Here is a 52,871-nt window from a genome sequence, read left to right as displayed (position 1 = left end):
CTGTCATGTGGGGAGCGAGTTTTAATTCTGCTCTGCCGGAAAGACATTTATTCCCACAGCAAGAGTATGTTATGCTGGCTGGCTATGCTTGGTTTGACCATGAATGAATTTTGTCAGTTCATGGTCTCTGGCAAATCTGCATTGGAAGTTCCCATACATGGGGGTTCAACACACACCAAAAAATCCCAAGCTTTCCCCCTTGCTCACTACGCTTGATCTGGAAGTGGCACAGACACACGTTGAGGTTTGTTGCTTTGCAAGGCTATTCTCATTGCTTCTGTTTTCTGCCCCACATCCAGAGTGCTTTGTACAAATTCTAGGATGGCAGCAAAAGGAGCTAACCTATCTTTCCTTTTACCAAATCAGACCGTTGGGTCCATTTAGCTCAGTATGGTCTACACCGGCAGCAGCTTTCTCCCATGCTGAAATCTGGAACCTGTAGGTCAAGTAGATGCTCTATGACACCCCACACCAGTCTAGCTACTGCACTAAAGGGTTTCCTAGCCTATTTGATGGGGGCTTGTATCCTATAGCACTCTCAAGGCAGGCTGTAATAAAGATTACAACCCACCCTATTAAAAACTTTCCCAAATGTTTTCTTAGTGCTGCTCAGATGTGCTTACAGGTAGGGGCGCTCTGAATGCACGCACACACCCCGGAAAGAAACCTAAAAAGTGCAGAGCAGGACAACCCTGAGATGCCATCAACAATCAAACATTGTGCACCAAGGGGACTTTGGGTCAGTATTGGGGATCGTAGGATAACCAGGCCTCTGCTGCAAGAGTGCGCAGCTTGGCTATGTTACGTCTTGGTGTGAATTTAGCAGAAAGTCCACAGTAGAAAATGTTCTATTTATGCTGCTGCTGTGGGAAGAAATGAGATCATTTAGCAAACATGCTTTGGATCAGGAACAGGGAATGTACTGCACCTCTCACCACTACATATGTTGCACTACAACTTCCATCCCCTCTGACCACTGGTCATGCTGGTCAGAGTGGGGAGTCTTGAGATCATCTGGGAGGAACACAGGTTCCCCATCCCTGCTTTACTGTAGCCATGTGGGATTAAGAGCGTGGAGATGGCAGCTCGCACTCTACCTCAGAAATGCACATATGTATATATTGTACTCTGTTAACATAAAACCAGGAAGTTTGTCTGTGTGTCCAGAATGGCCTCTCTTACCCCTTTTGCTATAGGGCTAATATTAACAATCCTTCAGGAGTCTGAAGATATGTTTAGGAAGAGACTTTATGTAAAGTTATCTTTATTACAGGCAATATTGGTCCATACAATACACAATACTGACATACAAGTGGAATCTTTCAAAATCATCATTTAAACAGCAAAGACCAAGAAACAGAATTTTTAACTACTTGATTTTCAAAAAAAAGTAATACATGTCTCTCTTCCAAGATCCTTTTCAGCAAGTTATATTGAAACATACAAATAGAGAAAAATACCCCATTCAACATATATTGTAGTTAAATGGTTATTTTGCTTTAAATCTTTTAATAAGAAAATCCTTTTATTATAGCAACCTACATAGAGATAAATAGCAAACTTGTTTTAAACAAATCCTCTCCATTAAAACATCTGAAGAATTTTATCCATCATTTTCTTCTGAGCCCAAAACATCTGTTTTTAGAAGCTTACCTTAAAAAGTTTTCAGCTGAAGGACCAACACTAGGGGCTTGCTAGGCATCACAATACCACCCTTCCCGTTATTTTCCAACTTTCTTCTGTCCAACAGAAGGCGAATAAGCACGTAAGACTTCAGGTTGTGTTTTTATTATAACTTCACCATTCTGTTTCATGAGAGCACAGACAGACCTGCCGACTCCCCCCCTACACATCTACTACATTTTGTTCTTCAGGAGGAACAATACAGGCCAATAAAAGCAGAAAAAATCTGCAGCTTCTGTCACATGCTTTTGATTATTGTCAAATTCTGATTTTATGCTTCCTTCTGGCAACACAAATGCATTGTTATAGTGTTAGTTTAAATCTTTAAACAAAAAACTATATTTTCCAAAGTCATTATCATTTGGAGCAATCAAGTGATCTTTTCTGGCTTTGCTCAGCTTCATTCTTAGAACGTGTCTCCGTTCTTCCCATTCACGGAGCTCAGCAGGTCCATGTGCAAATTTACAGTTGTTTCCCTCCACACAAGTACCAGCCATATACCTGTTTAAAAGAAAGAAGTGCAAAAGGTAATGAGCAAAACGTACTACACCCACAATGCTGGCTCAAGACATTTTGCAGCATAAGGCAGAGCACTGGGTGTCCCTCCTCACCAGCAGGCGAGACCCAACCCCTCAAGAAGTCTTGGTGTTACCATCAATTCCTGTCTTCACCCAGCCTCCTAAATCCTGTCACGTGAAGCACCCTACTTCACGGCACAGCCAGCCCTGTGCAAACATGCAATTTAAAGGACTGGTGGGGTTGCAAACTTGACCTGGATGGCAGTGATGGAGCCTGCAGCCTTCCAGAAGATGTCGGGACTCCAGATCCCACCAGCCCCAGCCAGCATGTCAGGGATGTCAGAAGCTATAATTCAGCCAATATCTACCTGCAGAGCCACGGGTTCCCCAACCCCTGCTGAATGGGCCTTGGATTATGAGAATCTCAGCTTCCAACAGCATATAAAGCCCCTGTTCTCCCAGTGCTAGCTGCAGGTGTCAGCCCCCCCCCCCCACTCCAAACTAATCCAGATAACCTATGTGACCACAGGTACTTTTTGGTCTCTGCCAGTAACTAAAGGGGGGGGGGGGAGGATAGGAAGGAGGATAAATAGGGTTGCCTTCAGATGTCTTCTAAAAGTCAGATAGTTGTTTACTTCCTTGACATCTGGTGGGAGGGCGTTCCACAGGAAGGGCGCCACTACCGAGAAGGCCTTCTGCCTGGTTCCGTGTAACCTCACTTCTCGCAGGGAGGGAACTGCCAGAAGGCCCTCAGAGCTGGACCTCCGTTGAACGATGGGGTGGAACCCCAACTCAACAACTGGCTTTGTGTCAAGATGAATACCAAGGAGTCAACAGGCACCTACCTATCACAAATGCTGAAATAGCCAGTTGGAAAGCGATGCTGCCAGCAGTTTTGGTCATCTTCTGTGTGGAATACTTTCTCTTTATGCTTTTCTGAGGAGATGTGGCCTTGCCATTGTTTCTCACTGTTACAGTTCTTCCCACACATCCAGCAATGGAAGTCCACCTGGTTCAAAAACGGAAGGATGAGCCACCGCAGGAGGACAAGGCACGGTATGCAAATCTGGTTAACCTGAACAACTGATGCCATTTCTCTGGGCATGACCCGTGGAGCTTTAAAGGGGGATTGTAGCAGGAAAGGAACAATTATTGTCCCCCTGACAGACCATTAGGCCTGTTCTTTGCCAGCTCCAGTCAAGGTGGGGCTGGTGGCGGGACAGGGGAAATGGAGCACACTGTCTGAACAAGCTTAGCAGTACACACGTAACAAAGGTGTCCACTGCTTTAAGCTTGCGATGACACCTGAGGATATGTGTGTGCGTGACTTCCCTCAACCCGAAATTAAATATATGATGGGCTTACTGTCACCTAAGGTTCCTTGTCTCTTACCGTAACTTCAGCATAATCTGTTGGCATGTGAATTTGCTTCCCATTTTCCTTGTTCGCTTGAGCAGCTGGGTCCTCCCCTTTTTCCGGCTTTTGGCTCTTCAGCCACATTTCATACAACTGCTCCATGTCTTGAACTAAGTGAGAACAGAGCTAAAATAAGTTTGCAGCAATTAAGTTAAGAGTAAGTAAACTGAAGGGACGCAGGTGGCGCTGTGGGTTAAACCACAGAGTCTAGGACTTGCCGATCAGAAGGTCAGTGGTTCGAATCCCCGCAACGGGGTGAGCTCCCGTTGCTCAGTCCCTGCTCCTGCCAACCTAGCAGTTCGAAAGCACATCAAAGTGCAAGTAGATACCGTATTTTTTGCTCTATAAGACTCACTTTTTCCCTCCTAAAAAGTAAAGGGAAATGTGTGTGCGTCTTATGGAGCGAATACAGGTTGCGCAGCTATCACAGAAGCCAGAACAGCAAGAGGGATTGCTGCTTTCACTGCGCAGCGATTCCTCTTGCTGTTCTGGCTTCTGAGATTCAGAACATTTTTTTTCTTGTTTTCCTCCTCCAAAGACAAGGTGCATCTTGTGGTCTGGTGCATCTTATAGAGCAAAAAATACAGAAAATAGGTACCGCTCTGGCGAGAAGGTAAACGGCGTTTTCATGCGCTGCTCTGGTTGGCCAGAAGCGGCTTAGTCATGCTGGCCACATGACCCAGAAGCTGTACGCCGGCTCCCTCGGCCAATAAAGCGAGATGAGCGCCACAACCCCAGAGTCGGCCACGACTGGACCTAATGGTCAGGGGTCCCTTTACCTTTACCTAAGTAAACTGAACAGGCCAATACTATGAATATGTCATGGACTCACTGAAAAGGAACAAAGTCCAGATCTTTTATTATGGCGGCATACTTCTCAGGGGAGCAGACATAGCTCAGTGGTATAGCATCTGCCCTGAAGACAGAAGATCCCAGGTCCAATCCCTGGGATCCCCAGACAGGGCTGGAAGAGACTCCGGCCTGAAATCCCAGAGAGCTGCTCCCAGTCAGAGCTAGATGGACCAATGTTCTGACTCAAGACAGCTTCCTGTGTTTCATGACTCATCTTCAGGGCAAACTTTGGTTTGGAAAACAAGTCACAGGGACTCAAACGTTATCTGGGTCACCTACTGGAGGAGGGAGGAAGAAACAGGAAATGTCTGGCATGGCCATCTTGGAATGGAAGGAACTGAGGAACTTCTCTCTTTCAGTCCACTTTGCTCCCACCAAACATGGCTCACAATGGCAGGCACGGAGGAGCCCATTCATACAGAGGCGTTTTAATTTTACTTCCAAGTGAACTGACCCAATGCAAAACAAAAAAAGGAAAACCACCTTCCGAAACCGTCTTACAAGACACAATCTTCTGGGATCCGAGCAAGAATGTTGTATGTGCAGGGTTTGACATGCTCTGCTCTTTGCATAGTTAAAACACATGCACGCAAGATGTGACTTATCTTTACACGGAAAAAGCGAGGGGTTATGCAAGAAACTGAAACCAACGCTCCTGTGAATCAGCTTTCACCAACTTTGTTTTTTTTAACTGAAAGATTTTAGTTTTCATGGGTGTAAAATGGGTGCTGAGTGTACCCAACGGCATACCCAGAGACGGCCTGCATGGTTATCTAAGAGATTTGTGGAAGGGTTCACACACAGATTGCAGAGCATCACTACTGTGTAAAAGTCTAATGCAGTCCCACTCAGATAAAATGGCAGATGACATCTATTCCCTGTCATTTTTTCCCTCCACTAGCTTGCCTCAAACCCTAAATCTGCATGCCTCAGTTTTGCATTGCTTGCTGAAACATTCTAGGATTTGATAAAGTCAAAATACCAACAACATTAATGCAGCATGCCAATTAACTTGCACAGAAGGTGTATAAGGTGAATAACCTAAAGCAGAGTTTGGAAACTGGGTTTATGTGGCATTGAAACAAGACTTATCCAGCCATACTCGCAGACTGTCCTGATCCTATGGATCTGGACACAGACATAATAAAATCAAGGCAGATAACAAGGAAAACCCATACCTGAGAGCAGGCAAAGGGGATCAAAATGCTAACAGGTGTACAGTGTGCTTTCCTGCATCGTTTACTTACTGCCGTTCTCCTTCATATAAGTCCACATTTCTCGCTCTTCATGACTGTGAGCAAAGGAGCAGTTTCCGACATACTGACATTTCTTGCCCGATGCAATATGATTGCACAGCTAGATAAGGAAGAAATAAGCTGCTCTCAGAGAAGCTGCATTCTGCATGAGGAACAATATGAAGTCTCACATTCTCTCTCTCTCTTTCTTTCTTTCTCTCTCTCACACACACTTAACACTTTGCAGAAGATGATACTAGGTGCAACACCTTTTTGCATAAATTGGTACTGAAGGAACACCTGAGTTTGGTGGATTGTGCCCATCCCTTTTACTGATTTTCAGAAAACCAACAGAGCAACCTTAACATAAAGTAATGTCTGGAATCTTCCAGTTCACTTTCTGCAGACAGCAAGTGTGGTGAAGGGGTTAAAAAAATGTTAAGCTTTAGGAAAACCTGGGTTCAACCGCCCATTTAGCCATAAAACTGGTTGGAATGACCTGGCACCAGACACCAACCTCATAGCGTTGTTGTAAAGATAAAATGGGACACACCTCACCCCTTGTATATCACCCTGAGCTTCTTAGAGGAAAGGAAGGATGAAAATTCTTGGCATGACCTTCGCGGTCCAGCTTTTAATTTTATTCTTAATGCTTACAGCCATGGAACATTTTAATGCAAAAGTACAAAATCAACTTCTTCCCACAGATTGTGTAAAAGACCCAACTCTGGATTTTCTGTCTCCAAACAAGTAATGCTAGCACTATGAGGAACACAAAAAAGCCAAGCCCATATTTTAAAGACATGCTCACATCAAACTGCAAAGGCACTTGCTTCTTTGTAGGAAGCGGGCGAATCGTATTCCACTTCTTACGCTCGTTCGACATCACCAGCATCACCCGGCGATCTTTGGTCCATCTGTAAAAGGACAAGGCTAATCAGGGGGAAAACTGAAATTGCACAGCATGGCTGTGGCAGAAGGAAACTCACACCAGGACTTTAGACCCAAACAGTTCCTACAGTACAGCTATCTTCAACCTTTGCAGACCCAGGACCCACTTTTAAACCAAACATTCATTGGGGGACCCATTTCCTAATATTTTATCGTATATTTGCAAGGTGCCGCTATCGTGACCCACCGTGGATCAGGCTGCAACCCACCAGTTGAAGACCAGCTCTATAATACATGCCAATTTGATTCCCTCCCTCTCTTTCTTTTTTCTTTTCCTTCTCCTCCTGCGATGAGGCTACATTTTAATATTTTAATGTTGTATTTTTAATTTTGTTTTTAAGTTGTAATCATTTAACTTGTTTTTATTATTGCTTGTAAGCCGCCTTGGCTGGGGAGGGCGGGGTATAAATAAAAATTATTATTATTAATTATTATTATTATTATTATTTTGTTTACACAAGGGATGAGGAATTGGTTTCCCAGACATTGTTCAATTCCCATCAGCCCCAGACAGCATAGTCAATAGTCTGGGATGATGAGAGTTGTAACCAGCAACATCTGCAGGGACAAAGGTTCTCGACCCCGGTTTACGACGAGCGCCGCAAACATCATAGGATCAAACAGCTTCAAGTTCCCTTTTGGTGAGTGAACAAAGTGTGTCCAGAGGCCCAGCCTCCTGCTAAAGAAATTTCTACGCTCATGCCTCTGCAAAGTGGAACTGGCACAAACCAAAGAACCTGTGTTTGGGGCAAAGGGATTGAGACAAACCTAGCTGAGTTCTATGCAGGTTACACCTAACAAAGATTCATTTAAAGGTCTTCTCCCAGATGCCACCTTGAGACTCTTGAGCAGATTGTGATGCCTGGCCTGCTTTTATGGCGTAGTCAAGGTTAACAGGTCCAGGAACTCAAACAAAAGGCTGCTGTTCTTCATAAAAGCTTTTTTTAAATAAAACAAGGATACCTTGGTTTAGCTCATGTTTTATCTGCACTAAGACAAACCATTAGCCCAGGGTTCACACAACACACTGAACCAGCAGGCACCAGAGGAGACGCAAAACAGCCATAATCTAGGCTCAAGGAACTGCATGTTCATGCTAAGCCACTGTTTGGGCTTGATGTTACATGTGAACTGGGTCTGTATGTTACAGTTTTAATACTGGCAACTCTCCAGCTTAGCTGGTGAGTGGAAGTTCTTATCTGGTAAGGACAGCATCGCTGTCATGTTCTGCTACAAGGCAAAATTTATCCCGAAATCCTACCTAAAAGACTTAAGTCCCAAGCTAGTGATTCCTGGCCCGCAACTACCCCAAGGGCATTCCAACAAACATCCAACCTCAGCAACTTCGTGGGGCAGAGGGGAAACATGTGACTTACGGATGCCTTGCCTTTGCGCTACAGTATTTCTTGTTTTTGTCTGGCTCACTAACTTGGCCATTTCTCCAGCACTGTGCGCACACAAACTTCATTTTCAGATTCAGAGATCCGTGCTTCACTTGGCTGCTGAGAACCTGGAAACGAAACGAAAAGCAAGACCGTTTAGGTTTGCAAAAACAGTCCAACACCCCATAAGCATCCAAGAAAAAAGGAGATAACTGTAAGACTGTCTTTTCCTGTATCAACGCTGCCTGGAAAATTAACATCTAATTCAGAGTGGCTCTTCTGCACCAGGGAAGATTAGGAAAGGGGTGACAAGGGAAACTCTGTACCCAGGAAGCTGCCTAAGTCAGGCTTCCTCAACCTTGGCCCTCCAGATGTTTTTGGCCTACAATGCCCATGACCCCTAGCTAGCAGGACCAGTGGTCAGGGATGCTGGGAATTGTAGTCTCAAAACATCTAGAGGGCCAAGGCTGAGGAAGCCTGGCCAAAGTAGTTTGTGACATTTGTCCATCTATCCCAATATGGACTTTCCAGGATTTCAGGCAGAGAAGGATAGTTCTCCAGTTCCTGCTATCTGATTCTTTTTCAACTAGCAATGTAAAGAATTGAACCCAAACTTTTGCATCCCAATCCCTGAACTCCAATCCCTTGATTTTCGTGAGCCAGTGTGCTGCTTGGGGCAATCTGAGAAAAATACCTGTGCTCCATGTGCATTAGACTCCATAGCCTGCCAATATTTTTTTGATTCTTGAACAATAGCCTCATGAGAAATACCTGTGGTGAGGGAGACATGCATTTTAGGCAATTCTGATGTTGCTAACCATTGCACAAGCACTACCGAGACCTCCAAGGCTGATATTTTATGAACATTTCAGTATTACCGATTGACATTTTTTTTAAAAAAAAAAAGTTTAAAACAGTAATATAAAGATGTTGCCATATCCGATGTGCAGAACAACCTGCATGCATTATTCTACTCCCAGGTTAAGCGTAGCTTTCCACAAGCAGTCGATTTTGAATAAACATTAACCTTATAAGAGACTGAATCATTTTAAGACAGCTCTTCTGCTTGAGCACAATCGGTTTGGAGAAAGTTTACAGGTATCAGGGCACACCTGAAATCTGGCAAGGATGTCTGCAGAAGGCACTGGCTTTAGCTGAGTCTTAGAAAGGAAATGTGCTCTGGAATGTTCATTAATCAGAAAACCTTACTGACTAATAACACAAGCCTATGCTTGTGTATTCAGAATAGAAATATGCCACACTATGTTCAGCAGGGCTATCTCCCAAGTATGACTGCAGTTTAAGTGCGCATGACTGCAGTTTAAAAACACAAAAGCAGAACCACTAAAAATAGGCAGCAAGACTTTGCTCTTGCCTACTTCTTGCTGAAATGCAGTTACACTTCACAGACACATATTTAAGGGATGTAGCTGCAATGCACCCGTCCTCATTGTCAGGAAGGTGTGTCGTGTTTTACATCACCCGGGAGTTGGCGTGGGAAGACCTCTCTCAAGTTCCAGAGGGGTTAAGCAGTCTGTAAAAATGAACTCTGGCCATGCACAAAGATGTTTTTAGCACCCATTATTGCACCAGACTTACCTGTCTTACTCTGCATTATCCACACTTGGAGCTCTACAAGACTGTGAGCATAGAAACACTCGTCATCCCGTGAACAGCCATAACGAACTTCATGCCGGCACAAATCTAGCTGACATTGAGCGTGAAAAGGTCGTATCTTAGAATACTTTACTGTCGTTTCCTGCAGAATGTGGACAAGGCACCTAGTTGTTGTTTTAAAAAAGGCGAGTGTCAGTAAAAGAAAGTTTCGGAAAAGCTGCTTCAAAAGACTTTTGGTTTAGGCAATGAATATTTAAGCCACCAACAACCAGAAAGAGGTTTATATGCTCCAATTTAAATAAACAGGAGACTCCTGTCAACATTCACTGTGGTCTACCATGGTTTCCTCTTGCAATGTTGCAGAACCTGCAAAACCCATCACCTTAACCAGGATGAACTTGATTAAATTTGCTTTAATCAATAATACACACCAGGTGTGGGAGCCTTTAGTCCTCCAGAGGTTGCTGTGCCACGGCTCCCATCATCCCTGGCTATCAGTCATGCTTGCTAGAGCAACATCTGGAGAGCCAAAGGTTCCCCACACCTACTTTAGAACAATTAATCCTACTTAGCAATTGTTTATTACAGAGATGGGGTGTTGAGACTGAGAAGGTGATTTATTTACTCATTCATAGGAATAATTATATTAGAAACAATCACTAAAATGACTAGCTACTCAAGAGAATTTGAGACAACTGCACGGGCCTGCCATGATAAAAAATAATCTCCAGGAGACACATGATAGTCAAAAGCATGGTTAGGCAAACTAAGGCCCAGGGGCCAGATCTGACCCAATTGCCTTCTAAATCCGGCCCGCGGATGGTCCAGGAATCAGCGTGTTTTTACATGAGTAGAATGTGTCCTTTTATTTAAAATGCATCTCTGGGTTATTTGTGGGACACAGGAATTCATTCCCCCCCCCCAAAAAAAAATATAGTCCCGTCCCCCACAAGGTCTGAGGGACAGTGCTGAAAAAGTTTGCTGACCTCTGGTCAAAAGCAAGGATATCTCTGCCAAATCTCTTGTGGAAGAGTCTTCTACAGCGTGGGACTGGCAACCCTAAATGTCTGGCATCTGGCCGAGGCCAGTTGGGCCTCTGTATCACTGAGGGCAACCAACAGCACTCCTCCAGATGATCTCCATGACTGCGATGGGACACAGTGGATCAGGCAGTCCTCAAGGGACCCTGAACCCACATTGTTCAAGGGCTTTGCATAGCAAGACCAGATCCTTGGGCCTGGGCAGCTTCCTAGTGCATTTATGGGAAAGGAGACTTTTCAGATGGGGGCTTCCTGATCTGCAGCCTAGCCACTATACTACTCCTGGTCCTGTTGTATCATTTATTCAGGATTCTAGGAAGCAGACCAGAGTATTTGGTCCACCAAGCCCAGTCCCAGATAGGCAGATGCTCTCTCAGCAGAGGCCCTCCCCATCACCAGCTACCATGAGCCTTTATTTTAGCTGGGGATGCCAAGGATTGAGGTTGGCATGCAGAGCAGCTGCTCTACCACCAAGTCACAGCCTCCTCCCCGTAACTCCTGCTTCAGGCTCACCTGATTGGGGAAACATCTAACATGTGTTCCAGGTCTGTACACTACAATCCACCTGTACAGTCCAACAGAAATCACCCCTGTTCCCACGGAATCCAAGGAAAGCTCGAATCAACACAAAATGTTAGAGGGCCACGAGCCAACCACTGGGGGAACCAAACAGGCCTCGAAATAAAAATGAGTAGGATTTGGAACCTAAATGCAGTCATTTTTCAACAGCACAATGACGAAATGCAGCAGACCCACAATGGCTCCTGAATTCAACCTGACTGCCACATATAAAAGAAGTTTTCATAGTTGTGCTGTTGCTATGGCTGAAACAATCTAGTTATGCATGGAGGAAGGCCCAGATAGGGGCATAGGAAGCTGCCTTATAGTCAGACCACTGGCCCATCTTGCTCAGTACTGTGTACACTGACTGGCAGCAGCTATCCAGAGTTTCAGGCAGGGCTCTGAAACGAGAGATATCACTGGGGATTTGAACAAGGACCTTGGATGCAAAGCAGGGCTACAGTCCACACAATTTATTTAACAGTTAAGGGAAACTAGAACACGCACATGCATCTATAAAACACGCAGAGAGGTATTTTAAAATTCAGGAAAGACAAGATATTGGGATTATCGACGTACTTGTTGTCTTCAAAGTCGTGCTTAGCAGGGTGAGAGCAGTAAGAGGCATTGTCCTTGTTTTTGCTTATTATTCTTGGTTTATGCTCAAAACATTTCTGAAAAACAAAAACAAAGTGCTTTATAACAAGAAGAGGGGGAAAGGCACCTGCCTATCAGAAGAAGACGACGACGACGACTTTGGATTTGATATCCCGCTTTATCACTACCCAGAAGGGTCTCAAAGTGGCTAACATTCTCCTTTTCCCTTCCTCCCCCACAACAAACACTCTGTGAGATGAGTGAGGCTGAGAGACTTCAGAGAAGTGTGACTAGCCCAAGGTCACCCAGCAGCTGCATGTGGAGGAGCGGGGAAGCGAACCCGGTTCACCAGATTACGAGTCTACCGCTCTTAACCACTACACCACACTGGCTCTCAGCAAACTCAGGTAGTGAGTGCCAACGGGACTGAAGCCATTGAAGAACTGGAGGGAGGAATGAGCAGGCTCTAGAGAACCCTGGAAGCTTGCAGAAGTAAAAAAAAGCATCTTTTAAAAACCCAACCACCTAAGGAGACCCAAACTACACTGCATTGCAGCTCCAACTTGTACAAAGCCTAACAAGGTGGTCTTAACTACTAAAAGTGGGGACTAGAGGTATAAGTCAGGACATTCCACTTCAAAAACCTAATTATTCCTGGAAGTTCACCTAGCACAGGGCTGGGGAAGAGGACCCACTGGGGGACATTTTGATAGGCAGGTAGGGCAATCTAACTCTTAATCACCTGAGGCTGCCAAGACATTAAGTGACCCACCTTGAAAAGAAAGAATCGGAGGCACATTCGAAGCATGCTCCGGATTTTTCAATTTCTTCTTTTGCAGCCTGGGCCCAAGTTTAAGCAGAGGTGCAAAAGGTAGATTCCTGCAGCCAAGCTCAGTGGGGATTGAATTAGGCACCAGGTTTAAAAGGCACACAACGAGAGCCCCTTTGCAGCTTCGCCTTTACCTGGACTATGCCTGGTCTCACAGATGATATGGGGCAGGTGGACATGGGTTGGGTGGGGGAATGGCCTGAGGCCAAATTAGGACCCCTGCAGATTCTAATTAGGCCCCTGGGGGGGGAGATCCCTCAGTGCTGACACAGCAAAACTGTGCTGCATGAAATTCCTTTGCCTGGTTCTGCTTAACGTTTGTCGATACGCACCTCACAAAGAAACATGAACTGCCCATGATGTTCCTGCAGGAGTCGGGACACGGTCAACCTGATCTCTCCACTGCCTTCAAAGAGAGCTTCGCGACTGAAGGCCCCTTTGCGTTCCAGAGTCCACACATCTATTTCTTCTTGGCAGTAAGCAAAGGTGCAATGGCCAGGATATCTGCACTCTTCTTCAGCAGCAACATCTGGAAAACAACAGGACACTAAAGTGAGCTTGGAAAGCCTTTACGCAGCATCGACCCTCCTTTCACCCTCACTCATGGCTGTACAGCCTCTGCTTCATTCTGGACCACTGGATGGAAACAGGGAGGGGGGATTTCTTTCTGTATTTCCTGCATCTGCCCAGCCCCACATTTTGTTTTGGCCAGAGTAAAGTTACAGCGCAGGTGGCGCTGTGGTCTAAACCACTGAGCCTAGGGCTTGCCGATCAGAAGGTCAGTGGTTCGAATCCTCATGACGGTGTGAGCTCCCGTTGCTCGGTCCCAGCTCCTGCCAACCTAGCAGTTCGAAAGCACGCCAGTGCAAGTAGATAAATGGGTACCGCTCTGGTGGGAAGGTAAACGGCGTTTCCGTCCGCTGCTCTGATTTCACCAGAAGTGGCTTAGTCATGCTGGCCACATGACCAGGAAAAACTGTCTGCGGACAAATGCCGGCTCCCTCGGCCAGTAAAGTGAGATGAGCGCCGCAACCCCAGAGTCGTTCACGACTGGACTTAACTGTCAGGGGTCCTTTACCTTTACAATTACAGAAAGGGGTTATGCTCTCCTTATGAAATGGCTGGATGTTACACCTGAATCCTCACCCACGCCTAACCACACCCCTAATTTCAGAAGCAGCCAGACAGTGATAAGCCAGCTTTTCTTTAGCCACCCAAAGAAACGGATATGAGAGTGGCTGTGCTCTGCCTCCATACCTGGAGGCAGTAATTTTTCTGAATACGTTCCTGGAAGCTGCTGGAGGGGAGAGGGCTCTCATGCACAAGTCCTGCCTGTGCATTTCTCATAAACATCTGGTGGCCACCGGGGGAACAGGAAGCTGAACTGGATGGGGCCATTGGCCTGATCCAGCAGGCTTTTCTTATGCAGGCAATTGGCTAGCTCCTAGCTTCAGTTTTGCTTTTGAGAAGTGGAAATAACCACATCAATTTGCAGGGGTTGTCACAGATATAATGGCGGAAATACTGCTACCCACATCGAGTCTTCAGGAAAGAATGGGCTACAAATGAATGAGCTTAAAATGCATATATCTACAAGTGAAAATCCTCACCTTTACATATATAATACGGTCCCACATATTGTGTTTTTGTTGGCCTTGGCCTAATTTTCTTCCATGATTTATCTTCAGAGTTCTTTATTCTACCTACTAAGATATCCTTCTTACACATGTGCTCTAGACTGGGAAGGTAAGTATAATCCAATACTTTTGGACCTAGAAGAAAACAACAGGGAGGGTTTAAAAAGTCTGTCTTGTTATTCACAGCCATTAATTGTAGAACTGAAGGAGGCCAAACCGGAAGGTGACCAACCTCAGCTCAGCTTTTAACTTGCATCCTAGAAAGCTAGATCAATAGTTGTGCTTTTGCAAGGCTCCTGTTTTTGGATTCTCCCCAACCCACAAAGCACAAAGGGTAGTTCGGACACCATGTCAAGCCAGGGTTTAGCATTAAACATGCATGAGCTGTCAAGAGCTTTGGGATCTCATCCTCCTCGGCTCAGAAATTTCCCTTTGGCACAGAAATCCCTCTTTCAAACCATAGACTGATGGCAGCAAACTACAGTTTGCCCAACACCAGGACAGGAGAGAAGGAACTGCTGTGTCCAAGGGGAGGAAGTGTCAAATCCTGAGGATCTTGACTACTAATCCATCAGACTAAGATATTAAAAAAACAACATAAATAAGCATAAAAAAGAACATGTTGCACTACTGATTCATACGAGAAGGCAAAGTTCTTAGGCACCATCAGCATCTTGAAAATGTCTAGACTAGAGCTTTTTGCAGAATGGTTGTAAGATTAACAAAAATTATTTTAAACCAAAGAATGATTATTATTCATAGGGAGGGCAAGTATCATAAACCGAATTTAATTCACTCTGACCAAAGTAGCCTAGTGTGATTGAAGAAAATTTTAAATTTGTACTTTTTTTGTTTGGGGCTACTGTTAGTCACCCTGAGAACATCAACTTATGACGAAGGTGCACAGTATAAATTGGCTTTCACCTGCAGATGTTGTTGGACTACAGATGTAGTCGGACTACAACTCCCATTGGCTCAAGTCAGCACTGTAATGGGAGCTGCATCCCAACAACATCTGAAGGTCACCAGGTTGGAGAAGGCTGGCATAAATTATGAAAGTAAAAAGTGATGCTCTTCAGGGTTGCCAGTGCACAGAAGTGGTTAAATTATATTGTCCATTCACAGCAGGTACTTTAAGGATGCTTTTAGGATCCAAACAAGCAATAAAAAGGTAAGGTAAGGTGATGGAAACAGTTGCAAGCCGTCGTCCATCTATCAAGTATTTAGTCCTTATCCTAGTCAAGAGAAGCAGAAAAGCATTGATACAGACTCCTGCTATGGTTGCTTCAGCTCCCCCCCCCCCCCCAAGTTAAGTCATCAACTGCTTTTGCTCCTTACCCTTTTTGATAAAGCATGACTGGCAGGCCTGTCTTAGCTCATGTGTGTTTTCCAGGGGATTTCTTGCAACTAGGGAGGGCGTTGTCGACACAGGTATACTAGGGGGTCCACTGCCAAACACGCTAGAATAGTCATTTCGACCTGGGCTGGAAATCCCAATGTAGTTCTCGGACCCAAACAAACTTGTAGGCCCATTCATCTGCCAGAAGGAACAAAACTGGTTTTTAAAAAAAGCATTCCATCATCCTCATTGTCACTACATTTTTATTCCAACGACCCTCCAAGAAGCTCAGGGCTCTCCCCACTGAGAGAGAAAACAGTTGGCTCAAGGCCACCCAGTGAGTTTTGAGTCTAAGTGGGAATTTGAACCCAGGTCCCCATGGTCTCAAGCTCATTTGCTAAAAGGAGAACGAACGAACCAGCGACTCAAGTGGATGAATGTTGGAACTGCAAAGCATTTAGAAAGTTTGTAAAGGTACTTACAAGTCGAAGTGGAGAATTACTGTTTAGCGCTGACGTGACATCTCTAGGAACAGAATTGGGTATATCTGTTGGGATCAAGAAAGTCACAGTTTGGGCACACATTTCACAGCTAGGGGAAGTGCAAAGGGCAATGCCAATCGGTCAGGTGAAGCAGACATCCTTGCACAGAATCCTGCCAACTCAACCAAGTGTCTTGGCAAGGAGACCCCCAAATTAGTGTGCTACAAGGGGGCGAACTGTGCCTTGGAGAATTAGGCCACTCTGCTCCAAACCATTACAGAGAAGATGAGCCCCACCACTCAGCCGATACAGGGATAATATATTGTGCTGCAGCAAACAGGAATGAGAGGAGTATGGAAGACTTGCCACTGCTCAGGAACGACAGTCCCCTCCATGATTAGGTACAGAGGAAGGCCGGACAATGGGAGAGATATTCATTAGGCTCTCCTGCAGTTGCAACTAAGATGCCCACTCATTGTTCTGGGTAAGTAAACTGAGGGGATGTGTGTGTGTGTCCCTGTTGTTGAATCCAACAATAACATTGATAGTGGGAAGAGAAACAGAAAACAGAAATTATTGCAAGCATTCCTTCTCCTTGGAGATGTAAGAGTAGCCTGTGAAGTGAGTTACTCTACCTATCACAAGATGCCCTTCCACGTTCACAGAGGCTATCTGAAGTTTAAGAAGCACTGAAGTCAGCAGCTACTTCCATGTAAAAGTATGAGGCCCTTTACATGGAAGCTGCTATCTTTTAACTTCAGTTTCTTTAATGGGGAAAATTGTAACTCAGTGGTGAAGCAACTGCCTAGCATGTTTCAATCCCTGGCATCTCCAGGGAGGGCTGGGAGCGACCTCAACCTGAGCTGCTGCCAGTCAGGGTAAAGAATACAGAGCTAGATGGGCCAATGGTCTAACTCAGTAAAAGGCAGATTCCTCTGCTCCCAATCCAAAATGGCAACAACAGTGAACTACGTCACAATTCTGTTAGGAAGAAGGGATTGCAAAGCATTCTGCTATATTAGAAATTATGGACACTGGGTCCAACGAGCCCCACAGCACTACGTTCTACTATTTCTTAGTAAGGCAAAGGCTGCTTAGATTATACAGGCTTCACCTAATAGGGTTTGGTGAATTAAGTCTAGCCTTACGATAGAAGATTGGAGAGCCAAAATGATGGACTATGCGGAATTGGACAGAATGACAGGAAGGATTCGGAATCGACGAGATCAAAGATTTACAGAAGATTGGGAGAAGTTTATTCAATATTTGCAAAAACTAAGTGATAACCAGATTACGTTTGTAAGTTTTAAGGAAGCTCTGTGATGTGAAAATCTAATAATAAGTATAAGCAATGAAATTGAAGCTACCAGAATAAATAACAATAAGTAGGATTGTGTTAAAAGTTATAAAACGAAGGAAGTTCAGACAAATTGAGGGAAGTCAAAAAATGGAATTTAGAGGTAATTAAGAAGTTTGAATGTACAACTTTGTTTTCTTTTTTTGTATTTGTAAACCAATAAAAACATAATTAAAAAAAAAAAAAGAATTAAGTCTAGCCTTACCTCTTTTGGAATCACTGATTGAGAAAGTAGTTAAAGAGGAACAAAAGCTGTCCAGGCCAGAAACCAAAGGCTGGGAATACATTTCTGAAAAAGAGGCGGCAGGAACAAATCCAGGCCCGACTGACAATGTCCCGAGCAAAGGGGTAGAGAAAGGTATGCTGGGAGCCATGGTGGCTGTTGGGATGGCTCCTCGGACAACCGTGCTGGGCTAGGAAGAGAGAAGAAAGTTATTTGCTACTAAATGCAGGTAGCCGACCTTTCACTTTTAGTGATCTGGTTTTTGTTTTAAGCCTTCTCTGTTGAAGTAGTGCTACAGCTGGTCTATACATGGAATTATTTTCATCGTGGGAATTGGCATCTGCTGGCTGCCATGGCTGGGAGTGAGGAAGTTCACAACAGGAGAGGCACCAACTTGAGTTCCTGTTCATGATATCACTGGGCAGAGCATTTGCTTCGCATACAGAGAGTCCAAGGCTCAATCTCTAGCATACTCCGATTTGAAAAAAGACAGGGAGCAGGATTTGTAGAAGACCCTCCTCTGCCAGAGGCCTAGGAGAACTGCTGCCAATCAGTAGAAAGCTTTAGGCTGAAAACGTCAAAGCCCTGACTCTGTATAAACCATATTCTTACACCCATATTCCAGGAGAGGTGGTAGAACTCTTCCCTACCCCACAGTGACAAAGGACCTGCCCCTGAAATCATCTGCTTCGAAGATTCCAAATAGCACATTCTATAAAAGATCTGTGACCCCAGAGAGCTGCTGCCAGTTAGAGCAGACAATTCTGGGCTAGATCATCCAGCAGTACGATTACATTTAAGGTCATGTCAAGGAGGGAATGCCCTGTGGCAAAATTGAAATGCAGACCAGCTCCAACAGACCAATGTTAAGAGGCATGCAAGTCCGGAACTCTTGCAAGACTAATATTGCTACCCAAGGTCCTAAACTTGCAAATATTTATGAATTCATGCTTCAATAAATGGCAACAACACCAATAGGACTAGGTGGAGTTAGCAGCACTTCTTTAAAACATGCTTTAAAACACTGTATCTTTGTACAAAGCAACCACAAAATACAGCAAGATTAATACTTAAGCTTAAGAAATTTTTAATACCAAACCTCTTGCATACTTAGAGGCACATCAGTCTGAAGGTATCACAATTTAAAGCTGAAGTCCTGGTAACAGCAACACATATGTATAGAACCGTGTTCCTTCCGTTGATTTTATAAGAATAAATGGAAGCTGACTCACCATGACACTTTCCCCAGAATCAGAAACGGAATCAAGCAACTCATCTAGCTCATCTCCAATTATATCATCTCCATCCATGCAGTCTAAACAGACTTCAGGTACAATGAAAGAGCCTCCATTTGCCAGAGAGGTGGCAGCGAGTGAACTCTTCTCGGCTGGAAGGGTGATCAGAGACGCCATTGGCAATGGAGACAGATCGCTTGAAACTTCAGGTGTAAAACTGGAAGGGGAGGAGGAGGAAGAAAGAATCTTTTCCTTCCAATTGGAAAAATCTGAAACAGATTTCGATCGGGGAAGAGAGGCATCTTAGAACAGGGATTCTCAGGGATGGAGGCAAACCTCCCAAAGGAGGCACAGAAAAGAAAAAAAGCTTTGGAAGCTGTCTACCAATGGAAGCTTGTTCATGAGAGCAAATGAGTCACTGTCCCACCAACCTCAACCTGCCCTCTCCTGTATGCCTTCGATGAAGAATCCATGGGTGGTGCTGACTGTCAGCTTCCTCATTAGTCTCAGTGTTGCCCTGGTAGTACTAAGGGGGAAGGGCAAAGCTAAAATTAACTGGCTCTGCCTGTCATTAACTCTGGCTCCACCTAACGTTTTCCTCCCTGCCTTCTGCCATAGCCAATGGGCACAAGACACCATTGCTACCGCCTCCTTCCTGAACTCTTATGGCATGGCCCTGACCTGTGGACTAAAGGCCAGCCTGACTCCAGGCTGCTTCTCTCTCTGCCCCCAGCAACAGTCAAAGTGACCCAGGAGTCTGTACACCCCACTTGTTGTGCCAATTTTCAACCATTCATGGAAAACACTGGCAATCATCAAGCACGCAGAGAGCTTAAATTGCAAAACTCTTCTGAACCCCTCTGCCTCAGCTAGGGACTAATTTCCAAGGTCCTAAAAGAGGGAAAGAGGGTGACTTTTTATGAATGGGAAAGAAGTGCAGCATGTGAATGTCTTCCTCCAGAACAGAGGCAAAGGCCCATATTGTTTAGGTGGCCAGGCTCCCAGGGCAAGCTTGGCTAGCGCTTAAGAGAACGCAGACATTTGAGCAACACATGTTGAACTGCAAGGGGGAACATCTCAAGGAACACATCCACAGGGAGCCTATGCATTTGGCGGGTGCATTCAGAGACAGATAACGTCTCGTACGTTTCAGCCAATCATCAGGGGATCGGCAGCAATCTGCTTGCCTATCTGGAAGACAATGTACAGTGCTACCTCGGGTTAAGTACTTAATTTGTTCCGGAGGTCTGTTCTTAACCTGAAACTGTTCTTAACCCGAAGCACCACTTTAGCTAATGGGGCCTCCTGCTGCTGCCGCGCCGCTGGTGCACGATTTCTGTTCTCATCCTGAAGCAAAGTTCTTAACCTGAAGCACTATTTCTGGGTTAGTGGAGTCTGTAACCTGAAGCATATGTAACCTGAAGCGTATGTAACCCAAGGTACCACTGTATCAGCAATCTACAAGCTGGGAGGATGCAAGGGTTTCTCCCTCACAGTGGAAAACGCAAGCATAACTGCCATGGAGATTCCGCAAACGAAGAAAAAGCAGGCAGGGCACAGCTCCCGAGAGCTGTCTGAAACGAAATCTGACCACGTTGAAAGCAGAACTTTTATATAACATTCCCCTTTAAATCCAGGAAGCCTCACCTGATTCAATATCTTCTATAGAAGTATTTGAACTCTGCAAGCAAGCAAAATATCTGTCATCAGGATGTTTGCACAGCAAATGCCTCAGGCAGGCATTTTTCTTTTAAAAACGCAAGCGCACAGGCTACTAGGAACCCAAAGGCCACTTACTCTGCATGCTTACACCCAATCAAAGCTTACATCAAAATCATTTTTGCACTGTTCAACAGCGTTGGCTCTAACCCAAATACTTGTAAAATTAAGGGGAATCATATTTCTCTTTTTAAGAGTCACATTTTCAATGTACAGACAGGAAAATGAACTCACTTCACACATGGAAGGCACAATACCTTACCTTACTTGATACTTCTCCAGAAACAGGGTTTGGGGAAGGCTGCAATTAAGCATACCATCATAAATAACCAACACAGAAGAGAAAGCTTACAAAACCAGTATGTAAAAAATACTTCTACTTACTTTTGCTCTAACATAGGCTTTTCTTATTTTTAATCCAAGTTTCTGAGCCAGTTCTTGGGTTAATTTTATTACACTTTCGTCCTGTTTTTAGAAAAAGATAATCCAATCTAAGGAACTTCTGCATAGAAAGGTTCTCAAGTTTATCATGCAGCAGTGTGACCCATAAATACCCCCACCCTTACTCACTAGCACATGATCAAGACTTTGCCTGCAACCTCTGTCTCAGGACTCTACCGGGGGGGGGGTTAAAGTGCCACATCATACACTTGCCAAAGGCTAAGTGTGAGGTGCTTGATGGCCGGCTGTACTTACTGGTTTACTGCTACGCTAAAAATCTATGAACAAACTCCCAAGCTTCCCTAGTAGGGCAACACCCAGGAAAAATATCCCACTGCGCATTGTTCCCACAACACAGGCAATGACAATTGAATGCCATTTCATTTGCCAACACAGTACGTGATCTGCTTACTTGCGGCACAGCGAGAGAGCACTTAGCAACTGCATCATAGGCCTCCTTGTATCTTCCCAATTCTTTTAAGGCTTTAGATTTCCGGTAGAGAGCTCTGAAATTGTTTTCGTTCAGTTTTAAAACTATCCCACAATCTTCCAAAACTTTATCATGCAAGCCCTGCAACAAATAAACAGGCTTAGATTCACTACTAGAATTGAGGACTGAAGGAATGCAATTGCGTCTGGGGCAGCGTTGCGGGGGGAGAAGAGAAACACACTTAATATACCACATACTATTTTCTAGACCAGGGCTGGGGAACCTCTGGCTCTCTGGGTGATGCTGAACTACAACTCCCATCAGCCAATGGCCAAGAGTGATGGGAGTTGTAGTTTGAGAACATCTGGAGGACTAATGGTTCACCACACCTGTTTTAGGTAGTGCATAGGGTGGCAACATGTGGAAGACCAGGGAGGGAAATGAACCACAGAAATGCTGGATCTCTGAGTTCTTCTGATCACAAAAAGGTAAGTGGTATTTCATGTTGTGAAACCCCAGCTAAGCTTTCCACCTCCATCACTTAGCAGTTAAGCATGAAGCAAGAATCTGACAGCTTTCAGTATCAAAGCTTTATTCCTGGGCTGGATCATAAATTAAAATCCAGCTCCCTGAGAGGTACCACGTGGTCCCCGATAGGTTAAACTAGATGCAAAAAAAATTTTTAAGTCTCTGTGACAAGTGGTTCCTTAAGCTGCTGACCAACCATCCCTCAATAGCTTTTCAGAAAGGAAATTCAGCTCTTGATCAAGCTTGGCAACATCTGCCCAGTTTCTTAATACAGCACTTATTAATAATAAAAAAAATCTTTTCCACCATTCTGGTGTCCACACACCACTCACCTTCTTTGAATAACATGCTATGCGATTAACATGCAGCTTCTCTAATATTTCGTCAGAAATGTGAATCCCTTCAGAATTGGCATAATCTGCTATGTTTAAGGCTTCTGAGTAGTGGTTCAGCGATCCTTCCCACTTGCCTTCACGGTACTCATCGTTCCCTTCGTTAAACAGATTTTTAACAAGCTCTCGTATAAATATCTGAAACACATTTAAAAAAAGAAAATGAATTTATTAGATTTCTTACCTGCCCTGCACTATGAGGTCCCAAGGGCAAGTTACAACAGTACAATAATACAATTGTAAAAAAATAAGCAACTCCAGACAAAAACAAGACAAAATTATACCGATTATACAAGGGAGGTTGGTCCCCCCAAACAAAACGCCTTAACTATCAAAGGTGAGGGTAAGCTGTAGAATAAAGATGCTAGACACGCCTCTGCAAAGAGAACATTTCACAATTTTGCGTTACGTGCTCCTAGGCAGATTCATACCTTCAAAAATGCAATAGTCACCTTCTAAAGTGGGACTAGCTGTCTTTTTTTTGCAAGCAGCACCAGCTGTTTACCAGCCCCTTCTGATGCAATTACGACTGAAGTCCCTTAGCAGGAACTGCTGACAAAGCAGTTGAGCAGAAAAACCAGGAGATTAAAAAGGTAAAAACAACAGCACAGGCTCAGGGCCTCTTCCATGGTTTAGGACAGGGGCCGGCAAGGTTTACCTTGCCTGGGCCGGTTCACTCCAACGGAGATCCCTCCATTGGCCGGATCGCGCCTGCGCATGAGCACACACGGCCGCGATTTCTGGTGTCTGTGCATGCGCAGATGCGGTTTCTGGCACCGCGGAAGCGAGTCCCCACACCGAGCTGCACCGGTTAACGCAGAACGCAGGGACTCATCCAGTGGGCAGCTCGGGGGCCGGTTAAACGGCCCCCGTGGGCCGCTTGTGGCCCATGGGCCTTAGGTTGCCTACCCCTAGTTTAGGAGAAATGACTTCAGGTTCTAGGACAGAAGAAAGGCAATACACTACAGGAAGGGAACCTTTTGCAGAACAAGGCCAAATTCCCTGCAGTGGTGAGCAGAGCAATACACCAAACCTTTGACATTTGTTGCCTATTTTCTACATCACAGCAAGAGGTATATTGCTATCCTCACCGCCGTGTTCTGGATTACATCTCTCTCAGTGAGCTGCCTCACCTCAAACTGGAACAGTTCACCAAGCATGACCAAACAATAAAGGAAGAATTTAAATCATGTTTTACAAGTCCAAAGAAAGTAATGACTCCCACCCACTGCAGAGTCCCCTATGTCTCTGGTAGAGAAGTTCATAAACGAACACCATTACCTCATATTGTTCTTGAGTCCCTGGGTAAGGTAAAGTAGACCTGGGGGGGGGGGGGGGAGTAAAATACAAACAGAGAGTCAGATCTTACCCAGGTTTAAAGAGAGGTTTACACATTCAAAAAACTTGCCAGTCAGATATAGGAATGGTAATACATAAATGTTTCCATTCTTAAAGGTAATGTATGTCTCATCAACTGACTTTCTAGTCTCTGCAACTTAAATCCTCTTCTGGGCTCAGTTTCCTGCAATATGCAGAGTCCAGAGTTTATCCCTCAGTTGATCAGTTAGGCTAATGGATCAGAAGACCGTGGAGCTTTTAAAATGCAACCAATTATCATAGCTACACTCTGGAATCCACCGCAATAGTCACATAAGTTCTTGCCAGTGGCAAACTGGGTCCTGAAGAGCAGCAGACTATTTTTTAAAAGTACCTTTAAGTGCATCATCTGCTTTGGACGATAGGGTCTGGAAAGCTCTGCATAGCTCAAAAATGCTGTAGAAATCATTGAGCCCAGAGTTAAGACTACTGGCTAAGAGTGTGACCTTCAAGTGAGGAAATACCCATTGCAGAACTCATCTCAGCCATGCACTCTTAAGCAAAACACTATCCTCTTGGCCTGAGGGGTTACACCCAATAACAGTGTCCTGCCTATGGACACTATTGTGGAAAGGGCTACTAAGATAATGTACGTGAAGTGTTCTTGACACTTGAAAATAAAATATTTACATGCACACACAAGTATTTTATGTTAAATCAGACATGGAGAACCTGTGGCCCTCCAGAATATCATTAATAATTAAGTAAAATTCTATACTGCCCTTCATCTGGAGATCACAGGGCGGTTTACAATGTAAAAACACAAAAATACATACCACAATAACAACCAAAAACAATATATATATACACACACAGTTGAAAAGGCCATAGATTGTTTAATTAGCCAAAGGCCTGGGAAAACATGGATGTCTTTGCCTGGTGCCTAAAGATATGTACCGTATTTTTCGTTCTATAAGACGCACTTTTTCTCTCCTAAAAAGTAAGGGGAAATGTGTGTGTGTCTTATGGAGCGAATGCAGGCTGCGCAGCTATCCCAGAAGACAGAACAGCGAGAGGGAGCGCTGTGCTATTCTGGCTTTTGGGATCCAGAATATATTTTTTCTTGTTTTCCTCCTCCAAAAACTAGGTGCGTCTTATAGAGTGAAAAATACAGTAATGGTCAGATAAGTCCCCTTGGGGAGAGCATTCCACAAACGGGAAGCCACTGCAAAAAAGGCCCATTCTCATGTTGCCACCCTCCAGACCTCTTATGGAGGAGGCACATGAAGAATGGCCTCAGATGATGATCGCAGGGTCCAGGTGGGTTCAGATACTGCTGAACTACAACTCTCATCAGTCCCCACAAGGATGGTCAATGCCTAGGGAGGATGGAAAACGTAGTTAAGCAACATCCGAAGGGTCACACCTATGTTAGATCACCAAGCTATTTTAGAATGTGTTTCAGAGAAAAAGAGAAGAAAGAGGACAAAAGCAGCAAGACTCAGAGGGCTGAGTTGCCAAATCTCAAGACCTCAACTGTGGATTTTCATCCCTGTCATATATTGACTGAAGCATCAGGAACTGACCTCAGTGGCTGCTTGAGAAAAGCATATGGCTTCAATAACCCTGACCATAGGGATAACGTTGAAAAAGACTGAAAGGGAGCTTTTCTCAAAGCAGAGATGCTCTTTAGTAACATGCTCCAGGGCATTGCTCTGGCTGAAGGGGGAGCATGTCTCTTTGACAGAGGCCCACAATTTAATACAAGCTGGGAGGGCCCCCTTGAACCTCATTCGTGTGGGGAAGGCTTTTCAGCACCCCTCTGCATGTGCAGAGGAAAACTACCTTTGTACTTGAGAATTTTAATTTATTTACACCCAAACCCTCTCCCCCCTCCCCCCCAAAAAAAAAATTGGAAAGGAGATGGAAACATGGTACTGCCTACAGTGATGCTGCTGAGCCTGGACAAACCAAGACAGACAGCAGAATCGTCTGCATCTTTACTCAGAAGTTCAGTCGCACTGGGTCCGACAGGTTTATTCCCAAGTAAGTGAGCACATGATTGCAACCTAAGGAGCATTCTTCTCAAAGGCACATGGGACACAGCCAGTTTCAAGCATTGCGCTGCTCATGTGTTTATTCTGAAAGGGCAAAGCTCGCTAATTGTTTGATATGACAACCCCCCCCCCCCTTTTCTAAAGCATCATGTTAATTTAAACCAATGCTACCGACCAAACATAACCCATCCACCACACAGGTTTCCAGTCACCAAGGTCTTACTGTATAAACTGCAGCCCTTTCTTAATCTCCTGCAGTCTGATGCTTCTATCCACGGAAACATTGGACATGTTATCATGAACACCCAATTCTTCAGCGTGCAGCTTCTGCAACAGAAATGACAGCGGGTCGTTGGCTTGTATATCAAGCTGTTGGGAGTAATTTATGGACGAGAAGAACAATTTTAATCTCTGAAAAATACAGGCTATAGGTTAGTTCACTAAAGCAAAGCTTGGTGCTACAGGAATTAGCCTAGCCTCTCTCCTGAGCTCAAGTGCTTTCCCCCACACCCTTCCTCTTCAGGCACAGCTGCAAGAAGGAATGTGGAAGCTTTCACTGCAATTTCTGAGTGACCACAGTTTGCCATGTTGCTCAAATTCCGAAGACCTGTGGTTAGTTTAACTGCAATTAAACAAAACAAAAAAAAGCAACTTCAAACCATTGTTAATAAAATCCATTAACCATAGTTTGGGGTCAGAAGATATGTTCAACCGCAGTTAACCACCTCCCTGCAGAAAGCCTAGGCTTGTTGTGACACTAAACCATGGTTTACCTTTACAACTGAATACAGCCTATGTGTTCACAAAATATAAGTAGATAACTTATTCGGCTTATCACAACACCACCCAAAAGCACATAGATATAGATACGCCAAACTGGTTTAAAAAAGACTCCAGAACCGTCCATTGGACAAAAATCAATTAAATCTCATGTAATTATTTGTTTCCCAATGCACGAAAGCAACGACATAGCAGACAGTTCCAGAATGATCAACAAGAGATTGGTATGGTCTCCTTGCACATCACAATATAACCAAGTTAATGACAGCTTTGGTTTCTTTGTTCCTCCTTACAAGTACACAAGAGAAACAACCCACAATCCATGGCTTATCATTATATCAAACCAGGGACCATGATTTGTTTCATTCTAAACAAACTACATCAGTAAGCAGATCAGAATGCACCCCAACTGCCTCTACTCAAGCATGCTCTTCAGTAGTACCTGGAGGGGTGGGGAAGGAAAAAGACCTCTCAGTGAGGAGCTACAGGTAGAAACAGTAAACTGTCCTCAGCAGACTCAGACTCTCCCCATTAGTAAGGAAAGAACAAACCATTAAATTTGGTGTACATAAAAACTGGGCCAACGAAATATTTCTGAAATGCAGCCATAAGTAGTAGCATAACGGAATGAATCATTATATAGCAGTTACAGATAGGTAGCCGTGTTGGTCTGCCATAGTGTATCTGAAGAAGTGTGCATGCACACGAAAGCTCATACCAAGAACTAACTTAGTTGGTCTTTAAGGTGCTACTGGAAGGAATTTTTTTTGTTTTCATTATAAAGCAGTGTTTCTAAATCAGTCAGTGTATGAAGATCTTGGGGAGGAGGATGTATGTGTTTCTAAAAATATGTACAATATAAGTAAAAAAATAAAAGTCACAAAATTTAAATCCATTTCATAAAATAAAATAAAAAGGTGAGCCAGGTTTAAAAGTGTGGGGGGGGGGGGTTATGGTAGCTAAAGGGGGGCAAGGGGTAGAAACACTGATTTTAGAGAGAAAGAATTATCTGCAATTATACATATCTGGTTTGGATAGAAATTCTGACTTTCAAGCTTAGGGTAAGAACTGACTTGTCAGGAATTGACAGCAGTCTCAGTTCCAAATTAACTTCCAAAGCAGCCTCTACCAAATGGAGCCATCATTGTCAACTGATTGAATTAGAAATGATTAGTAGATACTCAGAAATCCCACACCTGCTCTTCTGCACACATCACAAGAATTCTGAGCTGTTTCTTAGAATTGCACTGGAATTCCTCATGCTGAGGCTTCATGGAAGAAGGCAGGCAACAGTAAACACCAGACTCTCAGCCACTAGATGGGCTGCTACAATCCCTTGTACAGAACTATTGTGCTTACACAATTATAAAATCATTGACAATTCCTAGGCAAACAATCACAACAAAGAGCGGCACCAGCACATTGAGAAGAGTCACTTTTTATTCCATTATTACAAAAACAAATTTAGAAGGGGGGCCCTGCATAACCCTGTTAACTATCAAGAGAGAGGAACTATGCCTGACAAAGGGAATGTTTTGATGCAAGCAACCTGTTACCAAATTAGCACAAGAGAGGAGCAGGGGCAAAGAAGTTAGAATGGTGCACCAGAAGGTACCAATTTTGTGTTTTATCTCTCAGTAAATTGGTGTCAACACTGAATTAGGCAACCTTCTAAAATGTCACTCTTCATGGCAATCTTAAACTAACTTCTCACATTTCCAAGGTCCCGATAAAGGTAGCTGTGGTCGTGCATGGGGCAGGAAACCTGTGTTCCTCCACAGGACTACAATGCCTTTTGCTGGCTGGGGCTGATGGGAGGTGGAGTCCAACAGGTTTCTCATCCCTGCTGTAGTGTTTGAAACCACTTAGGCAAACCACTTCATGCATCAGTGGAAGCGAGTTCTGCCCCACAGAAACTTATTATTACAATAAATGTGTTAGTTGCTAAAATGCCACTAGACTCTAGGATTTTTTTGGCTAGAAACCAAATAATTCCAATTGCTGCAACATAAAACTGAAACTGTTACAAGAAAAATGTGAGAGCACAAAAAACTTCTTCAGAGTCTCTACTTTTTACTGTTCTTTTTTAAAGTGCAGAAACACTTTTGTATTGTCATGTGGTTCAGACATATGACATTATTTTATACTGTTTAAGGCTGAAACCACCACTGTTCAGCCCACGAGGGCAGAATAAGCTGCTTGAGGTACATAGAAGTCTCTCTTACATACTGTATCGATTTTAAAATTGACTGGAGAGTTCTAGACAACAAACCTGCCTTGGGGTACAGTAGGAAGACTCAAGATACTGCCCTCATTTTGAGATACGAAAATAATCTAATAATCCCATGAAAGGTCTGCCTCTGCATATATTCAGTTTTAATGGAGAACAACAGCATCAAAAAATGAGCTAAAAGTGAAGCCTGACAGATTGGCAGAGTATTTTTTTACAGCTTCAGTTTATTGTGTGGCAATTCCTAAAGCAATTTCTATTTCAGTTTTGCTTCCCATACAATTCAGTATGCTTTTGTTGTCAACATATGGGCAATCCAGAGCACATAAGTATGTTGGCCTCATTTTACTTAATTTACTGGCGTTCATAAGTTGCCTCGCTGCCAAAAGGTGCCCACACAGCAGTATAAATACACTTATTTCACTTCTACCTCATATTTAAGGCAATGCAACAATGGAACAAGGAAACATGTCAGGCAAAATTATATGGAAGAGGCCAGCAATAAAACAGATAAAAAGCTTGGTGGAATAAACAGTATTTATGGTCTGCTTAAAGCCTATGAGAAAGGCAGCAAAATGAAGTACTTGGGGATGGAAGTCCACATGTGGGGCCACCAATGAAACCTAATCAAACTTAGAGGAAGGCCAAACAGTAAATGAAGTGTCCAAATAAAAAATTTACAATTACAAGGTATTTAAGTTTACATACATGTTAAAAATAAGCAGAACCTGGGCAGCAAAAGTAAGCCTGCAGCAGCAAAGTACCAACCAGTCAAGAGGGAATTAAATGATTCCAAACAATGGAGCTGGGTTTTAACTGATTGTCAAAATGACAACACATGGAGGTGGGGTGGAGAGGCAGATGCGTCTCACAGGACATGGCGCTCAAACTCGGGTGCCACAACCCAAAGGGTCCTCATGAACACAGATCTCTCTTCAATTTAGTCTTACAGGAGGGAATTGGTTCCAGTAACATGGTAATGAAAATGGGATCAGCAAGGACAAAAGAATAACAAGCAAGTAGTAAAGAAGAATTGGACCATCAGCTAACACCTTTCTTTCTAATGGGGAATGCAGATATGGCCATGCCACGGAAGGGACTCAAGACATCTCAGATCTGCCCACAACATAAGCCACAGCTACCTTTCTAGGCCATGAAATCATGACAACTAAACTGGTGGGAGAAAGAGAGGGGTGGGATGGAAGCCACAACAAGAGAGAGCAGCCACACAGAAACTTCAAAAGTCTCTGTGCCTGTTATTAAATCTAACAGTTTTGAGCTACTGATGAAAACTCAAGCATTCAACCAAATACTATTACGTTGCTCTCTTTTATGCCAGTGGCTTAGGTAGAAGTTTCGGCAACCTAAAAGTTCATCCTTCTTGAAGATCCAGAGCCTCATGGGCTGTTATTCGCACCACTTCCATATGGGAGTAGTAACATACAAGCGCCTGTAGGCTAGCATTTCTCTTTCTGCCAAACAGCCGTGCAAACTCCCACTAGTGTTCTTCCACACGCCTGTACACCCCTTTTAATACATTTCCTTTCGGCATCGCCAGCCACCAGAAGAACTTTGCGGGCAAGGCGCGGGCATCCATCTCATTCAACCAGACGCCCTCCTGGCACCTTCAAGGCAGAGGAGGATCGGCGGCAACCACAGCTCCCGCTACACGCGCGCCCGGGAAACCAATCTGCCCTCGCCTCCAAGGTGCCAACGAGACTTCGGGGAGGTTCTTCGGCCTCGCCCGCATTTGAGCTTCCGCGCGGGAATGCCGAGCACCATCCCGGCTCCCTGCCCCAAACCACCTCCCGCGACGCAGCCTCTTCTTGACCCGTCAAACCAAGGAGCACCACGTCGCGCGCGCCTCCGGAAGGGCAAGATCCAGGCTCAGGAAGGCTTGTGCCGCTATTTATTATTATTTATTCTTATATTTCTAGACCGCCCGTAGCGTGTGTGTCGTCCCCCCCCCAAAAAAATCTGGACATTATTTAAGGCCTGTCTCCTCCGCCCGCCTCTTTCCCTGGGGCCACAGGCACCCCTTTCCCTTCCCAAAGAGCAACAAGGGGGCTCCTCATGAGCCTCGTCCACCTCCCCGCCCCCAGCCCCGGCCCGAGGCGGGAGGCGGAGCCGCGCCACCATCCCGCTCCCTCGCAGGCCTTGCCGGGCGGTGAAGGCCTCCCCTTGCCTCGGGGCGCGGGCCTCACCTGCTCCCTCAGGTCAGGAGGCCGTTTAGCTGCTCCTGCTGCTGCTGAGGAGGCGAAGACAGCGCGGCGGAGGCACGACGAGCCAGGCCCCTTTCTCTGCCTCTCCGTTTCTCTCTCCCTCTCCGCGCTTCCTTCCTCTGGCGTGCCTTTCCGGCCTAAGGCCCCCGGCTCCCCTCGCCCGCAGCGCCCTCTACCGCTCGGAGGCCGCCTGGCGGCGCCACAATGAGGAAGCCTCCTCCAAGCGCGGCTTCGGCTGATTGGACGAGGCGGGGAGCGACGTGGGCCTCTATGGGAGGCGGGGCCTCGGACGCCGCTCTCGCTTTCCCCTCACAGAGATGCCGCCGCTTCCCATTGGCTGTCGTTTGAGTCCCAGGGCACGCCTCCGCTGCCTAGTTCGCCGCCTCCTCATTGGTCGAATTGACAGGAGCCTTCCCGCCGTTGGCTGCCGTGCTATGCGTCGGCGCCGCTGATAGGGCGCGTGCGTCCGGCCAACCGCCGCTCTCTGCGAGTCCCGCCCTTCCCCTGACCGGGAATTAGAGTTGTTCTGAGTTCCTGAGGAAAGGCGGGTAAATGAGGCGGGGGTGCGCGAGGCTTTCCAGGGGGCGCCGCTGGTAGATGGGGTGCGGGCGTCGCCTGCCATCCTTTTTTACCCGAAGGGTTAGTCACCGGCGTTTGTCTCAGGAGGGGAACGTGACCGGCTGTCAGGCTGAGGAGAAAAGGGAGCCGGCTGTACTGCGCATGCGGGCTGTGGTGGCCTCACGTACCCTCCCGCCTTCAAACCACCAGGGACAGTGCGCCTGCGCACGGCCCTCCTGGAACATGGGAGGAGCTTTCCCGAGGGGGCGTGTTTTAAAGGGCCCTCGTTGAGAAGTGGAGGCGTTTTCTTTCTCCGGCTGGCGTCACAGTCAGCCCTTGTGACGTCACTCTGATGACGCTCGAAAATGCCATTCAAAACCCTAAATGCAGTGAGGGGGAATCGCACAGAGAAGGGGTAAAATGGCTCCCTACCCATTAATAATAATAAAAAAACACAATACGGAAATTCAAAAACTCCTTAAAGGTCATAATTCTGGCACCTTTGAAACCTGTTTTAGTCGTCAGACTTGCTCACTTTTGCAGCCAAATGTAGTGGGTGGCGTTATCCAGACAAGGGCACAGCAGCAGGGGAGCCATCACTGAGAGACTCCCCAGTGTGCAGTGCCATCAGCTCAAAATGGTGTTTTGTTGCCTACTGGTTTTGGTGGTAGGCTTATGAGATTCCACAAGCGTGTGAATGCACTTTGGTGGCTAGGATTGCCTAACCTGATGGGTAGGCAGGGAAGTGGAGGAATTTCTGCAGAAAACTTAATTCAGCAGGGATTTAAGCAGTAATTCATGCCACAAGCATAAAAGGAGTGATCAGCAGAAGTTTTGAGGGGGAAATACAGGGGATGAGATTGTCTCATCATTTATGTTCCCAACCCCATCATTGTGTTCTGCTTGAGAAGGCATTCAGCAGATGATAATAATTTTTATTTATACCCCGCCCTCCCCAGCCAAGGCCGGGCTCAGGGCAGCTAACAAGCAATAATAAAAATAAGTTGAATGAATACAATACAATAACCATCCTATCAGCTGATTCCAACATTGTGCTGAATGGACCCCCTGATAGGATGGTTATTGTATTGTTCAGCACAATGTTGGAATCGGGCCTTTAGTGTAGTGACACTTGCCCTTTGGAAATATTTGGGTTTTCCAACGCCATCTGGGTGCCCAGCATGAGAACAGGATGCTGGACTAAATGGGCTATTGACCTGATCCAGCAGGTTCTTGTGTCCTTAACTCTCACTAGTTTTATATCAGACAGGTGCCTTCTCTGTTATTTTGGTGCCCATTGAGTATGTTCTAAAAGTCTCTCCTAAATGGAGATCTGACTCTCCAAGAGACAGTGGTGTTATTCACTGAGTCCAGAAAATAGTAAGACAGGGTTCTAGACAGAGTAGCACTTCCCTGCAAGGAGTTGGTTCATAGCTTGGGGCTACTTCTGGGGTCCAACCAACATTGTTACATCAGGCCCTGATGGCCTCAGTGGCTAAGATTGCCTCTGTCCTGCTATACCTGATTCATCAGCTACAGACCCTTCCAGAGTGCATTATTGTGATACACTGTACCTGGAGCTGTCATTGAAAAGAACTTGGAAACTTCAATTGGTCCAAAATCCAGTGGGCAGATGACTAATTGGAGTTCCAACCCGTATAACTCCTGTTCTAAAACAGCTGCATTGCTTGCCAGTCCCAATTCAAGGTTCTCACCCTTGTGTTTAAAGCACTAAATGACTTAGGCCTCAAGGATCCGAGAGACCACTTCCTTCCTTACAGCCCGTCTTGGGTGTTAAGGTAAACAGAGGGGGCCACCTTGATTGTTCCACCACCCTTGGAAGGGTGGGGGTGGCCCAGGAGAGGGCATTCTCTGTGGTTGCCCCTAAGTTGCAGAAATCCCTCCTTGCAGAGGTGGGTGTGGCATCTTCAATATATAGTGTTCATATATATATTCATCTCTTGTGAATGTAATCTGTTTTAGCTGTTTCTAATTCTAATTTTAAATGATTGTAACCTGCCCTGGGGCCTGCTGGTGAAGGGCAGGTAATAATATTAACAATTGTAATTATCTCAGTAGGTATGCGTTCTGAATTTGAATTTATTTTATATGTGCTTTCGTGTGTATATGGATATGTATATGTGTTTAGATGTACAGTATATATGTATGTATATAAGAAACTATTTTAATTGGTTTTTATGCATGCAATTGCTTGACATGTATTTTTATTCTACTGTTAATTGCTCCATGCTGCCTCCTGGGAAGTGAGTCATAAATGGAATAATAAATAAATGCTGTACTAGAGGTGCTTATTGCTTAGTAAAACAACCTGGAATTGGAAAAGGCAACATGTACCTCTTCTTTTGCTTCCCATTTGCTTATTGTCTTTCCTGTGGTGACCAAAGATGCATATAAGGTGCCTCAAACATCAAAAATTATTTAAAACCACTGAAATGAAGTAATACGTTGGATTATTATAGAATCATAGAATCGTACAGTTGGAAGGAACTCCAAGCGTCTTCTAGTCCAACTCCCTACAATGCAATAATCTCATATAAAGCATCCATGACAGATGACCATCCAACCTCTGCTTAAAAGCCTCCAATGAAGGTTCCACCTTCCGAGGGAATCTGTTCCACCATCGAACAGCTCTTGCTATCAGAACGTTCTTCCTGGTGTTTAGTCAGAATCTTCTGGAATCTAACGAAGCCATTGGTTCAGGTTCTACCCTCCAGAGCAGGAGAAAACAACCTTGCTCCACCTCCCATGATCAGATGTGCCCTCTTCTGATTTTTACAGGGGGTGGTGTCTGAATCATGTTGCACTTTTCCCTGGGGATATTGCTGGGCCTTGCAGCCTGCTGTGCTTCCCTGGATAACGGACTGCTGAAGACTCCGCCAATGGGCTGGGTGCCTTGGGAACGTTTTAGATGTAACACAGACTGCAAAAATGATCCTGACAACTGCATCAGGTGGGGGAAATGCGCTGCAAGTTGTACTGAAGCTGTTGACTTGGATGCTGTTATTAAAACAATAGTTTGGGGGGGGGGATTGCGGGGAGGGGGGAATGGTCATAAAGTGAGGAATTCCACTGGTTTGGTTTGTTCTTTACATCCTAGCAAACCATTAATGCAATAGTAGGGGTTGTCTGCCTGTGGTTTTTACCTGAAGTCTGCATCAACTAAAAGGTGCATGAAACGCACATGCTACTCTTTGTGGCTTGAACCTTAAGTTTTTTGGAACCTATCATTCTAATGAGGAAAACTGCACCAGTATCCTAAGGAAATTTTAGCTTACTTGAACAGATGCACCTGCAGGTTTATTTCAGCTCCCCACACTTATATCCCTTTGAAACCAAGAACACAACAATGAGATCTGGTACAGTCTTCTCTTTTCCCCTGCTTAAGAGGTTCTCCCCCCCCCATACCTTCAGTGATGCTTCAGGGAAGTCCCATACCACACCTCTTAGATCACATCAGTGTAGCCACAAGGACAGGAAAAGTAAAGCATTGGACTGGCCATGTCTCATCCCACAATGAGGCAACAAAACATTTTTCAGATGGTGGACATTGCTTTGCTGAGGCTTACTTTAAACAAGTTGTTTCCACTCTTTTAAATAGAGATTGTGAGACTCTTCCATTGCCATACCTAAACAAACCCAGGCTTCAAGTGTACTGTTGCAATTTGCAGCTTGTTTAATCAGTGCCTTGGTTGCCCCAATGTTAATAATGTCTCCATTTTATTAAAAGGCTTTTTATAACCAGCCCTCTTTTAAAGGGCTTGCATGACAATTCTCTGTTCCTCTCTACGCAGCTAAGCTCCAGCATCATATAGATCATCTCTGGAAATCTTGGGTTTTTTCGTTTTTGTTTTCAACATGTTATGTATTAGTCTAGGCTGATGTTTGTCAAGTTCAATCACATTAGGCAGAGCAGCTCCAGAAAGAGTTGATAAAGGGTGGCTTTTCAAACCGGCCATCTAACATAGCAAGGCCCTGTTCACACTAGCTTTCTAACTTGTTCATTAACAGTGAACACTTGATCAAGGCTATGGCAGACAGGCTGGCTGGCGACGGATGGTTGCGGCTCGGCTACAAGTATGTCAACCTGGATGATTGCTGGGCAGCAAATAAAAGAGACGCGCAAGGCAGGTTGCAGCCAAACCCCGAAAGGTTCCCCAGTGGCATTAAAGCCCTTGCCGATTACGTAAGTTCAATAAAATTCATTTGTTCTGAAAGCTTTCAGATTTCTCTAAAAGCTGCAAGAAAAAAGCTACTTAAGATTAAGCTTCTGCTGTAGTTTACAGAGGATGTAGCTTTGTGTATTTCTTACGGACTTTGTATGTGTTTTTGTGTAAAAGTGCTTCTACATATGCTATTTTTGTGTGACAATTGGTTAACCAATTTAATTAATAGTGTTAATGTAGTCATGGTTTCTTCTTGGCTTGCTAGTTGTGCTTTAATGGAGCCAAACAAGCCACGATGCCTAATTCAGACACAGCAAGTCAGGATCATGATTTGTTTCCATTTGGCACAAACAAGAAGGCATGAAAGAACCCTCTTGTGTATTGGTTTTTATTTATTTCAACAGTATATACGCCACTTAATTGCAGTGTACAAGAAAGTCAATACAATGAAAATGAGTTAAAATGACAAAATCAGTATTCAGTTACAATGCCTGCTAGAGTAAGATTCTTCAACAGGCACCAGACGCCTACTGACTCTGGCATGTCCTGAATGGGATTGCACAACTTTCTGTGCTGTGCAAATTGGGCCATAAAGAAACACACTTTTCACTTGATTTCAGCCAAAACATTTTAACCAGAGCCAAATGGAAAGCATACACGCCACAAATTGAACTTTGGACCCTCCTGTAAGTCGTTTTCTGCCCTTGAGGAGGAGCCCACAAGGCACAATGAGGCAAGTTAGTTGTCTCAGCACCAAGAACTCTGAGAGAGCAGTGTGCTCCAGCAGGTGCACTGGAACACCTCTTACTTATCTGGATGGAGGATAGAGAGGAGTGTGTGAATATGTATAGAAACTCTATAAAGGTCATAACTGAATTCTCCTCAAAACAGACTTTTGCAAGACGACCCTTAATTCAGATGCAGCATATTTAGCAAACTAAATGATTCTGTCTCCTTTGCTTTATTTGAAATGCAATGAAGCCTTAACAGTTGTGTTTGCTCTTGGGGAAATTTGCGCTTCTATGAATTTTTGTTTTGTTGTAGTCTGTTGTGCTTATTCAATAAGCTGATATGACAAAAGCAAATAAAAGAGTTGACAAAAAAGTTAAAATTTGTATTCTTTGCTCCACCCAGTTTTGCCTCTGGCTCCACCAACCAGTGGCACACGGCCTTTGGAAGTCTGCCCAGAAGAAAATGTGGACCTCAGGCTGAAAAAGGCTCATTAACTGTAGGAGATTGCTGAGCCTGCCAGCCTCAGGATCCCCACATCATGCTCAGAGTCGGGAACATGGCCCCTTTCTGGAGCTGGTATCACTGTAACCTCTGACTCTGTGTCATGGTCCCCACTGGACTCTGGGGTCATGGCTTTCCCTCTTGCCTCTTCTCACCTAGGTTCACTCCAAAGGCCTGAAGTTTGGCATCTACAGTGACCTGGGCAGCAAGACCTGCTCAGGCTACCCTGGGACGACCCTGGATACTATTGAGACAGATGCGAAGACCTTTGCCGAGTGGGGGGTTGACATGCTGAAGCTGGATGGCTGCTTCTCCAATTCTTCCATCAAGGCAGCAGGTCTGTGCCTGTCAATAAGTAGGAAGGATCGCAGGAAGGAGGGGATTTTCAGTTGAAGCCAGCAAATCCCAGATTGTCCTTTTTTAAAATGGGGTAATCCACAAAGGCAGTGGATACATTAAATGATTTTGCTTTGTAGTCCTTTTGAGCACTAGCGGTCCTGTTTAGTTGTTCATTGCATAAGATTTATGCACCGCCTGATTCAAAAATGAAACAAAACTCAAAGCGGTTTACAAAAATAGAGTTAGATGCTAGTGTTGAGTTAGATGTACCAATGTCTGTGGAAATCAGTGGGCTTCAGCATGCCTGCATAGACATTGTGCCATTGTAACAATGGAGGCTGGTTCATTTGGGCAAATGGGGCCCGGGCCCATCAAGCTCTGTCTGACCTCAGCCAACCCCCACCTCCCTCCCTCCCTCCTTACTTCCAGCCAGTGGGGGGGGCACTGCCTGTCACCTTCCTCCTCCTCCTTAGGCTCCCTGTTGTGTTTGTAGAACTTAGCAGGGAAGAGGAGAACGATACCATTTGCTCTAGTGCCACCTGCTGTTGACCTCCCTGCTTTCCACCCCACCGGTTCCAGCAAACCAGCTGCCACTGCTTTTGTCAGTATTAAAAACAGCCCGTTGCCAGCCCTGTCTTTCTTTATTGCCCAGGCTACCCAAAGATGAGTGCGGCATTGAACAAAACAGGACGGCCCATTGCCTTTTCTTGCAGCTGGCCTGCCTACGAGGGGGGCCTTCCGCCGAAGGTAATTTCTGCACCTGTTTCTGTGTCTCTGCCTTTGCCCTGGGACAGGCAACATTCTCAAGACCATGGGACCATTTATTGCACGGGTAGAGATGGGAGACAAGACGTGTTTCATAAATGGGGTTTCTGTGTCTGGATAGAACCCGGGTCAGCAAGTGCTTTTGCCAGTCTGGGGGAAGGGGTACGGGGTGATGGCAAACACCACTCCATCGCTGCCCACCAACCAGCCTGGCATTTTCCTCTCTTCACCTTCAGGCTCTGCATGGAGATGGATGACTACCTTCAAGGGGTGTCAGGGACGGGCAGGAGCCTAAGGTGTGGGATGAGCTGCAAGAGGGCCTGGAGAGCTCCTAGAGGGGGTCATGTCTTTGGAAAACCCCTGGGCATTCCCTCTTCTGTTGTTTCCCCCATTAAAGGAAAGGCTTAAGGCAACTGGACTGCATCAGCCGGGGGATGGGGTTTAAGAAGGGACAGGGGGTGGATTACACTGTTGCTCCAACCGTCTGAGGCAGAGCACAGGTCTGCAGTCATAGTATGCCTAGACAGCTAGTTAGCGAGGAGTGTTATTGTATATCACCTGTATGTGCTTCACCAGTCGCTTGTCCTCATTGGTCCAGGTGTGGTCGGGACAAGGGGCTGTACTTGACCCAACAGCAGTTAGTTATAAGATTTCTTTCTGTTCATTTGCTCAGCCTGTGAGCTTGTACTGCTTGAGTGCAGCAGCAAGCGCACGGGCAGCACCAGATTCCTAGCAACATCTGTGCCATTGTGTCCCTGTTGTTTTTATCCAGGTGAATTATACCTTACTTGGCAAAATATGTAACCTGTGGAGAAATTTTGGTGATATTGAAGACTCTTGGGACAGCCTCTTCCACATCATTGAGTGGTACGGAAATCATCAGGACATAATTCAGCCTGTTGCAGGACCGGGAAGGTGGAATGATCCTGATACGGTAAAGCCAACTCTTCCCATACTGCTGTTCCTTCTGCTTAGAATTCTTGTAGGCTCTAAGAGAAACACTAAAGGCAGTATTAGGATTGTAGACGGTTGCTTTTAGGGAGAAGACAGAAACACAATAGCAGCATCGATGCACAGAAGAGACTGCAGAAGGCAGACATCCAAAGGTGCTCTGGAAAAATTTCTGTCCCGGGGCAGAAAATATTAGACATGGGAAGATATTTTTTTCTGTTTGGACTTACCGGGAGGTGTGGTGGCAGGGTTCTCACCCCAGTGGGGGGCATGTTCCAGGCACAGAGGCCAGGGATAGCCAGGTTACAGGTTGCCAGCACCACTTCCAGAAAGTCAGGTCAAACCAGGATCAGGCCCCTAGCAAGGCCAGGCCAGACAAGTCTAGATAAATAAGGTCAGTCAGAGCAGAGGTCAGAAGGCAAGCCAGGTAGCACCCTGGATAGCTCCCATAGTCTGCCAGTCCAATAAGGAAGGCCTGAATGTTGCTCCAACATCCTTCAAACCCAGACTGAGCCTTAAATCAGCCTGCAGTCTCCTTTGAGCAGCTTTCCCTTCCCGTAGTAAGTGGAGCCTCTACTCTTAAAGGGACCCTGATATTTTCAGCAGCCAGTGGTGTAGGAAGTCCAAGTTTCTACCAGCTCCTCCGAGCTGGTGTCTTTGGAAGGCAACGCTAGAGAAGTGTTGTCATTGTGGACTCCTCTGATGCTGGGACTTGCAAAGGATCCCCTCCCAAGCAAAGATAGCCTTGGAGTCCATGTCCTTTTTCCTCTGAGGATGGGGAAGCTATGTACCTTTAGAGGGAGCACAGCCCTGTCCAGAACAGGCAACTCGAATTTGAGCACCATTTACCCACAGAGCATCTGCCTTGCCAGGATCCAAACTCACTTTACTGCCCCTCATCCAATCCACAGGTGCCCACAGCATTAAGGCACCAGTCCAGGTCTTGCATGACCTCTCCTGATTCAGAGAACTAGAGCTGCATGCCATCAGTTTGCTGATAGCACCAAAAGTCTGCTCCCAGTGGCTTCCTTTAGATGCTAAATAACATCTAGGACAGAATGTTGCCCTGCGGAACCTTCATGCACAGAAACAGGACACTTCTGAATTCTGGCTGTTTGGAACAAACCCCAAGGAATGGCTGTCACCTTGCGTGCTGCAGTCACGAATTTCCCAGAGATATCTTGAGTGGTTGCTCTGGAGACAGGATGGTCGGTGAGAAGGGCTTCAGTCTGATCCAGAAACTGCACTTCTTATAATAGCTCCAAGGCAATCTGAGAAAAGAAGACTGTAGGTCTGATTTAGGAGGACATTTGGACTGCAAATGATAAGAGAGGCAGGGAAATCCCTAAACCAAGCCTGACAACCTGCACACTCCAAGTAACCACTAGAGGGTGTTTTCCTTCCTCTGTTCCGCAGAGCTTCCTTTTAATTTCCAGCGCTTTTAATTCCTATACAGTCGTACCTTGGAAGTTGAACGGAATCTGTTCGAAAGTCTGTTCAACTTCCAAACGTTCAAAAACCAAAGCACAGCTTCTGATTGGCTGCAGCCAGCTTCCTGCAGCCAATCGGAAGCCACAGAAGCCCCATTGGACGTTCGGCTTCCAAAAATATTTCACAAACCAGAACACTCACTTCCGGATTTGCGGCGTTTGGGAGCCGAAACATTCGAGAACTAAGCTGTTCAAAAACCAAGGTACGACTGTACTGCCTTTCAAGTTTTTCTGCCCACAGGTAGAAAATAGTTGATTTATTTGACACTATTTTTATATACTGCTTGATTGCAAGAAAAACTTCAAAGGTGTACAAAAAGAATCAACGTGAATTTGATAGGAATCTACCTATCCAATGGGGAAGATGCTGTCTTAAGCAGGGATGGGAAATCTGTGCCTCTGCAATTGTGGCAGGGCTCCCAAGCCCCAGCTACCATGGCCAGCAGTCAGGGATGATAGGAGCTGATCAGGTAATTCAGCAGAACCCCCCCATGAATTGTGCCCCCCATGAGTCAGGGCTGCCCTCCACTTTTAGTGGTGCCCATGCTCAGCAGTCCCCAGGGGTAGTGGCCCACCTTGAAGGTTACTGCATGGTTTACTTTGCAAGCCAGTAATTTATTGTATAAAATGGCAGTCTTCTAATTATTATTATTACAAATGCCAAAATAAGAATACCTCATTCTGCAAGTCCTTGGCAGCTAGTAGTTGTAATAACTCGCTTGGAAAGGTGCCCTTTGAATATTTAAAATAAGATGTTGTGGTTATTATTGATTTATATACCGCTTTTTTGCCAGAATGGCTTCCAAGTGTTTTACGACGATTAAAATTAGTACATAATTAAAATACACAATTAACAAATCCATGAAGGCATTAAAACATACAATCAACCATTAAGAAGTGTGATAATTAATACCATTGAACAGTTAAAGCAATAAAACTGTATGTTGCGTTCAGGGGAACACTTACCTAAACAGGTGTGTCTTCAAGGGCTGGAGGAATGCCAGCATATATGGAGGGCTGTGATGTTTCAGCAGGGAGGGCATTCCGCAACACTGGCACCAAAACCTGCCTCTGTGTTACCACAAGGTAATAACCATCAGGCCATGGCAAACCTAATCAGGGATAAACTCATTCCAATTTGTCTTTACATTCAGGATCCGGTTTCGAAGCTGTAAATCATTTTTTCCTTTCCTTTTGTGTTGCTCTTCCTCTAGAAGATGACACTCTGCTGAATAAAATGTTCTTTCTCTTGTGTTGTGTTCCCCCCCCCCCCGCCAGCTGATCATTGGTAACTTTGGCCTGAGCTACGAGCAGTCGAAAGTGCAGGTGGCCCTGTGGGCAGTGCTGGCGGCCCCTTTCTTCATGTCCTGTAACTTACGGACTATCTCGACCGAGGCCAAGAACATCTTGCAGAACCCACTGCTCATCTACATCAACCAAGACAATCTGGGGATTCAAGGGAAGCGTATTGCAAAGGTACGGTTACTGAGTCACTGAGACGGGGACCTGAGCAGTAACACTCTTTATCCTCTGGGTGGTTGCAAGAGCCTGAAAACATGTCATCCATGGAATGGGTTGTCCATGCAGCTAAGTTGCATATGGACGTACAAGGCCACCTTGTGCCAGCACCAGATTTAGTCCATCTACCTCAGCATCCCCTAGAGCAATGTCCAGCCACTTTTGATTGATGGGGTCTGTGTGGAAAGGGTAACAACGTTCAGATTTTTGGGCATTGAATTACAAGAGGATCTGTCCTGGAGTGTCAACACAAGGGGGCTTGTGAAGAAGGCGCAGCAGAGACTGTACTTTTTGAGAATTCTAAGGAAAAACCATCTTCCACAGAAACTGCTGCTTGCCTTCTATCACTGTGCCATTGAGAGCGTGCTCACTTATTGCTTATGTGTGTGGTACGGAAGCTGTACTACCCAGGACAGGATGGGGTTGTGCAGAGTTGTTAAGGCAGCAGAGAGCATTGTTGGCTGCCCACTCTCCACCTTAGAGCAGATTTATGCCACAAGGTGCCATAGGAAGGCACTGGACATAGTAAAAGATCCATCGCATCCTGGTCACTGTCTCTTCGAGCTCCTGCCGTCGGGACGGAGATACAGGACGATGAAGACAAGAACGAGCCGTCTTAAGAACAGCTTCTTCTCCAGAGCGATCTCGGCCCTGAATGGGAAGCCTGGACTTTGAAAGTCATCTAATCTTCCTTGCTGTATTATACTGTATTGTTTTAATTAGTGTTTTTATAGTTGTTTTGATTTTGTGTGGAGTGCCCTACCTGGGTGGATGGAGCAGCCAAGTAATTTCGTTGTCCCCGAGAGGGGGCAATGACAATAAAGATATTATTATTATTATTATTATTAGCAGCTCTCCAAGGTCTTAAGTCCCCCTGTTCATGAATTCCCTGTCCCCCAAGATCCTTCTTAGGAGCCAGTGTGGTGTAGTGGTTAAGAGCGGTAGTCTCGTAATCTGGGGAACCGGGTTCGCGTCTCCGCTCCTCCACATGCAGCTGCTGGGTGACCTTGGGCCAGTCACACTTCTTTGAAGTCTCTCAGCCCCACTCACCTCACAGAGTGTTTGTTGTGGGGGAGGAAGGGAAAGGAGAATGTTAGCCGCTTTGAGACTCCTGAAGGGGAGTGAAAGGCGGGATATCAAATCCAAACTCTTCTTCTTCTTCTTCTTCAACTCAGGTCCAGGGAATAATAATAATAATAAATTTTATTTATACCCCGCCCTCCCCAGCCAAAGCTGGGCTCAGGGCGGCTAACAACAATCAAAATAATCCAACATTCTAAAAACCTTTCATTATAAAAATTAATTAAAATCAAATTAATGGCAACCATTAAGCAAAATTCTGTGCAGGGAACCTCTTTGCAGTCTGAAAGCTGTGTGCCTGTGGTGGGTGGGGCCAAAGGCAAAATGGGTGTGGCCAATGGGACAGTGGGTGGAGCCAGGGGGAAGTGAGTGAAGCAAGTTATTTGACGAAAGTCAGCTGTGTAGGAGTCCGAGGTTACTGTACACACACCTCTCCAGCCAGGCAAGCATAAGGCGTTCTCCTAGTTCAGGAAGGCATTCCAACTAGGCATTCCAACTAGGCAGAATCACTTGAGGGGAGATGGAAGGGAGTATTATTATTATTCTCATCATTTAATTAAAATTGTATCCCTGGCTTCTTCCCATGCACCCCAGGGCTGCAAAAAGATATACAATTAAAAATCAAAGCAAAAGCATTCCAAAACAGATTAAAACATTCTAAACGCCAACCACAATAAAAAACATACCGTATTGGCCTGAATATAAGTCTCACTTCCTCCCCCCCAAATTCAAACCGTGAAAAGTTAAAGTGCGGCTTATATTCTCAACCTTACAGTAGGCAACCAGGAAAGTGGCAAAGCGGTGCCCACCCTGTGCGTGGTCCCCCATCCTCTCCCCCAAGGCCAGGAAGGGAGAGAGGGTGAGGAAGGGGAAAGGCCAACAGCAACACAGCGCAGCTCCCCCCCCCCCCCAATATCCAATATGCAGCCAGGAGTAGCGAGGAATGGAGTGACTTATGTTGGGGTATTTTTTCTTTTTTTCTTCCCCCCCCCCCTCCAATTTCAAATGTGCGGCTTATATTCGGACCAATGCGGTACTTTCATCCACTGATCTCAGGGTTGCCAGGAACAGTATTCTTCAGCCAGCAAAAGCAGGAATGTTTTCCATTCCCTTCTGAAAGTTAGCAATCATGTAGCGAGGCAGCCTCACTAGGCATTCCACAACTGGGGAGCTACCACTGAAAAGGCTGTGTCACGGGTCAGCGCCAACCAGGCAGCCCTCCCGGGTGTGTCCTGGGGAGAGACTTGAGCACCAGCTAGAGTGGCCTGGAGGAACTCATTTGGTCCCCCACCCTTGCTTTAACTGGAGGTGGCAGGGATAAAACCTGGGGCCTGCCTGCAAAGCAGGTGCTTTGGCGCTAAGATAGGGTTGCAGCAGGATTCCTAGAGTCCCAGGAATATTGTTTCTGTTTTATGTGTAAATGGCCCTGAGACAGAGGTTTAGAAGGTGATTAATATAATAATACAATGGAGCCTTTGTTGATGTTTCTTTGCTTGCCTACACAGATCGCTTCTTAGCCTTCTCATGTCAAACACTGTACTTCACCGCTGTGGAGTAATTCATAGAAAGCTGCTTTGTGCCAATGTGCATCTAAGTCAGTATTGTCTGCCCTGACTGGCAGCTCAAGACTGGTAGGGGTTTCAGGCAGGGGTTGTTCCTCAAACTTTAGGCCTTCTCTTGGCAAAGCAAATGTTCTACCGCTGAGGCACAGCTCTTCCCTGAATGCTGGACATCGCCATAAACAACTGAGGGACATGGGAGGGGCTGGAGAGGCTCAGCAATGCCAGTTTGTAACAAAAACAACATGTGGCATTTTCCAAGTTGGGCAGAAGCTCTGAAACCAGGAAACCAGAAACGGGATGTCCTGTGTAACCATTTTTCTATTCAAGGTAAACAGAGGGGAAGAAAGAGCCACAAATGAGCAGGAGCAGTTAGGAGCAGTTCCTACATGGCCACTGAAGCACTGGATGACACAGCAGCAGCTGGCTTTGTGGCAGGATCCAGCTTGGGCTTTTGAGTCTCCTGAGGCCACCTTGGCCAGCACCAGGCTCCCGGCTCCTTCTTTCCGTAATTGTCCTCGCACGCACTCTTCCCTTGTGGCATGTGAACTCGATCAGCATCGCAACTTAGCGCTTTGCCCTCCCGCTCCTTCCTGCAACCAGCAGGCGATTTGTTTTCTTACCTTCTTGGTCATTAATATTACTCCGGCGACACCCTCCTCCCCCGGATATCTGTCCCTCCCACACACGGGCCTCCCTTCCACCTGATCCCAAATCAATGGGAGCCACACCTCATTTTGTAATGAGGCTCCAGCTGTGAGTTTGATACCTGCTGATAGTCGCGGCCTGCAGGTTTCCCCCACACACATTACCAATTCCTGGGATTGATAGGCACAGCAGGGTAATAATTAAGCAGAGTATCGAACCTAATAATAGCTCTGTGCACTCTCTTTGTCACACCCCGGATTAGGTTGTGCCAATACTGGGAATTTGGTTGCCATAGCCAGAACTCTGCTAGCCACCTTGAGCAGGTTTGGATTGCCTGCGGGCCTCCAGATGTTGTCAGACTCCCAGCATCCATCTGCCCCAGCCTGCGGGAGCAGTGTTCAGGGATGATGGGAGTTGTAGTCCAGCAGCTTCTGGAGAGCTACAGGTTTCCTGTCCCCAGCTTGAAAAAAGCCCATGTTGTTGTAACCATTCACTGCAGTCCTGTGCTGTCAAGGACTGGCTGGGTGCCGAGGAATGGTCGGAGGAAGCAGCTGCTAAGAAGACACAGAGCCCGGGGAGTGGAGGTGGGATGTTGATGAGTGGTCAGAGGGAGAAGACTGGGAAGAGGAGGTGTCAGAAGCTGAAGGGATAACAGGACTTAGTGAGCGGGGAGAGTCTGTAGTAGAGAGAAGTCCAGAATCAGAGGCAGAAGCTGAAGCGGGAGAAGAGGGAGGCCAAGAAGCAGAGATGAAGAGTCGAGTGTCTTCCCCGCCTGCTGTGACGAGCTCCACTCCCCTCTTGTCCCCCAGAGGCAGGAGAGGCCTAAAAGACAGGTCTGCAGGCACAGTTGCTTGGGGAGAAATCCCTGGAGAGGAGGGGGACTTAGGCGGCTGTGAGGATCCTTAGTCTCGTCAACTGCTTCATGGGGGCAAGACCTGAGTTGCTCATTAGACCTGACACTCCTGTGCAGATGCTGTTTTGCTAATAAAGAGTTTATTGTCACTTCCGATACTACAGCACTGGCCACAGTCATTTTCCTATCGGAAGCAGGCCAGCAAATGCTGACCATCAGGAGTAACACCATCACTGCCTCCCCCAAACTCCTCCACTTCTGTACGTGTCACATCCCTGCAGAGTTGCATGGACTGTGACCTCAAGAGGGAGCGGAAGTCTGCATAGCTCTGCCTCACATGCAAATAGTCTCAGGTTCCATTCCCGCCATCTCCCAGTAGACTTCTTGCCTGAAACCCTGAAGAGCCAGTCAGTGAGTCTGACCCAGTATAAGGCAACTACGAATTTTGTTCGTAGGCACAGTGCAGAGATTGTGTGCATTGTAGGTCACCAGACCCTTTGACAAAGCAGTCCGGTGCCAGATGGCTTGGGCGGAATCGCTGCCATTTCCTGTACACAGTGTCAAGGCAGCAGCTTACGAATGAATGGTAATTGTGGCGATGGCAATGCCCAGTGATAAATATTTATCCAATGTCCAAATGACTGGGCGCTGTACAAAAGTCAATTGTAATGCAGATTCTGAGCTCCAACCATAAAAAAGAAAAGCGTAAACACGTCTAAAACCAGTTACATAAACAAACACAATGCAAACATTTAAAAACAATTCCGTGTTCAAAAACAGCTCTGATGCTGAGTGGCAGAAAGATCTCCACTTGAAAAGTTTGTTGAAAGAGAAAAGTATTCAGCAGGTGCCGAAAAGATGACAAAGATGGCGCCTGACTAGTATGCAACGGAGGGGTGGGGAACCTTTGGCCTGCCAGATGTTGCCGAACTTCAACTCCCATCAGCCCCAGCAAACATAGTAAGTGACCAGGGACGGTGGGCGTTGTTGTTCATCAATACCTGGAGGGCCAAAGCTCCCTCACATGTGGTGTAAAGGGAGGGAATTCAAAGGAGTAGGCTGGATTCCTACATCATACGTGTCAGGACCCGGAGTCGAGCGTAGGTCAACAATAAAGAAAACACTGTCAGCGCAGTTAGCTCTTTATTCAAAGAAACCAAAATAGCGCAGGCCTAGTGATCACAGCAACTCTTCCCAGAAGGTCGTGCCCTCAGTGAGGCAGTTGCAAGGGCTGAAGGTCTCCGCCTTGCTATCACTCTCTAAGGCTTCTCGTCTTCAGGGGTCTTTCCAAAGCAGTTGCAACTGTGTCTATGCACAACCCATCTCTGCTCTTTTCCTTTCTCTGCGTGTTCTAGGAGACCAGGAGGGAGGGGAGCTGGTGGCAGCAGGAGGGGGAGACTCCCTGACTTCTTCAGCAGCCTGCCTCAACTCTGCTTCTTCACACACACACACACACACACACTGCTTCTGCTTTTGACTCTGGACTGCTCTCTGGCACAGACTCTCCCTTCTCACTAAACCCTGTTGCCTCTTCTGCTTCCGACACCTGCTCCTCCCAGTCTGCTCTCTTTTCTCTCTCTGACCGCTCACTGTCATCCCACCACCAATCCCCAGGCTCTGAGCCTTCTTCCCCTGGGGGTTCCCCAGCTGGTGTCTCCCACCATTCCTCTGTATCCAGTCAGCCAGTCCATGACAGACACATCTGACCTTCTGATGAGGTGGTGCCTGCAGGAAGTCTTTGATTGCATTTATAACGGGTGAGGCGTTCTTTTAGATCTTTAAGTGAGTTACCCTGTAGTTTCCCAGCATAAAGCTAAATGTCAGTAACCAAGCCTCTCCCCATCTCTGCCTGACAGAGCCAACACTTGGAAGTATGGAAGAGGCCCCTCGTCAATGGCCAGTTCGCGGTAGCAGTGATGAACAATGGCACCGATGGGACACCGAAGCCAATTGTGACGACTTTGGGACTTCTGGGCATCTTGGACTGCAAGGCAGGCTACAAGGTCTATGAAGTGCTGGAAAAGTTGTTCATGGGGACCTACAAGCTCAACGATCCCATTCGCACCAAGGTCCCTCCAACCGGCGTGGTCCTGTTCTTCCTCAGGCCTTTGTGCTGATCTTCCCTTTCAGCAAGGACTCAGCGTGCTTCAGATGTCAGAAGGGAAGCCGGCAGCTAAGGAAATCAGCAGCCAAGGCACAAAAGCTTCTTCTTCCTCCTTGTGGAGGGCTTTGGCAATGAGCACAGGGGATAAACAGAACCATGGAAAAGCTAGACCCTCCGCCCAATTTCTCTGGGTGTTTTGGGGATATTTAGAAAACTCTCCTGACAAGTATGTACTTACCTGTGTGGAAGAGAGTTGCAGGACCCCAAAGGAGCTGCCTCCACGGAAACTACCTTTTCTGGATTAACCTCACAAAACTGCACAAGAGGGAGGGTGCAATTCCCACTGCTGCACAGAAAGCTTATGCGCATGGCGCAGAATGGCCCATGTCCATCCATTGGCACCTTCAGCCATGCAGGAAAACAACTGCTGCAAAAGTGTTGTGTGTGGCGCAGCCCTTGAAGGTAGCAGGAACCAGGGGCAGTTTGGAAGCTAAGCGCATATCCTTCCCTCCATCCTCATTAGGATTACCTGGAAAATCATGGAAGTGCCCTGTCCTTTGTCGCTCAGGTCTCCAGTCCCTCTCCCAAATCAATGAAGTCGTACTGGTTTTAATGGTATGGTTGTGTCCTCTGATGGCCTGGCTCTCTTTCCATTTCTTTCCGTTCAGAGAGAAGGGGTTCCCCCATCTCCTAGGCCGCAGGAGCACAGCTTCTCTTTCTTACAAACCCTCTTTGTCTCCCTTACTGCAAGACAGCCCAAACCCACACTATGCTGTGCATGGAATTCTGCAGCTAAACATGTCTGCTGTTCTCTGTGCAGGGGAAAAGGGGTTTCTTAACTACATCTTGACACTTGAAAGTAGCTCTCCTAGGTAAGTAAAGGAATGCTTTCTGGTATCTGCTGGTTTGATATGGTCTGCATGTGCACCATATATTTAAAACATACTCCCCTCCCCCTCCACAAACAGAATCCTGGGAATTGTAGTTTATCCCCTACAGAGCTGCAGTTCCCAGTACCCTTAACAAACAACAGTTCCCCCAGGATTCTTTGGGGAAAGCCGTGTGCTTTAAATGTATTGTGCATTTGCAGCCTTAATCTGGAAGAAGAGCCTCTTTCACAGCAACGTCCCATCACCGAAAAGCCCCTTCAGTCAGTTTTAACTATCTTTCCACCTAACTTCAGGCAGTCGGTAGTAGAGGAATTAATTTACGCGATCCATAGAACCGAAAAAAGAGAGTGTTCTTCAGTGACAGAGGTTTGTGCCTTTATAATTTCAGAAGCAAACAGTTGCCCGTTTAAGAACTGCAACCAACATAGCATTTTATTTTATTTAAGCGGAGCATGTTATTCTGCATTGAAATGTATGGAGCAGGCAGAAACCTAAGAGTTTGGGAGCTGGCTCTGCAATGCAGTCTTTTCCTTCATGAGTCCCAGAGGAAGTAGCAGGAGTTGTGCAGAATGCAGGTTCACATCTAAACAAATGTGGCCACAGGGCTGCGTGTGATCATCAGACACAGCCCAGATTTTGGGGGCCCTGAAGGGCTTGAGACAGACAGACCTGACCTCTCTGGGGGCACACTCCCAGTTCTTTCATTGGGGCTTGTGGAGGAGAACTTCGCAGGCAGCTGTGACCCTGTGTTGCGGCAGCTGGAAAGAGGCAGCTGATTCGGCTGCAGTGGATATAACAGATAATGAACCCCTAGGGTCCAGTTCAAGTGAGGCAGACTCACCTGTCCGTTGCATTCCTTCCTGTATGCTTTATGGCTGTCCCTAAAGCCGCAGCAATTAACCTGCAGTAAAACATAGGTTTATGATAGTTGCACAGAAGCAATTAACATTGCCAGGAAGTACTGCTGCCCTGCTAATAAAGCTTCTTCACAGAGTGATTGACTTCAACATACTCCCTGAAACTAAAGCAGGACTACACAGATAATGTGCCACTTTTTAAAACAGTTGTTGATATCAATTCTAACCTCTATGGACCACCTTCTCCCAGGTGTGGCCTGTTGTATGCACCAGTGTCTGAAGCTCTACTCTGGGTTTCCCAACCCATTGAGGTTTGACTAGGTGGAGCAGGGACTTTTTGGTTGTGGTGTCAACTGGAATTTGCACTGTTTGGAGCCCTGTATGCCTTCAGGTTCCTGGTGGAAGACTTTGCTCTTTAAGTGTCCTTTGGGGGAAGCTGAAGCAAGGACTTCTTCTTTTTTGTTTGTTTGTTTGTTGTTGTTTTTTTGCCTTTTTTGTTCCAACTGCTGATTGCCTTATTTCAGTGTTGCGTTTTGATATTCTTTTGATAGTTTTGTATTTCAGTGGTGTTTGCTGCTTTTGGTTCCCTAGTGGGAGAAACAACAGCATAGACATTTAAAAAACCCCCACAAATAAACTTGTAAGATCTCCCAGTCCCAAGTTTCACATGTGCTGTCATTTTACTGGCTAAGTGTCCACTTCATGGTGTAAATGTGTCACCATATAGTGGTTAAGTATTGGAGAGAGATGTTTGGAAGAGAGATTTCTTACTCTCTCATAGCAGAGTTAGCACAGTGGTGATGGCTCCAAGCACATCAAAACTCGGTTCGATTTACTGCCCTCATCCACCTTTAAACAAATGTTCCCATGAAAATATTTAGGCTAGAATAAATCATAGGTGACTATTTTACTCACAGAGTCTCCATTTGCTGACAGTAAAGCAAAGATGAAAAGGGTTCCAAGCAACTTTAAAAAAAGGAAAAATTGGTTTCCTTACAAAGCCATCATGCAATCTTTGGGTTAGCAAAGACGTAGGCTTTAGAATCTCCATTTTGGAGAGATTCAAATCACCTGGTTTTTCTTCAAGTTGGGAGCCATAGTTGCATGGCTCCTTGCTTGCTTGCTTGCTTGCTTGCTTGCTTGCTTGCTTGCTTGCTTGCTGCAGGAAGCACAAATAAAGGAAAGAGACTGAGAGGCTTATCAAGGGCTTATCAGTGTGAAGACCAGTAGTGGCAGACCAGCTTCTCTGAAAGTGGGTGCCCTTAGCAAAACAGTGCATCTTAGCCAAACAGTCACAAACAAGGGCAAGGTTGCAGGTGCAACTCAGTCCAAACAAAGCCAAGTTCAAGTTATGCAAGATAAAACACAAAAAGGAGGAGAGGGGGGTGAAAATCAGGAAAGAGATAATAATAATAATAATAATAATAATAATAATAATAATAATAATAATAATAATAATAATAATAATAATAATTTATTATTTATACCCCGCCCATCTGGCTGAGTTTCCCCAGCCACTCTGGGCGGCTCCCAATCGAGACTTAAAAACAATACAGCATTAAATATTAAAAACTTCCCTAAACATCTTGTTTTGTTTCTGGCAAGCGGAAGGCTGAGGAGAGAGATCCTATATCCTCTGGCCGCCTAAGCCACACCCCAGCTCCTGGGATCTCAGGGATTGCATAATATGTTTTCATTTTACAGTCCAGACCTTTTAGCATAAATATTTGGGGGGGCTGACTCCCACTCCTCTGACATTGCCCAGCGTTTTTCAGCAGGTGTGTCAACACACAACAGATTGTGTGTCTGGTTCATTCTCTCTGTATCTGCTACCAGGTCAGGGCTAGGAAGTGGTGAGGAGCAGTTAAAGTACAGATCCCAGGATTCTGTTTTTGGCAGGTGGGGGAGTGCTTTAAATGTATGGAACAGCCTATTGATTATGTTGACTGGAGCTGATAAGAGTCAAATAATTCGCCATGGCAAAGGTTGGCTGCAGTTTTCAACATTGTGGAGGAGTACTGAGTGTGTTCCAGGGCAAAGAGTCACATGATGCAGAGCAGGTCTGACCAGTGCTTCGTTCAGACCGAGCATGTCCCAGAATCCTTTGCCGCACACAAGGATTCCATGGGAGATGCCCAGAGGATTCCGCAGCTGGTGAACGGTGTCAGTGTGGAAAGCCCTGCTTCAAAGAGAATCTCCCGCATGTCCGAAAGCTTGCAGTGAAGTAGGAATGGGCGAATTCAGCAACGAGGCTGTCTTCCTTATTGAGATCTTCTGGTTAATTGTGAAAGGCTTAAGACTATGCCAAATTATAGGTTTGTCCCCACTCAGCCAATCCAGACAGATATTCACTCAGCAATTATGCTCAGAGCGAGAAGTTACGTATATCTCTTGGAGTCAGAAATGATGACACATATCTTTGATAATATCCAGATAGATGTACAGTAATTGCAAAAACACCAAGGGGAGCACCTTAGCGGCTCAGAGTGCATTATTAACCAAGGACAGGTATGTGGCTATGATAATGAAATTAGCTATATTTTGAAATGAGAGAATTGCAAGAAGTAGCAAGTCTCCTGAACTTATACATGCGACATGGACCCCTGACCGTTAGGTCCAGTCATGGCCGACTCTGGGGTTGCGGCGCTCATCTCGCTTTATTGGCCAAGGGAGCCGGCGTACAGTTTCCGGGTCATGTGGCCAGCATGACTAAGCCGCTTCTGGCGAACCAGAGCAGCGCACGGAACCGCCATTTACCTACCCGCCAGAGCG

General features: G+C 45.7%; 2 protein-coding genes across 7 annotated transcripts; one reads left to right on the top strand and one right to left on the bottom strand.

Annotated features, from left to right (window-relative positions):
* Positions 1–1,247: 1,247 nt before the first annotated feature.
* Positions 1,248–31,182, bottom strand: ZC3H7A (zinc finger CCCH-type containing 7A). Of its 5 annotated transcripts, none has more exons than XM_028707004.2 (23): positions 31,053–31,182; positions 26,062–26,165; positions 23,746–23,785; positions 22,405–22,602; positions 21,527–21,685; positions 21,058–21,138; positions 20,936–20,974; positions 20,602–20,635; positions 18,952–19,223; positions 17,702–17,909; positions 16,140–16,204; positions 15,657–15,855; positions 14,292–14,453; positions 13,014–13,210; positions 11,835–11,929; positions 9,637–9,818; positions 8,732–8,808; positions 8,032–8,165; positions 6,516–6,621; positions 5,717–5,825; positions 3,594–3,727; positions 3,047–3,210; positions 1,248–2,184 (listed from the first exon to the last, which is right to left on the bottom strand). In XM_028707004.2, the coding sequence occupies exons 2-23, from the start codon at positions 26,127–26,129 to the stop codon at positions 1,995–1,997; spliced, it is 2,913 nt and encodes a 970-aa protein (XP_028562837.2). In that variant the 5' UTR covers positions 26,130–26,165; positions 31,053–31,182; the 3' UTR covers positions 1,248–1,994. The 5 variants fall into 5 exon arrangements, with proteins under 5 accessions (XP_028562837.2, XP_028562839.2, XP_077774751.1 ...); XM_028707006.2 differs by lacking the exon at positions 31,053–31,182 and adding an exon at positions 25,047–25,160 and having other exon boundaries at positions 26,062–26,141; XM_077918625.1 differs by lacking the exons at positions 20,936–20,974; positions 31,053–31,182 and adding an exon at positions 25,047–25,160 and having other exon boundaries at positions 26,062–26,141.
* On the top strand, positions 31,170–50,554 carry LOC114584858 (alpha-N-acetylgalactosaminidase-like). 2 transcript variants are annotated; one of them, XM_028707010.2, is made up of 8 exons: positions 31,170–31,618; positions 34,428–34,599; positions 35,658–35,832; positions 37,205–37,382; positions 38,037–38,131; positions 38,922–39,083; positions 41,869–42,066; positions 48,105–50,554. In XM_028707010.2, the coding sequence occupies exons 2-8, from the start codon at positions 34,445–34,447 to the stop codon at positions 48,363–48,365; spliced, it is 1,224 nt and encodes a 407-aa protein (XP_028562843.1). In that variant the 5' UTR covers positions 31,170–31,618; positions 34,428–34,444; the 3' UTR covers positions 48,366–50,554. The 2 variants fall into 2 exon arrangements, with proteins under 2 accessions (XP_028562843.1, XP_028562844.1); XM_028707011.2 differs by lacking the exon at positions 34,428–34,599.
* The last annotated feature ends 2,317 nt before the right edge of the window (positions 50,555–52,871 follow it).

Source organism: Podarcis muralis, chromosome 14 (assembly GCF_964188315.1).
Source record: "Podarcis muralis chromosome 14, rPodMur119.hap1.1, whole genome shotgun sequence".
Taxonomy (NCBI): domain Eukaryota; kingdom Metazoa; phylum Chordata; class Lepidosauria; order Squamata; family Lacertidae; genus Podarcis; species Podarcis muralis.
The sequence above is the reverse complement of the archived record's forward strand: the minus strand, read 5'-3'. Positions and strand labels throughout refer to the sequence as shown.

Coding starts and splice junctions, on each gene's coding strand:
- ZC3H7A (XM_028707006.2), bottom strand. CDS start 25,135: ATGAGAGTTGTAGTTCAGCAGTATCTGAACCCACCTGGACCCTGCGAT. Junction 23,786..25,046: donor ATGTGCCTCCTCCATAAGAG/GTCTGGAGGGTG, acceptor CCCCCCCCCCAG/GTCTACTTTACCTTACCCAG. Junction 16,205..17,701: donor AATCAGTGATTCCAAAAGAG/GTAAGGCTAGAC, acceptor TGATCCCAACAG/ATATACCCAATTCTGTTCCT.
- LOC114584858 (XM_028707010.2), top strand. CDS start 34,445: ATGTTGCACTTTTCCCTGGGGATATTGCTGGGCCTTGCAGCCTGCTGT. Junction 35,833..37,204: donor TTAAAGCCCTTGCCGATTAC/GTAAGTTCAATA, acceptor CTTCTCACCTAG/GTTCACTCCAAAGGCCTGAA. Junction 42,067..48,104: donor AAGGGAAGCGTATTGCAAAG/GTACGGTTACTG, acceptor TCTGCCTGACAG/AGCCAACACTTGGAAGTATG.